The 72,089-nt window shown below is 42.0% G+C and overlaps 1 protein-coding gene and 1 long non-coding RNA gene across 4 annotated transcripts; one reads left to right on the plus strand and one right to left on the minus strand.

Moving 5' to 3' along the window:
- The first annotated feature begins 10,790 nt into the window (after positions 1 to 10,790).
- LOC126989862 (uncharacterized) lies at positions 10,791 to 17,303 on the plus strand. 2 transcript variants are annotated; one of them, XR_007743809.1, is made up of 4 exons: positions 10,791 to 10,828; positions 14,843 to 14,897; positions 15,083 to 15,180; positions 17,230 to 17,303. It is a non-coding gene; the product is annotated as an uncharacterized LOC126989862 (long non-coding RNA). The 2 variants fall into 2 exon arrangements; XR_007743810.1 differs by lacking the exon at positions 10,791 to 10,828 and adding an exon at positions 10,954 to 10,988.
- Positions 17,304 to 59,636: 42,333 nt separating this feature from the next.
- LOC126989861 (uncharacterized) lies at positions 59,637 to 68,956 on the minus strand. Of its 2 annotated transcripts, none has more exons than XM_050848486.1 (9): positions 68,392 to 68,956; positions 68,252 to 68,321; positions 67,519 to 67,615; positions 66,931 to 67,190; positions 65,970 to 66,083; positions 63,382 to 63,616; positions 62,727 to 62,964; positions 61,419 to 61,618; positions 59,637 to 59,787 (listed from the first exon to the last, which is right to left on the minus strand). In XM_050848486.1, exons 4-9 carry the CDS (start codon positions 67,168 to 67,170, stop codon positions 59,693 to 59,695), a joined length of 1,122 nt encoding a protein of 373 aa, XP_050704443.1. In that variant the 5' UTR covers positions 67,171 to 67,190; positions 67,519 to 67,615; positions 68,252 to 68,321; positions 68,392 to 68,956; the 3' UTR covers positions 59,637 to 59,692. The 2 variants fall into 2 exon arrangements, with proteins under 2 accessions (XP_050704443.1, XP_050704442.1); XM_050848485.1 differs by having other exon boundaries at positions 59,638 to 59,787; positions 66,931 to 67,128.
- Between the last annotated feature and the right edge of the window lie 3,133 nt (positions 68,957 to 72,089).

Raw genomic sequence — 72,089 nt, forward strand, 5'->3', positions numbered from 1 at the left:
ATTGTGTGATATGTTTCCTTTCCAGGTAATGCTGTGTGATATGTTTCCAGGTAATGTTGTGTGATATGTTTCCTTTCCAGGTAATGTCGTGTGATATGTTTCCAGGTAATGTTGTGTGATATGTTATCAGGTAATGTATTGTGATATGTTTCCAAGTAATGCTGTGATATGTTTCAAGGTAATGTCGTGTGATATGTTTCCAGGTAATGTTGTGTGATATGTTTCCAGGTTATGTTGTCTGATATGTTTCCAGGTAATGTTGTGTGATATGTTTCCAGGTAATGTTGTGTGATATGTTTCCAGGTTATGTCGTGTGATATGTTTCCAGGTAATGTTGTGTGATATGTTTCCAGGTAATGTGGTGTGATATGTTTCCAGGTAATGATGTGTGATATGTTTCCAGATAATGTTGTGTGATATGTTTCCAGGAAATGTGTGATAAGTTTCCAGGTAATGTCGTGTGATACATTTCAAGGTATTGTTGTGTGATATGTTTCCAGGTAATGTTGTGTGATATGTTTCCAGGTAATGTTGTGTGATGTGTTTTCAGGTAATGTCGTGATGTGTTTCCAGGTAATGTGATATATTTCCAGGTAATGTCGTGTAATATGTTTTCTTTCCAGGTAATGTTGTGTGATATGTTTCCTTTCCAGGTAATGTCGTGTGATATGTTTCCTTTCCAGGTAATGTCGTGTGATATGTTTCCAGGTAATGTTGTGTGATATGTTTCCAGGTAATGTCATTTTATATGTTTCCAGGTAATGTTGTTTGATATGTTTCCAGGTAATGTTGTGTGATATGTTTCCAGGTAATGTTGTGTGATATATTTCCAGGTAATGTTGTGTGATATGTTTCCAGGTAATGTTGTGTGATATGTTTCCAGGTAATGTCATGTGATATGTTTCCTTTCCAGGTAATGTTGTGTGATATGTTATCAGGTAATGTATTGTGATATGTTTCCAAGTAATGCTGTGATATGTTTCAAGGTAATGTAGTGTGATATGTTTCCAGGTAATGTTGTGTGATATGTTTCCAGGTTATGTTGTCTGATATGTTTCCAGGTAATGTTGTGTGATATGTTTCCAGGTAATGTTGTGTGATATGTTTCCAGGTTATGTCGTGTGATATGTTTCCAGGTAATGTTGTGTGATATGTTTCCAGGTAATGTGGTGTGATATGTTTCCAGGTAATGTTGTGTGATATATTTCCAGGTAATGTTGTGTGATATGTTTTCAGGTAATGTTGTGTGATATGTTTCCAGGTAATATCATGTGATATGTTTCCTTTCCAGGTAATGTTGTGTGATATGTTTCCAGGTAATATTGTGTGATATGTTTCCTTTCCAGGTAATGTTGTGTGATATGTTTCCAGGTAATGTTGTGTGATATGTTTCCTTTCAAGGTAATGTTGTGTGACATGTTTCCAGGTAATATTGTGTGATATGTTTCCTTTCCAGGTAATGCTGTGTGATATGTTTCCAGGTAATGTTGTGTGATATGTTTCCTTTCCAGGTAATGTCGTGTGATATGTTTCCAGGTAATGTTGTGTGATATGTTATCAGGTAATGTATTGTGATATGTTTCCAAGTAATGCTGTGATATGTTTCAAGGTAATGTCGTGTGATATATTTCCAGGCAATGTTGTGTGATATGTTTCCAGGTTATGTTGTCTGATATGTTTCCAGGTAATGTTGTGTGATATGTTTCCAGGTAATGTTGTGTGATATGTTTCCAGGTTATGTCGTGTGATATGTTTCCAGGTAATGTTGTGTGATATGTTTCCAGGTAATGTGGTGTGATATGTTTCCAGGTAATGATGTGTGATATGTTTCCAGATAATGTTGTGTGATATGTTTCCAGGAAAGTGTGATAAGTTTCCAGGTAATGTCGTGTGATACATTTCAAGGTATTGTTGTGTGATATGTTCCAGGTAATGTCGTGTGATATGTTTCCCGGTAATGTTTAGTGATATGTTTCCAGGTAATGCTGTGTGATGTTTTTTCAGGTAATGTCGTGATGTGTTTCCAGGTAATGTGATATATTTCCAGGTAATGTCGTGTAATATGTTTCCTTTCCAGGTAATGTCGTGTGATATGTTTCCTTTCCAGGTAATGTCGTGTGATATGTTTCCAGGTAATGTTGTGTGATATGTTTCCAGGTAATGTCATTTTATATGTTTCCAGGTAATGTTGTTTGATATGTTTCCAGGTAATGTCGTATAATATGTTTTCTTTCCAGGTAATGTTGTGTGATATGTTTCCTTTCCAGGTAATGGCGTGTGATGTGTTTCCAGGTAATGTCGTGGTGTGTTTCCAGGTAATGGATATGTTTCCAGGTAATGTCGTGTGATATGTTTTCTTTCCAGGTAATGTTGTGAAATATGTTTCCTTTCCAGGTAGTGTCATGTGATATGTCTCCAGGTAATGTCGAGTGATGTTTTCAGGTAATGTTGTGTGATATGTTTCCAGGTAATGTCATGCGATATGTTTCCAGGTAATGTTGTGTGATATGTTTTCAGGTAATGTCTTGTGATATGTTTCCAGGTAATGTTGTGTGATATGTTTCCAGGTAATGTCATGCGATATGTTTCCAGGTAATGTTGTGTGATATGTTTTCAGGTAATGTCTTGTGATATGTTTCCAGGTAATGTTGAGTGATATGTTTCTGGGTAATGTTGTATGATATGTTTCCAGGTAATGTCATGTGATACATTTCCAGGTAATGTGGTGTGATATGTTTCCAGGTAGTGTCATGTGATATATTTCCAGTTAAAGTTATGTGATATGTTTCAAGGTAATGTTTTGTGATATATTTCAAGGTAATGTGTGATGTGTTTCCAGGTAATGTTGTGTGATATGTTTCTAGTTAATGTTATGTGATATGTTTCCAGGTAATGTTTTGTGATATGTTTCCAGGTAATGTGTGATATGTTTCCATGTATATGTCGTGTGATATGTTCCCAGGTAATGTCGTGATGTGTTTCCAGGTAATGTTGTGTGATATTTTCCAGGTAATGTCGTGTGATATGTTTCGAGTTAATGTCCTGTCATATGTTTACATGTTATGTTATGTGATATGTTTCCTTTCCAGGTAAATTCGTGTGATATGAATCCAGGTAATGTCGTGTGATATGTTTCCTTTCCAGATTATGTTGTGTGGTATGTACCCAAAGTAATGATGGGTGATATGTTTCCTGTCCAGGTAATGACATGTGATCTGTTTCCTTTCCAGGTAATGATGTGTGATATGTTGTCTTTCCAGTTGTTGTTGTGTGATATGTTGTGTTTCTAGTTAATGTTGTGTGATATGTTTACTTTCCAGGTAATGTTGTGTGTGATGTTTTTTTTTTCTTCAGGTAATGTCGTGTGATATGTTTCCAGATAATGTCGTGTGATATGTTTCCAGGTAATGTCGTGTGATGTGTTTCCAGGTAATGTCGTGTGATATGTTTCCAGGTAATGTTGTGTGATATGTTTCCAGGTAATGTTGTGTGATATGTTTCCAGGTAATGTCATTTTATATGTTTCCAGGTAATGTTGTTTGATATGCTTTCTTTCCAGGTAATGTTGTGTGATATGTTTCCTTTCGAAGTAATGGCGTGTGATGTGTTTCCAGGTAATGTCGTGTGATATGTTTCCAGGTAATGTTGTGTGATATGTTTCCAGGTAATGTCGTGTGATATGTTTCCAGGTAATGTCGTGTGATATGTTTCCAGGTAATGTCGTGTGATATGTTTCCAGTTAATACCATGTGATATATCTCCAAGTAATGTCATGTGATATGTGTCCAGGCAAGATCATATGATATGTTTCCAGGTAATGTTGTGTGATAAGTTTCGAGGTAATATCATGTGATATGTCTCCAGGTAATGTCGTGTGATATGTTTCCAGGTAATGTCGTGTGATATGTTTCCAGGTAATGTTGTGTGATATGTTTCAAGGTAATGTTGTGTGATATGTTTCCAGGTAATGTTGTGTGATATGTTTCCAGGTAATGTTGTGTGATATGTTTCCAGGTAATGTCGTGTGATATGTTTCCAGGTAATGTCGTGTGATATGTTTCCAGGTAATGTTGTGATATGTTTCCAGGTAATGTTGTGTGATATATTTCCAGGTAATGTTGTGTGAAATGTTTCCAGGTAATGTCATGTGATATAATTCCAGGTAATGTTGTGTGATATGTTTCCAGGTAATGTTGTGTGATATGTTTCCAGGTAATGTTGTGTGATATGTTTCCAGGTAATGTTGTGTGATATGTTTCCAGGTAATGTTGTGTGATATGTTTTCAGGTAATGTTGTGTGATATATTTCCAGGTAATGTTGTGTGATATGTTTCCAGGTAATGTTGTGTGATATGTTTCCAGGTAATGTCATGTGATATGTTTCCTTTCCAGGTAATGTTGTGTGATATGTTATCAGGTAATGTATTGTGATATGTTTCCAAGTAATGCTGTGATATGTTTCAAGGTAATGTAGTGTGATATGTTTCCAGGTAATGTTGTGTGATATGTTTCCAGGTTATGTTGTCTGATATGTTTCCAGGTAATGTTGTGTGATATGTTTCCAGGTAATGTTGTGTGATATGTTTCCAGGTTATGTCGTGTGATATGTTTCCAGGTAATGTTGTGTGATATGTTTCCAGGTAATGTGGTGTGATATGTTTCCAGGTAATGTTGTGTGATATATTTCCAGGTAATGTTGTGTGATATGTTTTCAGGTAATGTTGTGTGATATGTTTCCAGGTAATATCATGTGATATGTTTACTTTCCAGGTAATGTTGTGTGATATGTTTCCAGGTAATATTGTGTGATATGTTTCCTTTCCAGGTAATGTTGTGTGATATGTTTCCAGGTAATGTTGTGTGATATGTTTCCTTTCAAGGTAATGTTGTGTGACATGTTTCCAGGTAATATTGTGTGATATGTTTCCTTTCCAGGTAATGCTGTGTGATATGTTTCCAGGTAATATTGTGTGATATGTTTCCTTTCCAGGTAATGTCGTGTGATATGTTTCCAGGTAATGTTGTGTGATATGTTATCAGGTAATGTTGTGTGATATGTTTCCAGGTAATGCTGTGATATGTTTCAAGGTAATGTCGTGTGATATGTTTCCAGGTAATGTTGTGTGATATGTTTCCAGGTTATGTTGTCTGATATGTTTCCAGGTAATGTTGTGTGATATGTTTCCAGGTAATGTTGTGTGATATGTTTCCAGGTTATGTCGTGTGATATGTTTCCAGGTAATGCAGTGTGATATGTTTCCAGGTAATGTGGTGTGATATGTTTCCAGGTAATGATGTGTGATATGTTTCCAGATAATGTTGTGTGATATGTTTCCAGGAAAGTGTGATAAGTTTCCAGGTAATGTCGTGTGATACATTTCAAGGTATTGTTGTGTGATATGTTCCAGGTAATGTCGTGTGATATGTTTCCCGGTAATGTTTAGTGATATGTTTCCAGGTAATGTCGTGATGTGTTTCCAGGTAATGTGATATATTTCCAGGTAATGTCGTGTAATATGTTTTCTTTCCAGGTAATGTTGTGTGATATGTTTCCTTTCCAGGTAATGTCGTGTGATATGTTTCCTTTCCAGGTAATGTCGTGTGATATGTTTCCAGGTAATGTTGTGTGATATGTTTCCAGGTAATGTCATTTTATATGTTTCCAGGTAATGTTGTTTGATATGTTTCCAGGTAATGTTGTGTGATATGTTTCCAGGTAATGTTGTGTGATATATTTCCAGGTAATGTTGTGTGATATGTTTCCAGGTAATGTTGTGTGATATGTTTCCAGGTAATGTCATGTGATATGTTTCCTTTCCAGGTAATGTTGTGTGATATGTTATCAGGTAATGTATTGTGATATGTTTCCAAGTAATGCTGTGATATGTTTCAAGGTAATGTAGTGTGATATGTTTCCAGGTAATGTTGTGTGATATGTTTCCAGGTTATGTTGTCTGATATGTTTCCAGGTAATGTTGTGTGATATGTTTCCAGGTAATGTTGTGTGATATGTTTCCAGGTTATGTCGTGTGATATGTTTCCAGGTAATGTTGTGTGATATGTTTCCAGGTAATGTGGTGTGATATGTTTCCAGGTAATGTTGTGTGATATATTTCCAGGTAATGTTGTGTGATATGTTTTCAGGTAATGTTGTGTGATATGTTTCCAGGTAATATCATGTGATATGTTTCCTTTCCAGGTAATGTTGTGTGATATGTTTCCAGGTAATATTGTGTGATATGTTTCCTTTCAGGTAATGTTGTGTGGTATGTTTCCAGGTAATGTTGTGTGATATGTTTCCTTTCAAGATAATGTTGTGTGACATGTTTCCAGGTAATATTGTGTGATATGTTTCCTTTCCAGGTAATGCTGTGTGATATGTTTCCAGGTAATGTTGTGTGATATGTTTCCTTTCCAGGTAATGTCGTGTGATATGTTTCCAGGTAATGTTGTGTGATATGTTATCAGGTAATGTATTGTGATATGTTTCCAAGTAATGCTGTGATATGTTTCAAGGTAATGTCGTGTGATATGTTTCCAGGTAATGTTGTGTGATATGTTTCCAGGTTATGTTGTCTGATATGTTTCCAGGTAATGTTGTGTGATATGTTTCCAGGTAATGTTGTGTGATATGTTTCCAGGTAATGTTGTGTGATATGTTTCCAGGTTATGTCGTGTGATATGTTTCCAGGTAATGTGGTGTGATATGTTTCCAGGTAATGATGTGTGATATGTTTCCAGATAATGTTGTGTGATATGTTTCCAGGAAAGTGTGATAAGTTTCCAGGTAATGTCGTGTGATACATTTCAAGGTATTGTTGTGTGATATGTTCCAGGTAATGTTGTGTGATATGTTTCCTTTTCAGGTTATGTCGTGTGATATGTTTCCCGGTAATGTTTAGTGATATGTTTCCAGGTAATGCTGTGTGATGTTTTTTCAGGTAATGTCGTGATGTGTTTCCAGGTAATGTGATATATTTCCAGGTAATGTCGTGTAATATGTTTTCTTTCCAGGTAATGTTGTGTGATATGTTTCCTTTCCAGGTAATGTCGTGTGATATGTTTCCTTTCCAGGTAATGTCGTGTGATATGTTTCCAGGTAATGTTGTGTGATATGTTTCCAGGTAATGTCATTTTATATGTTTCCAGGTAATGTTGTTTGATATGTTTCCAGGTAATGTCGTATAATATGCTTTCTTTCCAGGTAATGTTGTGTGATATGTTTCCTTTCCAGGTAATGGCGTGTGATGTGTTTCCAGGTAATGTCGTGGTGTGTTTCCAGGTAATGGATATGTTTCCAGGTAATGTCGTGTGATATGTTTTCTTTCCAGGTAATGTTGTGAAATATGTTTCCTTTCCAGGTAGTGTCATGTGATATGTCTCCAGGTAATGTCGAGTGATGTTTTCAGGTAATGTTGTGTGATATGTTTCCAGGTAATGTCATGCGATATGTTTCCAGGTAATGTTGTGTGATATGTTTTCAGGTAATGTCTTGTGATATGTTTCCAGGTAATGTTGTGTGATATGTTTCCAGGTAATGTCATGCGATATGTTTCCAGGTAATGTTGTGTGATATGTTTTCAGGTAATGTCTTGTGATATGTTTCCAGGTAATGTTGAGTGATATGTTTCTGGGTAATGTTGTATGATATGTTTCCAGGTAATGTCATGTGATACATTTCCAGGTAATGTGGTGTGATATGTTTCCAGGTAGTGTCATGTGATATATTTCCAGTTAAAGTTATGTGATATGTTTCAAGGTAATGTTTTGTGATATATTTCAAGGTAATGTGTGATGTGTTTCCAGGTAATGTTGTGTGATATGTTTCTAGTTAATGTTATGTGATATGTTTCCAGGTAATGTTTTGTGATATGTTTCCAGGTAATGTGTGATATGTTTCCATGTATATGTCGTGTGATATGTTCCCAGGTAATGTCGTGATGTGTTTCCAGGTAATGTTGTGTGATATTTTCCAGGTAATGTCGTGTGATATGTTTCGAGTTAATGTCCTGTCATATGTTTACATGTTATGTCATGTGATATGTTTCCTTTCCAGGTAAATTCGTGTGATATGAATCCAGGTAATGTCGTGTGATATGTTTCCTTTCCAGATTATGTTGTGTGGTATGTACCCAAAGTAATGATGGGTGATATGTTTCCCGTCCAGGTAATGTCATGTGATCTGTTTCCTTTCCAGGTAATGTTGTGTGATATGTTGTCTTTCTAGTTAATGTTGTGTGATATGTTGTCTTTCTAGTTAATGTTGTATGATATGTTTACTTTCCAGGTAATGTTGTGTGTGATATGGTTTTTTTTTCAGGTAATGTTGTGTGATATGTTTCCAGGTAATGTTGTGTGATGTGTTTCCATGTAATGTCGTGTGATATGTTTCCATGTAATGTCGTGTGGTATGTTTCCAGGTAATGTTGTGTGATATGTTTCCAGATAATGTCGTGTGATGTGTTTCCATGTAATGTCGTGTGATATGTTTCCAGGTAATGTTGTGTGATATGTTTCCAGGTAATGTTGTGTGATATGTTTCCAGGTAATGTCGTGTGATGTGTTTCCATGTAATGTCGTGTGATATGTTTCCAGGTAATGTTGTGTGATATGTTTCCAGGCAATGTCATGTGATATGTTTCCAGGTAATGTCGTGTGATATGTTTCCAGGTAATGTCCTGTGATATGTTTCCAGGTAATAACATGTGATATATTTCCAAGTAATGTCATGTGATATCTTTCCAGGCAAGATCATGTGATATGTTTCCAGGTAATGTTGTGTGATATGTTTCGAGGTAATATCATGTGATATGTCTCCAGGTAATGTCGTGTGATATGTTTCCAGGTAATGTCGTGTGATGTGTTTCCTGGTAATGTTGTGTGATTTGTTTCCAGGTAATGTTGTGTGATATGTTTCCAGGTAATGTTGTGTGATATGTTTCTAGGTAATGTTGTGTAATATGTTTCCAGGTAAAGTCGTGTGATTTGTTTCCAGGTAATGTCGTGTGATATGTTTCCAGGTAAAGTCGTGTTATTTGTTTACAGGTAATGTTTTGTGATTTGCTTCCAGGTAATGTTGTGTGATATGTTTCCAGGTAATGTTGTGTGATATGTTTCCAGGTAAAGTCGTGTGATTTGCTTCCAGGTAATGTTGTGTGATATGTTTCCAGGTTATGTCATGTGATATGTTTCCAGGTAATGTCGTGTGATATGTTTCCAGGTAATGTCATGTGATATGTTTCCAGGTAATGTTGTGTGACATGTTTCCAGGTAATGTTTTGTGATATGTTTCCAGGTAATGTCATGTGATATGTTTCCAGGTAATGTTGTGTGATATGTTTTCCAGGTAATAACATGTGATATATTTCCAAGTAATGTCATGTGATATGTTTCCAGGCAAGATCATGTGATATGTTTCTCGGTAATGTTGTGTGATATGTTTCCAGGTAATGTTATGTGGTATGTTTCCTTTCCAGGTAATATCCTGTGATATGTTTCCAGATAATTTTGTGTGATATGTTTCCAGGTAATGCTGTGTGATATGTCTTCAGGTAATGTTGTGATGTGTTTCCAGGTAATGTGACATGTTTCCAGGTAATGTCGTGTAATATGTTTTCTTTCCAGATAATGTTGTGTGATACGTTTCCTTTCCAGGTAATTGCGTGTGATATGTTTCCCGGTCATGCTGTGTGATATGTTTTCAGGTAATGTCGTGATGTGTTTCCAGGTAATGTGATATGTTTCCAGGTAAGTGATATGTTTTCTTTCTAGGTATTGTTGTGTGATATGTTTCCTTTCCAGGTATTATCGTGAGATATGTTTACAAGTAATGCTGAGTAATATTTTTCCAGGTAATGTCATGTGATATGTTTCCGGGTAATGTTGTATGATATGTTTCCAGGTAATGTCGTGTGATATGTTTCCAGGTAATGTCGTGTGATATGTTTCCAGGTAATGTCATGTGATACGTTTCCAGGTAATGTTTTGTGATATGCATCCAGGTAAGGTCATGTGATATGTTTCCAGGTAATGCTGTGTGATATGTTACCAGGTAATGTCGTGTGATATGTTTCCAGGTAATGCTGTGTGATATGTTACCAGGTAATGTCGTGTGATATGTTTCCAGGTAATGCTGTGTGATATGTTTCCAGGTAATGTTGTGTGATATGTTTCCAGGTAATGCTGTGTGATATGTTTCCAGGTAATGTCGTGTGATATGTTTCCAGGTAATGCTGTGTGATATGTTTCCAGGTAATGTCGTGTGATATGTTTCAAGGTAATGTTGTGTGATATGTTTCCAGGTAATGTCGTGTGATGTGTTTCCAGGTAATGTTGTGTGATATGTTTCCAGGTAATGTCGTGTGATGTGTTTCCAGGTAATGTTGTGTGATATGTTTCCAGGTAATAACATGTGATATATTTCCAAGTAATGTCATGTGATATGTTTCCAGGCAAGATCATGTGATATGTTTCCAGGTAATGTTGTGTGAAATGTTTCGAGGTAATATCATGTGATGTGTTTCCATGTAATGACGTGTGATATGTTTCCAGGTAATGTTAGGTGATATGTTTCCAGGTAATGTCGAGTGATGTGTTTCCAGGTAATGTTGTGTGATATGTTTCCAGGTAATGTTGTGTGATATACATCGAGGTAATGTGTGATATGTTTCCAGGTAATGTCGTGTGATATGTTTCGAGGTAATGTTGTGCGATATGTTTCCAGATAATGTTGTGTGATATGTTTCCAGGTAATGTTGTGTGATATGTTTCCAGGTAATGTTGTGTGATAAGTTTCCAGGTAATGTTGTGTGATATGTATCCTTTCCAGGTAATGTCATAAGATATGTTTCCAGGTAATGTTGTATGATATGTTTCCAGGTAATGTTGTGTGATATGTATCTTTTCCAGGTAATGTCATGTGATATGTTTCCAGGTAATGTCGTGTGATATGTTTCCAGGTAATGTTGTGTGATATGTATCCTTTCCAGGTAATGTCATGTGATATGTTTCCAGGTAATATCGTGTGATATGTTTCCAGGTAATGTTTTGTGATATGTTTCCTGGTAATGCTGTGTGATATATTTTCAGGTAATGTCGTGATGTGTTTCCAGATAATGTGTTATGTTTCCAGGTAGTGTCGTGTAATCTGTTTTCTTTCCAGGTAATGTTGTGTGATATGTTTCCTTTCCAGGTAATGGCGTGTGATATGTTTCCAGGTAATGCTGTGTGATATGTTTTCAGGTAATGTCGTGATGTGTTTCCAAGTAATGTGATATGTTTCCAGGTAATGTGGTGCAATATGTTTTCTTTCCAGGTAATGTCGTGTGATATGTTTCCAGGTAATGTCGTGTAATTTTTTTCCTGGTAATTTCATGTGATATGTTTACAGGTAATGTTGTGTGATATGTTTCCAGGTAATGTCGTGTGGTATGTTTCCAGGTAATGTCATGTGATATGTTTCCAGGTAATGTCGTGTGATATGTTTCCAGGTAATGTCGTGTAATATGTTTCCAGGTAATGTCGTGTTATATGTTTCCAGGTAATGTCGTGTGATATGTTTCCAGGTAATGTCGTGTGATTTGCTTCCAGGTAATGTCGTGTGATATGTTTCCAGGTAATGTCGTGTGATGTGTTTCCAGGTAATGTTGTGTGATTTGTTTCCAGGTAATGTCGTGTGATATGTTTCCAGGTAATGTCGTGTGATGTGTTTCCAGGTAATGTCGTGTGATATGTTTCCAGGTAATGTCGTGTGATGTGTTTCCAGGTAATGTCGTGTGATATGTTTCCAGGTAATGTTGTGTGATATGTTTCCAGGTAATGTTGTGTGATTTGTTTCCATGTAATGTCGTGAGATATGTTTCCAGGTAATGTCGTGTGATGTGTTTCCAGGTAATGTCGTGTGATATGTTTCCAGGTAAAGTCGTGTGATATGTTTCCAGGTAATGTCGTCTGATATGTTTCCAGGTAATGTCGTGTGATGTGTTTCCAGGTAATGCTGTGTGATTTGTTTCCAGGTAATGTCGTGTGATATGTTTCCAGGTAATGTTGTGTGATATGTTTCCAGGTAATGTCGTGTGATATGTTTCCAGATAATGTTGTGTGATATATTTCCAGGTAATTTTGTGTGATATGTTTCCAGGTAATGTTGTGTGATTTGTTTCCAGGTAATGTTGTGTGATATGTTTGCAGGTAATGTTGTATGATATGTTTCCAGGTAATGCTGTGTGATTTGTTTCCAGGTAATGGCGCGTGATATGTTTCCAGGTAATTTTGTGTGATATGTTTCCAGGTAATGTCGTGTGATATGTTTCCAGGTAATGTTATGTGATATGTTTCCAGGTAATGTCGTGTGATATGTTTCCAGGTAATGTTGTGTGATATATTTCCAGGTAATTTTGTGTGATATGTTTCCAGGTAATGTTGTGTGATATGTTTCCAGGTAATGTTGTGTGATATGTTTCCAGGTAATGTTGTGTGATTTGTTTCCAGGTAATGTTGTGTGATATTCTTCCAGGTAATGTTGTGTGATATGTTTCCAGGTAAAGTCGTGTGATATGTTTCCAGGTAAAGTCGTGTGATATGTTTCCAGGTAATGTTGCGTGATTTGTTTCCAGGTAATGTTGTGTGATATGTTTCCAGGTAATGTTAAGTGATATGTTTCCAGGTAAAGTCGTGTGATATGTTTCAAGGTAATGTTGTGTGATATGTTTCCAGGTAAATTCGTGTGATTTGTTTCCAGGTAATGTTGTGTGATATGTTTCCAGGTAATGTTGTGTGATATGTTTCCAGGTAATGTTGTGTGATATGTTTCCAGGTAATGTCATGTGATATGTTTCCAGGTAATGTTGTGTGATATGTTTTCAGGTAATGTTGTGTGATATGTTTCCAGGTAATGTTGTGTGATATGTTTCCAGGTAATGTTGTGTGATATGTTTCCAGGTAATGTCATGTGATATGTTTCCAGGTAATGTTGTGTGATATTTTTTCAGGTAATGTCAAGTGATATGTTTCCAGGTAATGTTGTGTGATATGTTTCCAGGTAATGTTTTGTTATATGTTTCCAGGTAATGTCATGTGATATGTTTCCAGGTAATGTTGTGTGATATGTTTCCAGGTAATGTCATGTGATATGTTTCCAGGTAATGTTGTGTGATATGTTTCCTGGTAATGTTTTGTTATATGTTTCCAGGTAATGTTGTGTGATATGTTTCCAGGTAATGTTTTGTTATATGTTTCCAGGTAATGTCATGTGATATGTTTCCAGGTAATGTTGTGTGATATGTTTTCCAGGTAATAACACTGATGTATTTCAAAGTAATGTTTCCAGGCAAGATCATGTGATATGTTTATAGTTAATGTTGTGTGATATGTTTCCAGGTAATGTTATGTGATATGTTTACTTTCCAGGTAATGTCGTGTGATATGTTTCCAGATAATTTTGTGTGATATGTTTCCAGGTAATGCTGTGTGATATGTTTTCAGGTAATATTGTGATGTGTTTCCATGTAATGTGATATGTTTCCAGGTAATGTCGTGTAATATGTTTTCTTTACAGGTAATGTTGTGTGAAACGTTTCCTTTCCAGGTAATTGCGTGTGATATGTTTCCAGGTAATGCTGTGTGATATGTTTTCAGGTAATGTCGTGATGTGTTTCCAGGTAATGTGATATGTTTCCAGGTAATGTCGTGTAATATGTTTTATTTCCAGGTAATGTTGTGTGATATGTTTCCTTTCCAGGTATTGTCGTGTGAAATGTGTCCAGGTAATGTCATGTGATATGTTTCCAGGTAATGTCGTGTGATATGTTTTCAGGTAATGTCATGTGATACGTTTCCAGGTAATGTTTTGTGATATGCCTCCAGGTAAGGTCATGTGATATGTTTCTAGGTAATGCTGTGTGATATGTTTCGAGGTAATATCATGTGATATGTTTCCAGGTAATGTCGTGTGATATGTTTCAGATAATGTTTGGTGATATTTTTCCAGGTAATATTGTGTGATATGTTTCTAGGTAATGTTGTGTGATATGCTTCCAGTTTATGTTTTGTGATGTATTTCCAGGTAATGTTGTGTGATATGTTTCGAGGTAATGTTGTGTGATATGTTTCGAGGTAATATGTGATATGTTTCCAGGTAATGTCGTGTGATATGTTTCCAGGTAATGTTGTGTGATATGTTTTCAGGTAATGTTGTGTGATATGTTTCCAGGTAATGTTGTGGGATTTGTTTCCAGGTAATATTGTGTGATATGTTTCCCTTCCAGGTAAAGTCGTGTGATATGTTTCCAGGTAATGTTGTGTGATATGTTTCCAGGTAATGCTGTGTGATATGTTTTCAGGTAATGTCGTGATGTGTTTCCAGGTAATGTTGTGTGATATGTTTCTAGGTAATGCTGTGTGATATGTTTTCAGGTAATGTCATGTGATACGTTTTCAGATAATGATTTGTGATATGTTTTCAGGTAATGTTGTGTGATATGTTTCCAGGTAATGTTATGAGATATGTTTCCAGGTAATGTCGTGTGATATATTTCCAGGTAATGTTATGTGATATTTTTCCAGGTAATGTTGTGTGATATGTTTCCAGGTAATGGCGTGTGATATGTTTCCAGGTAATGTTGTGTGATATGTTTCCAGGTAATGTTGTGTGATATGTTTCCAGGTAATGTTGTGTCATATGCTACCTTTCCAGGTAATGTCGTGCGATATGTTTCCAGTTTATGTCGTGTGATATGTTGCCAGGTAATGTCTTGTGATATGTTTCCAGGTAATGTCGTGTGATATGTTTCCAGGTAATGTTGTGTGATATGTTTCCAGTTAATGTCATGTGATATGTTTCCAGGTAATGTTGTGTGATATGTTTCCAGGTAATGTTGTGTGATATGTATCCTTTCCAGGTAATGTCATGTGATATGTTTCCAGGTAATGTTGTATGATATGTTTCCAGGTAATGTTGTGTGATATGTATCTTTTCCAGGTAATGTCATGTGATATGTTTCCAGGTAATGTCGTGTGATATGTTTCCAGGTAATGTTGTGTGATATGTATCCTTTCCAGGTAATGTCATGTGATATGTTTCCAGGTAATGTCGTGTGATATGTTTCCAGGTAATGTTTTGTGATATGTTTCCTGGTAATGCTGTGTGATATATTTTCAGGTAATGTCGTGATGTGTTTCCAGGTAATGTGTTATGTTTCCAGGTAGTGTCGTGTAATCTGTTTTCTTTCCAGGTAATGTTGTGTGATATGTTTCCTTTCCAGGTAATGGCGTGTGATATGTTTCCAGGTAATGCTGTGTGATATGTTTTCAGGTAATGTCGTGATGTGTTTCCAGGTAATGTTGTGTGATAAGTTTTCAGGTAATGTCGTGATGTGTTTCCAGGTAATGTTGTGTGATATGTTTTCAGGTAATGTCGTGATGTGTTTCCAAGTAATGTGATATGTTTCCAGGTAATGTGGTGCAATATGTTTTCTTTCCAGGTAATGTCGTCTGATATGTTTCCAGGTAATGTCCTGTAATTTTTTTCCTGGTAATTTCATGTGATATGTTTACAGGTAATGTTGTGTGATATGTTTCCAGGTAATGTCGTGTAATATGTTTCCAGGTAATGTCGTGTGATATGTTTCCAGGTAATGTCGTGTGATATGTTTCCAGGTAATGTTGTGTGATATGTTTCCAGGTAATGTCGTGTGATATGTTTCCAGGTAATGTCGTGTAATATGTTTCCAGGTAATGTCGTGTGATATGTTTCCAGGTAATGTCGTGTGATATGTTTCCAGGTAATGTCGTGTGATTTGCTTCCAGGTAATGTCGTGTGATTTGCTTCCAGGTAATGTCGTGTGATATGTTTCCAGGTAATGTCGTGTGATTTGTTTCCAGGTAATGTCGTGTGATTTGTTTCCAGGTAATGTCGTGTGATATGTTTCCAGGTAATGTCGTGTGATGTGTTTCCACGTAATGTCGTGTGATATGTTTCCAGGTAATGTCGTGTGATGTGTTTCCAGGTAATGTTGTGTGATTTGTTTCCATGTTATGTCGTGTGATATGTTTCCAGGTAATGCTGTGTGATTTGTTTCTAGGTAATGTCGTGTGATATGTTTCCAGGTAATGTTGTGTGATATGTTTCCAGGTAATGTCGTGTGATATGTTTCCAGGTAATGTTATGTGATATGTTTCCAGGTAATATCGTGTGATATGTTTCCAGGTAATGTTCTGTGATAAATTTCCAGGTAATTTTGTGTGATATGTTTCCAGGTAATGTTGTGTGATATGTTTCCAGGTAATGTTGTGTGATATGTTTCCAGGTAATGTTGTGTGATTTGTTTCCAGGTAATGTTGTGTGATATGTTTCCAGGTAATGTTGTGTGATTTGTTTCCAGGTAATGTTGTGTGATATGTTTCCAGGTAATGTTAAGTGATATGTTTCCAGGTAAAGTCGTGTGATATGTTTCCAGGTAATGTTGTGTGATATGTTTCCAGGTAAATTCGTGTGATTTGTTTCCAGGTAATGTAGTGTGATATGTTTCCAGGTAATGTTGTGTGATATGTTTCCAGGTAATGTTGTGTGATATGTTTCCAGGTAATGTTGTGTGATATGTTTCCAGGTAATGTTGTGTGATATGTTTCAAGGTAATGTTGTGTGATATGTTTCCAGGTAATGTTGTGTGATATGTTTCCAGGTAATGTTGTGTGATATGTTTCCAGGTAATGTTGTGTGATATGTTTCCAGGTAATGTTGTGTGATATGTTTCCAGGTAATGTTGTGTGATATGTTTACAGGTAATGTTGTGTGATATGTTTCCAGGTAATGTTGTGTGATATGTTTCCAGGTAATGTTGTGTGATATGTTTCCAGGTAATGTTGTGTGATATGTTTCCAGGTAATGTTGTGTGATATGTTTTCAGGTAATGTTGTGTGATATGTTTCAACGAACTGTTGTGTGATATGTTTCCAGGTAATGTTGTGTGATATGTTTCCAGGTAATGTTGTGTGATATGTTTCCAGGTAATGCTGTGTGATATATTTCCAGGTAATGTCGTGTGATATGTTTCCAGGTATTATTATATGATATGTTTCCAGGTAATGCTGTGTGATATGTTTCTAGGTAATGTTGTGTGATATGTTTCCAGGTAATGCTGCGTGATATGTTTCCAGGTAATGCTATGTGATATGTTTCCGGGTAATGTCGTGTGATATGTTTCCAGGTAATATTATATGATATGTTTCCAGGTAATGTTGTGTGATATGTTTCCAGGTAATGTCGTGTGATGTGTTTCCAGGTAATGTTGTGTGATATGTTTCCAGGTAATGTCGTGTGATATGTTTCTTGGTAATGTTGTGTGGTATGTTTCCAGGCTATGTCATGTGATATATTTCCAGTTAATGTCGTGTGATATGTTTCCAGGTAATGTCGTTCGATATTTTTCCAGGTAATGTTGTGTGATATGTTTCCAGGTCATGCTGTGTGATATGTTTTCAGGTAATGTTGTGATGTGTTTCCAGGTAATGTGATATGTTTCCAGGTAGTGTCGTGTAATATATTTTCTTTCCAGAAAATGTTGTATGATATGTTTCCTTTCCAGGTAATGTCGTGTAATATGTTTCCAGGTAATGTCGTATAATATGTTTCCAGGTAATGTAATGTGATATGTTTGCAGTAAATGTTGTGTGATATGTTTCCATTAATATCGTGTGAAATGTTTCCAGGTAATGTCATGTGATATGTTTCCAGGTAAGGTCATGTGATATGTTTCCAGGTAATGTTGTGTGATATGTTTCAAGGTAATATCATTTGATATGTTTCCAGGTAATGTCGTGTGATATGTTTCCAGATAATGTTGGGTGATATGTTTCCAGGTAATGTTGTGTGATATGTTTCGAGGTAATATCATTTGATATGTTTCCAGGTAATGTCGTGTGATATTTTTCCAGATAATGTTGGGTGATATGTTTCCAGGTAATGTTGTGTGATATGTTTCCAGATAATGTTGGGTGGCATGTTTCCAGGTAATGTCGTGTGGCATGTTTACAGATAATGTTTGGTGATATGTTTCCAGGTAATTTCGTGTGATATGTTTCCAGGTAATGTTGTGTGATATGTTTCCAGGTTATGTTTTGTGATATGTTTCCATGTAATGTTGTGTGATATGTTTCCAGGTAATGTTGTGTGATATGCTTCCAGGTTATGTTTTGTGATATGTTTCCATGTAATGTTGTGTGATATGTTTCCAGGTAATGTTGTGTGATATGTTTCCAGGTAATGTTGTGTGATATGTTTCGAGGTAATGTTGTGTGATATGTTTCGAGGTAATGTTGTGTGATATGTTTCCAGGTAATGTCGTGTAATATTTTTCCAGGTAATGTGTTGTGATATGTTTCCAGGTAATGTTGTGTGATATGTTTCCAGGTAATGTTGTGTGATATGTTTCCAGGTAATGGTGTGTGATATGTTTCCAGGTAATGTTGTGTGATATGTTTCCAGGTAATGCTGTGTGATATGTTTCCAGTTAATGTTGTGTGATATGTTTCCAGGTAATGTTGTGTGATATGTTTCCAGGTAATGTTGTGTGATATGTTACGAGGTAATGTTGTGTGATATGTTACGAGGTAATGTTGTGTGATATGTTTCCAGGTAATGTTGTGTAATATGTTTCCAGGTAATGCTGTGTGATATGTTTCGATTTAATGTCCTGTCATATGTTTACAATTTATGTCATGTGATATGTATCCTTTCCAGGTAAGTTCGTGTGATATGAATCCAGGTAATGTCGTGCGATATGTTTCCTTTCCAGATTATGTTGTGTGGTATGTATCCAAAGTAATGTAAGAACATAAGAACATAAGAACGCAGGAGTCTGCAAGAGGCCGGTAGGCCTGTACGAGGCAGCTCCTTTGACCCTAAGCTCCCGTGTATCTAACCCCACCTAACATCGCTGTCCATGAATTTATCTAGTCTATTTTTGAATGTGACAATTGTATTGGCACACACCACATGACTGCTAAGCCTATTCCACTCATCCACCACCCTGTTAGTAAACCAATTTTTGCCTATGTCCCTGTTAAATCTGAATTTATCCAGTTTAAACCCGTTACTTCGTGTCCTACCCGGTTCTCTTACCAACAAAACCTTATGAATGTCTCCCTTATTAAAGCCCTTCATCCATTTATAAACCTCGATCATGTCTCCACGCACCCTTCGCCTTTCTAGAGAATGCAAGTTTAACTTTTTGAGTCTTTCCTCGTATGGCAAGTTTCTCAACCCCTGAATCATCTTAGTCATCCTCCTCTGCACCGATTCTAACATTTTGATATCCATTCTATAGTAGGGTGACCAGAACTGAACCGCATAGTCAAGATGAGGTCTAACTAATGCTAAATATAGTTTGAGGAAGACTTCGGGGCTTCTGTTGCTTACGCTCCTTGAAATAAATCCCAGTACCCTATTAGCTCGATTTCTAGCTTGAGTGCATTGTGCCCTTGGACGGAGATCAGAGCTCACTAAGACCCCTAAATCCCTCTCGCACCCAGACCTACTTATGAGAGTGTCATTTAAGCAATAGTTATGTGAGGGGTTGTTCCTACCTACACTCAGAATACTGCACTTCCCTACATTGAACTCCATCTGCCATTTATCCGCCCAGTCATATAATCTATTGAGTTCACCTTGGAGAATACTAGCGTCCTGATCCGACTCAATTACTCTACCGATCTTGGTATCATCTGCAAATTTACTAACATCACTACTAATTCCTGTGTCTAAGTCATTGATATAAATAATAAACAAAAGTGGACCCAATACCGAACCTTGTGGGACCCCACTGTAACACATCCCCAGTCAGATCTTTTACCATTGATTTGCACTCTTTGCTTCCTATTGCTAAGCCACGCCTTGACCCAGTTCAAAACTTTACCTCTACTCCGTGAGCCTGTAATTTAAGCAACAGTCGTTGGTGAGGAACTTTGTCAAACGCTTTACTAAAATCAAGATAGATTACATCATAATTTTCATCTCTGTCAACCGCCTCAAATACTTTATTGTAGAAGGACAAGAGATTGGTGAGGCATGACCTACCTTTGTGAACCCATGCTGCGAGTCGTGAATTAAGCTATGTTTCTCTAAATGCTCCCGAATGTTCCTGGCTATTATGGACTCCAGCATCTTCCCTATAACCGATGTTAAGCTAATTGGGCGATAGTTTGAAGCAACTGACCTGTCCCCTTTTAAAAATCGGCGTCACATTAGCTACTTTCCATAGGCTCGGCACATAGTATTTACCGACATCTTGAAGATGTCGGATAGTGGGTCACTGATTATATCACCTAACTCCTTTAATACCCTCGGAAATATCCCGTCAGGACCTGGCGACTTGTTCTTCTTAAGCTTATCTATCTCATCCTGAACTACTTGCCTGGTAATGATTATATCCCTCAATTTATCGCCATCCCCGTCCTCGTACACCTGAACTCTTTCCGGTATAGTCGTTCGATCCTCCTGTGTGAATACTGAAAGGAAGTAGTCGTTCAACAATGTGCTCATATTTTCGTAATTTTCTACTAGCTCCCTTGTGTTTGTTTTCAGCGGTCCAATTAATATTAACACACATTAATATTAATACACACACACACACACACACACACACACACATTAACACACAAGCACACATTAATAATACATAATACACATATTAATAATAATAATAATATTAATAATATTAATAATATTAATAATATTAATAATAATAATAATAATAATAATAATAATAATAATAATAATAATAATAATAATAATAATAATAATAATAATAATAATAATAATAATAATAATAATAATAATAATAATAATAATAATAATAATTATAATAATAATAGATGATGATAATAATAATAATAATAATAATAATAATAATAATAATAATAATAATAATAATAATAATAATAATAATAATAAATGGTTTATTCATTTGTTGGCAGCTAGATGGCTGAAAATACACAAAATACACTAAACTTAATGAGAGGTGTAATGAGAGTATTGTGTTGTGTGGTTAGAGTGTGTGTGTGGATGTGTGTGTGTGTGTGTGTGTGTGTGTGTGTGTGTGTGTGTGTGTGTGTGTGTGTGTGTGTGTGTGTGTGTGTGTGTATTTACCTAATTGTAGTTTTACTGGGCCTTAGCTTTACGCTCGTGTGGTCCCGTCTCCGTATCTACATTTATCCAACTTCTCCTTAAACCTTTGCACACTCCTCGCCGATACTACATCCTCACTTAGTCTGTTCCAAACCTCTATGTTTTTTTGCGGGAAGATATATTTCTTTATGTCTCTCAAGGATCTTCCCTTCCTCAATATTTTACGATGTCCTCTTGTGTTCCTAGTGGTAATTTCTACTTTCAGTAGTAACTCCTCGTTGTCTACTTCTTCCATTTTGCTCAATAATTTGTAGATTTGTATTAGGTCTCCCCTTTCTCTTCTTTGTTCTAGTGTTGGTAAGTCCATTTCCTTTAGTCTTTCCTCGCATGTCAATCCCTCCAGCTCTGGAACCAGTTTTGTTGCCATCCTTTGTATTCTTTCTAGTTTATTTATGTTTCTTCTTATGGGGAGACCACACTGCCTCCGCATATTCCAACTTTGGTCTGATCATAGTGGTAATTTTTTTTTTTCATAATTTCCTTATCCATGTATTGGAATGCTATTCCTGTATTTCTCACCATGTTATACGTATCACCGAATATCCGATTAACATGACTCTCTGGCTGTTTGTTATCTTGCATTATTACTCCCAGGTCTCTCTCTTCGTGTACTTTCTTTAGTATTTCACCATCTCCCATTTTATAAGTCCATTTTGGTCTTCCTTCACTTTTCTCCCATTTCCTTAACATGACATTTCTTCACATTGAATTACATCTCCCACTCCATACTCCACTTCCAAATCTTGTTTAGGTCTTCTTGCAGAATTTCGCAGTCTTTACTGTCTATGGAATAGGCTGGAGGAGGAGGTGGTTTGTGCAAAAAACATTCATGATTTTAAGGAAAAGTTGGACAAGAGCGGATATGGAGACGGGATAGCGCGAGCGTAGCTCTTTTCCCGTATGTCACAACTAGCTGAATACAACTAGGTAAATACACACACACACACACACACACACACACACACCAGTGGTAAGGGCAGCGCTGTGTACCTGGGAAGGGGCATGGGGGTCGCTGGGGTCGGCGTCCACATCAGTCACAGCACTGGAGTACTTCCTGCCCAGGCAGGAGGAGGAGGAGGTGCTGACGGTCTGGGGGGTGGGGGGGGGGGGGGAAGAGGAGAAGGTGAGAGGGTGAAGTGAAGAGGAGGAAGGTGGTGCTGGTGGTGGTTTGGGGGATGAAAAAAAGGGACGGGAAGGGATGAAAAGAAGGGAAGGGAAGATGGGAAAGAAGGATGAAGGGAGAGGAGGACGAAGGAGGTGTAGAAAGGAAGGGAAGAAGGGAAAGGAGGAGGAAGGGAGAGGAGGAGGAAGGAGGTGTAGAAAGGAAGGGAAGAAGGGAAAGGAAGATGAAGGGAGAGGAGGAGGAAGGAGGTGTAGAAAGGAAGAGAAGAAGGGAAAGGAGGATGAAGGGAGAGGAGGAGGAAGGAGGTGTAGAAAGGAAGGGAAGAAGGAGCAAAGGGAGAGAAGTGAAAAGAAGAGGAACAAGGAGAGGGAATGAAAGGAATGAAAGACAGAAGGGAAATTCATGAAGGAGAGAGGCGGGAAGGAGTGTTAAGTTTTTAATAAGGGAATTGTATGAACTGGGAGAACATAAGGTAAGTCGTAGAACGAGGAGGTGATGAGAATGTGTGGTGTGGAGGACGTGTTGAGATGGTGTGGCCAGGTCAACAGGAGGGAGGAGGAGGGCCATGTACGCGGAGGAGCTAGAGGTAGAGGCAGAAGGGAGGAGACCAGCTGGACGACCAGAGAAAGCCTGGAGACGGTGTGTGGAGGAAGACATGAGAAGGATGAACAACTGGGAGAGAGAGTGTATGATCATCAAGAGAGGGAAACCTAGTCACCTAGTAACTACCTGACTTACCGGGTCGAAGGGCTGGGCCGTACTCTCCACCTGGCACAGGATCAGGATGGACGAGGTGCCCAGGTTGAAGTCAATCCAAAACCTCGGGTAACTCATATTCTGTGGGCCGCAGGAAGAGGGGATGATCAGTAGATAATGAAAAAAAAATATGTATATCAAAATTGTGAAAACTTTTTAATTTTTTTATTTTTACAGCAAAGGGAGGCAGGTCAAAGGCAATGAGGACAAGGATGGATGTCTCCTTGTGCCAAATGTTGGGTTCATACAAACACCTTTGTAACAGACTGCGGCGAACTTCACCAAAGTGTGACCGGGGCCTTAGCACCAGTATTTGTCTTGTCCATACATCCTAACAGGCACACCTGAGCCAGTGAGAATTGTACGCAAGACAGAAGAGACTTGGCGTGGCTTGTAAACAACAGCCTTGGCCAAGAAATTTTGTGTGTCCAATATTAATCTCATGACATAAAAGATCTGCTGAGTGCTGATAATGTGGCCTTTATACAGTTTCATGTTGAAATTGCTGCACTGCTGTAGAAGCATTAGACATTATAGTCCTGCAGACCACCCATCAACCCGGACTCTAGAAGAAGCTGTACAGCACAAGTGAAATCAAGAATGAGCTCCGGGGGACAGCAGGAGCCAATATCAATGGCGCCACTATAAACAATTGCTTGCGCCATGACGGGCTCGGGCCGACCATCAGCCTATACCGGCGCTATAAGCCACATGAAAAAAAAAAAATGTAGTAATAGCAGCAGCAGCACACCTTGGGCTTGCACACCTTGGGCTTGCACACCTTGGGCTTGCACAGCTTGAGCTTGCCAATGTGCATGGCGTTGTAGGGCACGGTGAACACCTGGCGGCTGTCCCCCAGCGTGCTATTGTAGGCGTTCATGAAGCTCCGGCAGTGCTGGGAGTGGAAGCAAACGGTTACTCACTATACACACACACACACACACACACACACACACACACACATACACACACACACACATACACACGCACAAAAAAAAAATTAATAAAAAAATTACACGCATACATAGATTTGAGTACATTAATTTAACAAGAAACATTAGATGTATAAATAAACATACTGAATACTGTGGTGGGGGAGCGCTCACCAGCAGACCACTACTAATAGCTTGGCTGCAGCTGCCTGACCTAACCTATCATATCACTGCACTGGATGAAATTAATGGGTAACAGTACTGAACTATTCAATGAGGAATTAAAATATTACAAGATCAAAGGAGGAGAAGGGCCAGGGAGTGTTGGTCCAGGATAACTCACCTCAAAAACACATTAACAAGATTGTGAAGATTTTGAAGAAATTGATTGTGGCATTGATGCACCCTGGGTTAGAATACACAGCAGCAACTTTTAAAACAGAAACATATAAAAGATTGACAGACAGGATACAAAGAGTAACTCCTGACTCTTTTACTGGAGCAGTGATGAGCAAGCTTTTGTTTGTTATGCCTTTAGCTGTTTCCATTGATTTAAAAATATAAAGCAACAAAGAAGGCCTCAGTATAAGAGGCATAAAGCACAAAGAAGGATTGGCAAGTCTGTGGCTGCCATCCTTAAGGAAAGGAGGGAACTAACATGCAGTGATCGGGGCAGTGAAGGGAGAAGACAGAACTGATGAGAAAATCTGTTTGCATGGGACAGGAGGAGCAGCCCTAAGACAGGAGAGGAAGCTGAAGAAGACAAGATGTTTGAAGGCTATCAAGCAATACAGCTTTCCCAGCAGGGGCAATGAACAATGGAACAGCCTGGACAGAGGCTGTTCACTCCAAAACATAAAATAAATGAGTTTGAAGCAAAGTTTAACTGACTGGCATTCAGACAGGAACCCATTAGCTTATTTCCAGTATGTAAGAACTACAGTAACAGCACCCAAGTCTGAGGTGTGCATTATCATGCTCCGGCAACCTGCCGCCACATGGCGTGTTCCGTTTCATGGATGCTATGTGATGTGACAGCCTACACATAGGAAACAGTCGTCAGTATCAGCGGTATGCAGGCAGAAATGAAAAACACAGAAAATTGTAATTGACTTTGAGCTTGAAATAAATAATATTGTTGCAGGCAGCTGTTCTGTTATACTTTTTTCTGTAGAGGGCAGCGCCTAGGCTATTTAATAATTATATTCAGCGACTATATCAATCAACAGAACAGCTGTCTGTGACAGTATTAATTACTTCAAACTCAAAATCAACTATAACTGACTGTATTCGTCATTGTTGCCTGCATAATAGTGATACTGACAACTATATCCTATGCATAGGCTGTCATATAATATCCAAGAAATTGGACAACTTGAGACGTACAGCAGGTTGTCAGAGCAAGATAATGCACACCTCAGACTCCCCCAACACGACAATAAACACACACACACACACACACACACACACACACACACAATACCGCTCCGTAGCTCAGTGCTTATAAAGGCTCTGCGTTGCTAAGCTTTGCGGCCTGACGGGCAGAGGTTCGAGCCCCACTCAGGCTGGGATCTTTCTGCTAACAAGGAGTGGTTACTGCCCCCCCTTGAGCAAAGGGAATGTGGTGTGTGGTGTGTGGGGTCCTGGCAGTACCCAGAGATCGATTATAATAAGTTTGCTCTTGTCAGGAGGGTACTTACTGGTGATAGCGAGTCCAACTCGTGATCAGGTCTTGGTGAATTATACACACACACACACACACACACACACACACACACACACACACACACACACACACACATTGTGTGTATCTGGACTTAAAGAAGGCGTTTGATAAAGTACCACACAAGCGATCAATATGGAAACTTAATCATGTTGGAGGTCTTGGTGGTTCAATATTGACTTTTTGATGAAGAGAGAAATGAGAACAGTAATTAGGAATAATAAATCAAGCTGGATGGAAGTGATGAGTGGAGTCCCCCAAGGATCGGTGTTGGCTCCGATCATGTTTGTAATATATATTAATGACATGACAGAAGGGGTGACAAGCTATATGAATATGTTTGCTGACGATGCTAAAATAAAGAGGAGGGTGGCTAATGAAGAAGACTGTGTAGCCCTGAGCCAAGATCTCGATAGAATAAGCGAATGGTCACGCAAATGGGAAATGACATTCAATACAGAAAAGTGTAGCGTGATGGAGTTTGATAAGAGCAGTAGACGAATATCGGGGAACTACTCTCCGAGTTGGCTGGAGTAGGTAGGAAGACACCTACCGAACGGGCGCAAGCCACTCCGGTGAGGTATATACGGAGGTGAGAATGGAGCTGAAGCCCTCTAAAGACCCTTCCCATGTCCTCACTAACCGTTTCCCTATTGTCTCACCAACACCGGAGAGTAGTTCAGCATGCTCTCTAAAGACAATCCTCTCTGTATCCACACCACACTACATTCACACAGCATATACACCTTTTCCCAAAATTAAAATTTCAAAATGGCGCACATACACCAAGCCTCGGAGTCCCCGCCTGGGGGGGGACCACAAATTCCCCCAGGGAGGACTCCCCTTCTGGCTGCCGACCCGAGAGGTGTCATGATAACTCCTCGAACCTCTTTTTTCTCAATTTCTGCAACATTCGCGGTCTTCGCTCTAATTTTCATTCAGTGGAACATCATATCTCCTCCTCTAAAGCTCACCTTCTCTTCCTTACCGAAACACAGGTTTCGGAGGCTACTGACAGCAATCTCTACTCTGTTCCCTCCTACTATCTCTATCCTAAATTTCAATCCAAAGCTGGATGTTGCGCCTACGTGCGCAACGACATCACTTGCTCTCGTGCCCACGACCTTGACTCTTCTGAATTTTCCACCATCTGGTTAAGACTTCACTGTCATTCTATTACTAAATACATCTGTGCTGTTTATCTCTCACCTAACTCTACCAACTATGTAAAATTCTTTGACTCTTTGAATTCTAAAGTGGAGCACATCTTGACCCACTCTCCCTTCGCTGAAATCTCCATCCTAGGAGATTTCAATGTTCACCACCAGCTTTGGCTTTCATCCTCTTTCACTGACCATCCTGGTGAACAAGCCTACAACTTTGCTATCCTCAACGACCTAGAGCAGTTGGTCCAGCACCCTACACGTATTCCCGACCGTCTTGGAGATCGGCCCAACATTCTAGACCTCTTCCTTACCTCAAACCCTTCTGCTTATTCTGTCAAACTGTTCTCTCCGTTGGGCTCCTCCGATCACAATCTTATTTCTGCATCCTGTCCTATCGCTCCTGTACACCTCTCTGGACCCACCGAAGAGGCGATGCTTCTGGCATTTTGCTTCAGCTCGGTGGGACGACCTGAGGATGTACTTTTCCGATTTCCCGTGGAATGATTATTGCTTCCAGGATAGAGACCCCTCTGTGTGTGCTCAGCGCATCACAGAGGTGATTGTCTCTGGAATGGAGGCATACATTCCTCGTTCTTTCTCTACTCCTCACGCTAAAAAGCCTTGGTTTAATCACGCTTGTTCTCATGCTGTCAATGATAGAGAGGTAGCACAAAAGGTACCAGAGCCTTCAAACTAATGCTAATTATGAACTTTACATTTCTGCCCGAAATCGTGCCAAATCTATTCTCCGACTAACCAAAAATTCTTTCATTAATAGAAAATGTCAAAACCTTGCTTTCTCTAACTCTTCCCGTGACTTCTGGCATCTAGCCAAAAACATCTCCTACAACTTCACTTCTTCATCTTTCCCTCCGCTCCTCAGTCCTGACGGCAACACTGCCGTCTCATCTATCTCTAAGGCTGAACTCTTCTCACAAACTTTTTCTAAAAACTCCACTCTGGACGATTCTGGGCATGTTCCTACTCATCCCCCTCTGACTCCTTTATGCCTGTTATAAAGATTCTTCAAAATGATGTTTTCTATGCCCTCTGGCCTCAATCCTCAGAAGGCCTATGGACCTGATGGAGTGCCTCCATACACATACACACATACACACACACACACACACAATATAAAGAAGATTTTAAGGTAGCGAGAAATGAATTCGTGAAAATCAGGAAGGAAGAAGAAAAGGAATATGAAAAGGATATTGTGGAAAAGTACAAGGAATAACCTAAACTATTTTATAGATTCATAAATAGAAAGATTAAACCAAGAGAAACAATTGAAAGACTGAGCGACGGGAATGTGACAATCAATGAACTTAAAGGCATGGCGGAATTATTAAACAAAAAGTTCCAGCAAGTTTTTACTAATGAATCAATATATAATGAGCCACAAGAAAACTAAATAAATGTTCATATGGAAGAAGTTACAGTAAATAAAGAGGAGATATATGAGTTGTTGGTGGAGCTGGAAGAGAGGAAGGCTGTAGGACCGGATGGAGTCTCAGGGTATATACTGAAAGAATGCAAAATAGAGCTGTTTAGACCGTTATATGACATCATTAAATGCTCAATAACAACTGGTACAGGTCATAAGGAGTGGCGGAGGGCCGAAGTGGTCCCCATACTCAAAAGTGGAAGGAAGGAAGAATCCTGAACTACAGACCTGCATCATTGACCAGTGTAGTATGTAAAATATGTGAGAAAGTGATAAAGAAACAATGGACGCAATTTCTAGAAGAGCAAAATTTAATCACAAGTAAACAGTATGGTTTTAGAAAAGGGCGCTCATGTGTGACAAACTTACTGAGCTTTTACTCAAGAGTGAGAGATAAAATACAGGAAAGGGACGGACGGGTTGATTGCGTCTACCTAGACCTGAAGAAGGCGTTTGACAAAGTTCCACATACAAGACTGCTATGGAAACTAGAAAATAACGGAGGATTGAAAGGGACAATGAAGAACTGGATGGAAAGCTACCTAAGGGAAGAGAGATGAGAAAAGTGGTTAAGGACATGACATCGGAATGGAAAACTGTAGAGAGTGGAGTGCCTCAGGGATCGGTTTTGGCAGCAACACTTTTCCTTGTATATATTAATGACATGCCAGAGGGAGTAAATAGTTATATGAGCCTGTTTGCAGATGATGTAAAGCTGCTAAGACATATAAGAAACAGTAAAGACTGTGAAATCCTGCAAGGAGACCTAAACAATATTTGGAAGTGGAGTATGGAATGGGAGATGAAATTTAATGCGAAGAAATGTTATGTTATGGAAATGGGAAAAAGTGAAGGAAGACCAAAATGGACTTATAAAATGGGAGATGGTGAAACATTAAAGAAAGTACACGAAGAGAGAGACCTGGGAGTAATAATGCAAGATAACAAACAGCCAGAGAGTCATGTTAATCGGATATTCGGTGATTTGTATAACATGGTGAGAAATATAGGAATAGCATTCCAATACATGGATAAGGATATGATGAAAAATTAATTACCACTATGATCAGACCAAAGTTGGAATATGCGGAGAAAGTGTGGTCTCCCCATAAGAAGAAACACAAAGAAACTAGAAAGAATACAAAGGATGGCAACAAAAATGGTTCAAGAGCTGGAGGGATTGACATACGAGGAAAGACCATAGCTGGGCACGATAACAGAAAACCTTATTTCCGATAACCGATAACTGATAATGAAAAACCTTAACGGCGATAACCGATATTCGTTAACTAGACACACAAATATAGGCGATAACCGATAACCGATACCCGATACAAATCCACAATTCCGATACTAGCTAGCGATAAGTCCGATAGGCGAAAACGATACTATATTGATATTTCAGATAGAACAACATTGATGAATTTTCAAATTTTCATTATCTGTATTTTAGGAAACTTACAAAACCTTAAAATCACACGTTGACACGTACATATGGACGGTAATGCTAAAAATGCCTGAATCGGTGTTGTGTTATTTGGCGTCCCCACCGTCAAAAATTGTTTACAAACACTGGTCTCTCGTGAACGGTGCATGCTCAGACCAGCAAGCGTAGGCCTGTACAATCTCACAAAGCTTTTAAACCGTAATTAAGAGTTGCTGGAAGGCTGAATCAGACATGTAGTACCACTACCACCATCCTCGCTGTTTTTAGAACGACACTCTGTACGAGTTGTATTTATAATGTTACGAGCGACACAGTAGTTTTGTCTAGGGTGATAATTTAAGAAACTGGTTACCCGAACATTAAATGAGGTGATGAAAATACGAAGATAGTCCTTAACATAAATTTAATGTATAAGTAAGAAACAACAATATTAACAACACCTGTAGCAAGTGAGAGTAATTACGTTACTTGCTCTTAAGACCTTATGGTCGTTTAAATCAAGTAAATGGTGTGAAGGTCATTAAGCACAAAATAGTTCAATACGAGTATGGAAAATAACAAGATAATATACCAAAACGAAGATTAAACCAAAGACAAAATGACACACAGATAACAATGAGAAAAAGAAAACACAAGAAACCCACACAATGACACACAATAATAATAGATAATAATAACAACCACCAATGAATAAATGGATGATAATCACTGATGAATGGATGAATGAAAAGATAAGATGGACACAGAAATGATGAGATATGAGAAAAATAGTATTGTTCACCTCCTATAGTTCACTGGTCACTTTGTAAGTGGTTACTGACTCACTGACTCGGCTGATGACGTGAGAGTTGTTGTTGCTGCTAGCCGAACCCTCAGGAGATGAGTACACTTTGGCCTTTGAGATGAGACTAACTCTCACACTTTGTGGAGGTTTCGACAATGCCTCTGAAATAGCCCAAGGCTATTTGATAAGCCTAAAGCCTTAGCCGAAGCTAGCTCAGGGAGCAACAGGTACAATAATTGATAATTCAGTAGTTAGCAACAGAGATAGTCTGGTTGCAGTAATACCTCCCCCCTGAAGACGACACCACTGGGTTGATTTGTAGTTGTAGGTAGCCGTTGTTGCCCAGTGGAGTCGTAGTGGTTGACTTCTGGTCGAGTCGAGTTTTTAGATGCGAGATAGGGCGTCGGCGATGATGTTCTTCCTCCCTTTTAAGTGGTTGACATTCAGGTTGTAGGGCTGGAGAAACAGGGACCATCTGAGAAGTCGCTGATTGATAAACTTGCTGCGATTGAGGAAGGCCAATGGATTGTGGTCTGTGTAGACTTGGAGTGGTTCTTGAGCAGGCTGTATGTAGCATTCGAATTTCTGGATTGCTGAGACGATGGCCAGGAGCTCTTTCTCAATGGTGCTGTATCTTCTCTGGTGGATATTAAGTTTGCTGGAGTGGTACGCCACTGGATGAAGGATACCCTCCACCTCCTGCAGTAATACAGCACCAAGAGCGGCATCACTGGCATCAGTCTGCAGGGCAAAGGGCTGAGTGAAGTCTGGGGCGATGAGTACAGGACCCTGGGCCAGGAAGTTCTTGAGTTGGTCGAAGGCGGCTTGGCAATCCTCTGTCCACAAGTAGTGTACGGCTCCACTCGTGAGCCGTGTGAGGGACAGTGGCGGCCGCGAAGTTAGGGCAGAACCTCCTGTAATACCCTGCCATGCCCAGAAAGCGCCGCAGGGCCTTCCGAGTAGTGGGGGCAGGGTATTCAAGGATGGCAGAGATGTTGGCTTCCTTGGGTCGTACTCTGCCATTGCCCACCACGTGGCCCATGTACGTCACCGTTGCTCGGCCGAAGGTAGTCTTAGCCAGCTTCACGGTGAAGTGGGCTGCCTGCAGCCTTGTCAGCACATCCCTGAGTCTCGTAAGGTGCTGCTCCCAATGCTCTGTAAAAATTAGAATGTCGTCTAGGTAAACGGACACTCCAATAAGATCCTGTAACAGATAATCCATGGCTCTCTGGAAGGTTGAAGGGGCATTCCTCATCCCAAAAGGCATTACATTATATTGGTAGAGCCCAAAGGGAGTGATGAAAGCGGATATCTCTTGTGCTCTCTCTGTGAGGGGAATTTGATAATAACCCTTCAATAAATCCAGCTTTGTTATATACTGGGACCTTCCCACCTCATCGATCAAGTCGTCTATCCGTGGCAGGGGGTAGGCGTCTGGGACTGTCACAGCGTTGACCCTGCGGTAGTCGGTGCAGAGACGCAGCTGTCCATCTTCCTTGGGGACGAGTAGACAAGGTGACGCCCAAGGAGACTGGCTGGGTTTCGCCAGCCCCTGCTCGAGTAGATAGTCCACCTCTTGCCTCATCTGGTCACGTTTCCTGGGGCTTATGCGATATGGAGGGTGACGAAGAGGAGAGGTGCCGGGGAGGAGCTTGACGTCATGAGAGGTGAGGTTACACAGGTTTGGATGATCATTGAACACATTAAACTGGTGAAGGATGGATAGGATGTCTTGATTGAGAGGATGAGAGATGGGACAGGTAATTAGATGGGTTACATAATATGGATGAATTATTTGTCCCTTCTGCATGAGTGGTGGTGGTTTCTAACGAAATAGAACATACAGGTCTCTCTGGTGAGCCAGGTGCAAGGCCAGCTCTAGTTTTATATAATTTAAGTAAGTTAATGTGTATTTTCTGGGTACTTTTCCGGCGGTTAGGAGTGTCTATAATGTAATTTTGTTCACTGATCTTCTCATTGACTGTATAGGGACCATGGTATTTAGTTTGCAGGGGTGATCCTGGGACTGGAATAAAGACAAGGACTTTATCACCTGGTTTGAACTCTCTAACTTTAGCTCTAGTGTCAAAGTGTTTCTTCATGTCTCCTTGAGTTTGTTTGAGGTTGTCACGGGCAAAGGAGCGAACTTTGGTTAGGGTGTCTTTAAGTTTAACTAAATACTGGGTGACAGTGACAAGTTTGCTTGAGGTGTTATTAAGCAATTGGTCCTTGATGACTTTAAGGGGACCTCTTACCTTATGGCCATACAGTAACTCAAAGGGAGAGACTCAAAGGGACTCGTTAGGGGTCTCTCTTATGGCAAACAGGACGTAAGGTAGAGCCTCGTCCCAGTCCTGATCGTGACAAAATTTACGAAGAAGAGCCTTCAGTGTTTGGTGACATCTTTCTAAAGCTCCCTGTGACTGTGGATGGTACGCCGTAGATAAAGTTTGTGTGATGCCAAGCTCGGTGAGAACTGCCGTGAAGAGATCGCTCGTGAAATTAGTGCCACGGTCACTCTGAATCTCCCTGGGGATGCCAAAAGTGGTAAACAAGTGTGTAAGTTTGGATACAACAGTTTTGGCAGAGATGTTTTTGATAGGGAAACCTTCTGGGTAACGGGTGGTAGGGCACATAACAGTGAGGATGTATTGGTTACCTTTCTTTGTTTTGGGTAATGGGCCCACGATGTCAATGATGATTTTTGAGAATGGTTCTTCAGGCACCTGGATGGGCTGAAGAGGATAAGGAGGGATATTCTGGTTGGGTTTCCCCATTACCTGGCAAGTGTGGCAAGAATTAACAAATGAGGCAACATCCTTCCTAAGACCGGGCCAATAAAACTCATTAAGTAGCTTCTCACAAGTTTTCCTGATCCCATGATGGCCGGCTAGGTTCCCATGAGCAATCTCCATCACTGGCTCTCTTAAGGTGACGGGTAGGACTACTTGATGGAGCTCAGCCCAAGTGGCATCATCTAAAAGTTGAGGTGGTTTATACAATCTCATAAGAATTTTATCCTGGTAATAGAAAGAAGGTGAGGAAGTGATCTGGTCTTTAGGTATAGCTTGGGTATGAAATCGAGACAGGGTGGTATCGTCTTTTTGAGCCTCAGCAAGTAAGTGGTCAGTGAATACCTTACCAACCCCAACGTGAGGCGTAGGATGGAGGGTGGTTGGTAAGGGCTGAGGTGGCTCTGGAGCAGCGGCTACAGACTGTGCTCGAGTGACTGCACATTCAGGAAAAATGTTAGGCTGCTCCTTTTCCATGTCAGCTGTAGGGTTGTAATGCAATGGGGAGACATTAGTTATGATAGGTGGAACGACTAGTCCCCCAGCCAGATCATTAGCCAACAGGAAATTAGCATTAGGGATATAGGAAGAGAATTATCCTCACTGACAGCAATGGTAACTGCTCCCACAACCAACGGACAGTTTAAGTGCACCCTAGCCAGAGGTATGGGAAAGGTTTGATGAAAATCTTTAAGGAGTACCTTCTCCCCCGTGTACTGCTGCTCAATCCCTGGAAGAGCGGATTTTAAAATGATAGATTGGGCAGAGGCAGTATCCCGCATAATCTGCAGAGTCCGTGTTGAGAGCCACAGTACCTTGAGACCTGAAGGGTTGAAAAGGGTCAGTGGGAGGAAGTACTGAAGGAGTGTTGAGAGAGGCGACTGGTTTAGAGAATGTAGAGGTCTTTGCTACTTTACACCTAGGATCAGGACAATTCTTTATGAGATGGCCCACCTTTTTACAAAAACTGCAAGAGAGAAAAGACTTGGCACTACCACTACTCTCTGCGGGTTTTACATCCTTGCTATAGCTTGCACCTGACTTACCCACAGGCTGAAGTTTCTTGTCTCCTGAGGGCATAGAGCGATGTATTAGTGAAAAGACATCCGCCAATTTGGCGGCTTTTAAGAGTTCAGTCTCATCCTTATCAGTGATGTGCAACATGATTGAGTATGGTATCTTCCTTTTGAATTCCTCTAGAGCTACAAGGTTTACCAGATCGTCATATGTGGTTACAGCTGCCGACTTAAGCCAGTGTCTCAAAGCTCGGAGTTTCTCTGATGCAAACTCCAAGTATGTTTGACCAGATGTCTTGTTCATGTTGCGGAAGGTTTGTCGATATCTGTGGTGACTGCATAAGCTGCTAAAATAGCGCTTTTTACTACCTCGTAATCTGAGTTGTCTTCGATATTGTCTAGGACTGCCAAGGCCTTACCGTTGAGTTTGAAGGCCTTACCGTTGAGTTTGGGCTTGACTAGCCATGTCCAGTCCTCCTTAGGTAGATCGAAGTGAATGGCAGAGGATTCGAATTCCCGAAAGAATGCTTCTGGATCGTAATCCGAGAATTGAGGCATAAGACTGAGGAAGAAATTTGGTTATCTGCAACCTATTAGGGGTTCGAGTCCCCCCGTCTGAGGACTGCAGCTGAAGCACGCTGAGTTGATGTTCACGTTCACGTGCTTTCTCTTCCCTTTCACGTGTTTTACTTTCTTCATTTCGTTCGTGTTCAAGTGCTCTTGCTTCTTTTTCATATTCTAGCTTCATCTGGAGTGCCTGCATTTTCACCCTCTCTATCTCTAGGGCGATTGCGGGGTTTGCAGAACCCAAAGAGGTAGGACTTTCCATGAGGTGGTCAGCCTCCTCCTCAGGGTCACCCAGATGAGCTAGAATTAGGGACATCAACTCGGGTTTTCTTGTTTGACTAGTGAAGGGAATATTATAGTTTGTAGCAATATTTAAGTTGTTCCACAGTTACAGTTGCTGTTTTAAGTTCCTCCACAGAGGGATTACCGACAAACTCTTCTACGTTGAAGACCATTTTGATTGATGTACAAGTCGATTTAACGGTTGTACGAAAGTTGTTAGTAACCACTAATGGTTAAAAGTGATGCTTGGAATGTGACACAGTAATCTCCTGAACTATTAACTAGTTCACAATCCTGGCATGAGATTAATTGATAGGGGAGCGACCCCTGAAGAGATAACACTTCGACGAAGATAACGAGCCAGTGGAGAATGACCAGAGAATGCAATACCCACATCTGCAAACAGGATCTGGCATTAAGTACTCGTTTGAGTTTGAGCTGGTCAAGTTATGAGTCGAGTGAAGTATTGAATTGATTCGGAACGTCAGTGGTTCCTAAAGAAAATGAGTCTCGTAGGCTATGGGGAGAAAGTGTCTCACAGGAAAGATTCGAACAGAGCAAAACGTAATTAAGAGTATGAGGAACTGATAAAGTCTCCACGCTAGGCCTTTGCGTGGTTAGTTATTAAAGGCACAGTCAATCCCTACACTCAATCACGTTGCACATGAAACAGCACCAACAAACACAGTGACACAGTGATTACAAAAGTAATAGGAGTGATACTAGGGGTGAACGAACATACATGAAACAATAAATGATTAGCGAAGATGAAGTGGTGGAAAACAACAATGAATTAGTTATAATAATCCACTACATATCATCCCGGACAGGCCCCCAATAATGTTACGAGCGACACAGTAGTTTTGTCTAGGGTGATAATTTAAGAAACTGGTTACCCGAACATTAAATGAGGTGATGAAAATACGAAGATAGTCCTTAACATAAATTTAATGTATAAGTAAGAAACAACAATATTAACAACACCTGTAGCAAGTGAGAGTAATTACGTTACTTGCTCTTAAGACCTTATGGTCGTTTAAATCAAGTAAATGGTGTGAAGGTCATTAAGCACAAAATAGTTCAATACGAGTATGGAAAATAACAAGATAATATACCAAAACGAAGATTAAACCAAAGACAAAATGACACACAGATAACAATGAGAAAAAGAAAACACAAGAAACCCACACAATGACACACAATAATAATAGATAATAATAACAACCACCAATGAATAAATGGATGATAATCACTGATGAATGGATGAATGAAAAGATAAGATGGACACAGAAATGAGAAAAATAGTATTGTTCACCTCCTATAGTTCACTGGTCACTTTGTAAGTGGTTACTGACTCACTGACTCGGCTGATGACGTGAGAGTTGTTGTTGCTGCTAGCCGAACCCTCAGGAGATGAGTACACTTTGGCCTTTGAGATGAGACTAACTCTCACACTTTGTGGAGGTTTCGACAATGCCTCTGAAATAGCCCAAGGCTATTTGATAAGCCCAAAGCCTTAGCCGAAGCTAGCTCAGGGAGCAACAGGTACAATAATTGATAATTCAGTAGTTAGCAACAGAGATAGTCTGGTTGCAGTAATAATATGTACAGAGTGTCGTTCTAGAAACAGCGAGGATGGTGGTACTGTATGTTTGATTCAGCTTTCCAGCAACTCTTAATGTGTTAAAAAAGCATTGTGAGACTGAACAGGTCTACACTTAATGGTCTGAGCATGCGCAGTTCACGAGAGACCAGTGTTTATAAGCAAAAGCGCCAGCTTTTGACGATGGGACACCAAATAACACAACACCGGGTGCCTTCAGTATCATGGCATGGTCACAAACGAATATGGAATATCAAATTTGAGGCAGTGAATAATCATTTTGGGGGCAAAGTTAAATGATTTTTCTCTGTGATATATTGATTTTTGAGAAGCATAAAAAAATAACCTAGTGTTTTAATTTTCATGATCTAAGCATGAAATCTCATCACCGAAGATATTTCATATCCCGAAGTTTTTTCATACAACACCGGGCCACGCATGCGCAGTAGGGAGACAACGTTTTTTTCTGAGAGGCGGAAAAAAAGTAGCGATTATCGCTAGTTTGGTTACAAAAGTAACGAAGATACCGATATATATTTAAATAAGTAGCAGATGGTCGATAATCCGATTTTGTTATCAGCGATAAAGTACCGCGATAACTTATCGCGATAACGCCCAGCTGTGGGAAAGACTAAAGGAAATGGACTTACCAACACTAAAACAAAGAAAAGAAAAGGGAGACCTAATACAAATCTACAAATTATTGAGCAAAATGGAAGAAGTAGACAACGAGGAGTTACTACTAAAAGAAGAAATTACCACTAGGAACACAGGAGGACATAGTAAAAATTGAGGAAGGGAAGATGCCTGAGACACAAAAAAATATAGCTTCTCGCAAAGAAATATAGAGGTTTGGAACAGACTAAGTGAGGATGTAGTATCGGCGAGAAGTGTGCAAAGGTTTAAGGAAAAGTTGGATAAATGTAGATACGGAGACGGGACCACACGAGCGTAAAGCCCAGGCCCTGTAAAACTACAACTAGGTAAAACTAGGTAAAACTAGGTAAACACACACACACACACTCACCGGGTCAAACTCTGATATAGTGAGGAAGAGGCATTGCACGGTACACTCCAGCTCGGGGAACCACTGTGTGACGCTGTGGCTCCGCTCGGTTGAGGTGGTGAGGCGGTACATGAGCTCCACAATGCTGGCCTGGGTGTCATAGTCCCCAGCCTCCTTCAGCAGCCCCGGCAGATGTGTGCTGGGTGTGCTGGGGAGGCAGGCGTGGGGTGAGCGGTGTGGGGCGTAATCAATTATTTGTAAATGATTACTTCTATTACTATCTCAAAAAAATGTTGTGGTCGATTATTTTTTTAGTAATCGAATCCTTGAAACGACTACTTTACTAAGCTTACTTTTTACTTTACTAAGCTTTTGAACAATGAACAGGTTTCTTAATTAGAATAATTCTAAATCAGAGAAAGAAGTAGCTAATGAAAAAATAGCCTGACATTGAAAATTGAGAAACAGCAATACCAAAGGGGCTCCCGGGGCGGCACGAACTTGTACGGGCACTGCAGAAATGGCAGTGGGTACTGGGTTGGCACAGTAGGAAGGGGCAGTGGAAACAAACCCATAATCTTAAATTCTAGTATCGCAAAGGTATTTAATGGGGAAAATAAGTACTAAATATAAACAGTCATACCTGGGTTCACGAGTGCCTTAGTTAACAAGTGTTTGGATTTACAAGCAAAAAAAGATCACAAAAAATGCCTTGGTTTACGAGTGGTGACTTAGTATACGAGCATCCTGTTTGTGCTTTTTTTTTATGTCGCCACCTCAAGGGTGGGGACATGGACTATATGGAGGCCGTCAGGGTCGAGCACGTACGTCCCTCCGAGGAGGGACCACAGGCCCTTGCCGGGTGGCGGCTGATGAAGGGGAGGGGAGGATGCTGACAGACCAACTCTATCGGCTGTTGTCAGCCTAGCCGACCAAGCCCGTCTTTCGACGATGACTGGCGTGTTTTTTTGTACAAGTAGAAAACGTGAGCGAGGGTTCCCTTTGTTCGCCGCAAGATGAGAGTGCTCAAGGTGGAAAACAATGGGAATAGAGTCTCAGTTAGGGCTGCCACCTTGTGTTAAAAAAAAAAAAAGGAACGCAACATCCCATCCTCCAATACAGAACGAATCCATATTTTAAGGAACGGATGGCAACACTAAAATTTCTTTGGCCTGCCATGACTGACAGCCGCTGCTGGTGAAGGCAGGAAGAAGGGGGAAGTGACGTTATGACACGTATTTTACACGTATTTCAGGACAACCCTTGACAAACATAAGTTTACGGACCAAAAAATGCACCCACTACATTTTTAAAATACTGAACTTTACCTGCTTAAGGGGGCCGGCAGGGCGAAAAACGAAGAAAATCGGTCAAAATGAAAAACTGAGAAAAAAATTATTGAGATGCGTATGCCTTTTGAGAATCTAATTACGAAGTTTTTCATTAAAATTCGCATTCCTTTTTTTCTTATGTGCATATAATGGACCCCCCACACACATCAAACTGCATATTTTGATATGTACTAGGTATGTAATACATCGATTATTACATTTTTTTTTTGAGACACATGTTACCCTGTTAGTGACATCTGGCATTTATCCTTCTCTATACCCCGGCTCACACACACATACAGCCTCAGGGCCCATCTGAGCTTATCAGAGTGTGGGGCTGCTCTGCTTTGCCCTCCTGTTACACTCCCCAGGCCCCTGCCTAGCGTCGCCCTTCCGGGCTGTTCCTGGCATTCCTGGGAATGGGACGGCGATCTTAAAAGTATACGCATCTTGTAGAAGCAAGACAGAACATAAAACATGATAAAAAGACGGCAGAGGTCACAGTCGAAGACATAGGTTTAGCAAGTGCCGCACCCAGACCACACTCACCACCCTTGCCGCCTCCTGCCTCTGGCTCTCCTGGCCCGTCGACCTCACGCACCACTCCTGCTGCACAAACAACGCCCACAACACCTCGCTATGACCTACGAAGAACAATACTGAAAGAAGATCCAAAAAAAAAATAGCCTCAAGTGAAGAAGAATGTATAGTAATAAGCAGTAATAAGCGGTGGCTGGGTGGTTAGCGTGCCGGCGCCGCGTCCGAGAGATCCAGGAGGGACGCGGGTTCGTATCCTGGCCGCCACACAGCTGAGATTTTTCAGTCACTGCCGAGTGGCCTAAGACTACCCACATGCTGCCCTGAAGACCATCTATCAACCCGGACTATTGATTTCCTCTCCAAAGAGAGGCTCAAAGATGAGCTCCGGGGTCAGTATGAGCCAAAACAAGATGGCGCCACTATAAACACTCGCCTGCGCCACAATGGGCTGGGCCGACCATCAGGCCCCCACCAGTAAAAAAGCCTAACGGGGCAATAGGCCGCGACGTAAAAAAAAAAAAAGAAAAAGAAACGACAGAGAAATATTGTGTGGCGACGACTACGATGTTCAGTTTTCAGCAGATGGCTTCGAGACTGTCACCGACCTACACTGTGAGGCTGTAATGAAAAGATCACCTCAACACCTGCACTATGTAAATCATCTGCACAACTACGTTCACCACCCTACAGAAGAAATGTCGCCGCAGTACACGAGTCAGTCATAGAAGATTTTGGATATGCGGGCACACGAAGAATACAAGGGTTATATGGCATGCCTGTAATGGGAAATAATAAATATTACAGGCATCTGAAGTATCTTTATCAAGAAATGTATTTGTTTTCACTGTGAAGCAGAAGAAAGTATGTGAGGCTATCCGCCGGCACTACATGCAACACATGGGACACTGTTCCTGATGAAGATGGAAGACTCAGCTTCAACATTTCCTACAGTGGCTCGTGGATGAAGAGAGGGCATACTTCACAGGTTAGCATGGGAGTCATCAGTGAAGTTTGCACTGGCTTTGTCGTTGATATTGAGGTGCAGAAAAAGTTTTGCCAAATGTGCAGCATCAAAGAGGGACAACTGAAAGATGGAAAATTTTCTGAAGAAGAATTCAATGTCTGGAGGACCCTGCACGATGAAGAATGCACCAAGAACTATGAGGGATCTTCAGCAGCCATGGAAAAAGCAGCAGCACTGAGGATGTTTGCAAGATCAGAGTCCCTGGGCTTCAGATACAGAAATATGGTTAGTGATGGTGATGGGTGATGCAAGCACCTTCCTTGCAATTTCCAACATCAACAATGGACGTGAGCCCAACGAAGAACTCAAAGTCACAAAATTGGAATGTATAAATCACGTTCAGAAGAGGATGGGAACACGACTGAGGAAGCTGAGAGACGAAGACAGAGTGGAGACTGTAATGAAGACTGGAAAAAGGAGGAGACTGAGTACCCTGGGTGGAAAGAACAAACTGTCTGACACCACCATTGCTACCCTGACATCATACTACGGAAAAGAAATAAGAAACAATATAAATAAACCATTTGTGGAAATGCAGAAAGCAGTCATGGCCACATTCCATCACGTGTTCAGCACCAAGACACGTCCACGCCATGGACTTTGCCAGCAGGAGAACACTCATGGTGCTGCTCCAAGCTGCACTCACAAAAGTAGAAGAGAGATCAAATTCAAAAGGTCATCTTTAGTAATAGATCTTGATGCAGAAAGTGAGAAAAAGGTCAGACAAGTTTATGAGTCCCTGGCAACTAAAGATCTACTGGAGCAATGCGTTCAGGGGCTCCTCAGAACGCAAATGAAAGCTTCCATTCAAAGATCTGGCGGTGTCAGAAAGTCAGGTTTGCTGGAGCATCAAAGTCCAATTTGTTTCTCAAATCACCATCCTTCACTATAATTTTGGATACAACAAAGTAAATTTCTTGCAACATCTTGGAATAAAATCAACAGCCCTCAACTGCTCACTCAAAATTCAAGAAAAAGATACTAAAAGGAAAAGCATGAGGAAGAAGAGATCCCAGAACATCAAAGAGAAGAGGAAGGAGGTGACATATGCTCCACGAGCATTCTGGAACAAACTTGGCAACAGTGAGTAGCTTGGTAGCTGTGACACCCCTCCTTTGTGAGCTAATACCCCGCCTCAAGCTGAGGCAGGGGGGAGGGGAACCAGGAGCCTTACAGACAGAATATTTTGTGCCTGGACATCAAAATATATGACTGAGCATGAAGATATATTTTTTTTATGTATCATTACAAATAAATGAAAGGATAAATGCCATGATATCACTTCGCTATGTTTGAATGTTACGCATCCAAAACTTTACCTGGCCATATCTCAAAATGTAAGTTATATACCATTGCATTTCAATTTCTCCATCATTTTTCAACCGATTTCAATGAAACCAACACCAAAACCATGCCTAGACTTGTAAGAATCAAACTATAGTGAGTTTTTTTCTCATATATGAAGTGAGTGAGTTATGGTGTATTTATGTCTGAATTTTTTTAGGGGGAAATTATGCGCATGAAAGTTTGAAAATTTATATTCCGCAAACTAATGATTATTAACACGTACAATATTTCGCTATATTTTCATTAGCCTAAACATGGTTCTTGTACTTTAGTAATTGTTCCCATGTAGAGCAATTATCATAGTAGAAAAAGCCTTTTAAAAAAAACCTTCAAATTTTCCAAAAAATAGTCATTGGTAAAAAATGGAAAGGTGATATTGTTTTTTGGGGGCTAAATCTTATGCGTATGGTGTCCTTTGTGTCTGGTATACAAATCATGACAATAAACCCATTGAATAAAGAAAAAGGGTAAAAACCGGCAGCTCCCCTTAACCATTCAGACAAACAAATACGGAACAAATGGCATTCCGTATTTTATAAAAAGGGTGGCAAGTTGGCAACCCTAGTCTCAGTCCGTGTTGGAAACTAGAAGAGATAGCACCCGTGCGCTCGTGTCTGATTGCATTTGTGCTTTGGTGTGCGATCTTTGTGTTTTCATCAGTACAGTTTGCGTTCATTGTGCTTTAACAATGTACCCCACAAAGATGGTTAAAGGGGATGGTGCTGCAAAGAAGAAAACAGGAACGGTGGATACTATGCTCATAATAGGAACGTGGGGCGAGCCTCGGCAGCTCGTATGCCCTCCTGGACGTGACTGACACCCGTTCACCCTCCATCTCGGAGGGTGAACGGAGTTCCGGTGCCTCGAGAACAGGGAAACTGCGGCTGCTAAACCCTGGTGCGAAGCCTACACCTCGAGTGTAGTTAGCAGTTGCGGGAGTCTCCATAACAACCGTAACACATTGGTTTGTAGTAGGGATGTACCGATGTATCGGTATCGGTATCGGTGGTATCGGCACATTTTAAAGAGTATCGGTATCGATATCGGCTGATTTTCTGCCGATACTACCGATACCTGAAGGAGTTTTGTACGTCGCATGTCACTCGTTGCAAATAATTTTGTTCAATAGAAATTGGATTTTCTAAATTGTTGAAAAAGTATTAGAAAAGTGTAATTATCTATTATCATGATACTTAATAGTTTGGAATTTCCCGCGATTTAATTCTCATCACTTTAAACGATAAGATTCATATTACTTTGAATGCAAATATATAATACTTAGTATACAGTACAGCCTTTGGTACCGCGGACGCGTACAATACAGGTTTAGTAGCTTCGGCGCGGGATTGGCGGAGCCCTTCCACTCGCCTCATTTGCCTGCCTCAGTCAGTCAGACGGTCGCCGCCCCGCAACGGGGAACGCTGCCAGGGTCTGGGGATTTCTTCACAGTCTAAATGTACTGCAATTAAGTTAAAGCTAAGTAGCTGAGTCAACTAGACCTCACGAGGCGCCTCCTCCCTCGCTTTCTTCACTTCATGGTGGAACAACGAGTAGTGGGTCTTTTTTTTTCTTCTTAACATTTGATATTGCCCTTTAGCTGCTGGAATTGTTGTATAAAAGAAATCGGTGCACAGGTATCGGTATCGGTATCGGTATCGGTCAAATATTCGGGTATCGGTATCGGTGCCGGGTATCGGTACATCCCTATCAATGGTTTGTGTTTTATATTATTTTTTTATTGCTATTTATTGGTAAAATTACTTTAATTCTGTATAAAATAACATGTAAAATTATTAATATATAAATATTTTTTTGAGATATGGGACGCATTAATGGGATTCACATTAATTTCAATTGTGAAATTCCTTTTGGTTTACAAGTGTTTTGGTGTGCGAGCAAAATTTTGGAATGAATTAAGAGGAATTTAGAGGAGGATTGAGAGGTTTAGAAGAAGATTAATCCTCTGCCATTTCACCTTGACCCTTTCCATACTATGACGCCGACGTCTGCGTCACGGATGGAAAGGGTTAAACTCGTAAACCGAGGTATGGCTGTATGTTCAATAAATGTATATGTGTGTGTTGAGTGGGGGAAACTGTGTTGGTGTTAGAACTCACAGCAAAGGGTGAATGTTTAGTAAATGTAATGATGTTGCAGCTAACACCAATGATTCTGATCTAAGTTTGTTCATCATGTAAAAGTAAGATGCAATGGGCAATATTTTCTCCTCTTCAATCAATGGCATGACTCCAAGTGCTATATAAATTAACGCATAAATAAGTATTACAACAAAACCAGCCAATCAGCCAGCCAAAGGGAATGGCAGGCCATCATTGCCTGGACAACTAAAAAGATAAATAAAACAAATTGCTAAATACACAAAACTACAAACATATTCATTCACCCAGCCATCCATCCAGCCACACCCAGCCGGGCAGCCATCCAGCCAACCACACCCGACCACACCCAGCCAGAGACACCTACCCAGCCAGCCACAGCCACCCATTCACACCCAGCCAGTCAGTCACACCCATTCACAGTGTGGGTGGGGCTGGGTGTGAATTTCACACCCAGCCCCACCCAGTCAGTCACACCCAGCCAGCCACAGCCACCCTTTCACACCCATCCATCCATGTCCATCCAGCCACACCCAGCCAACCACACCAAACAATCCACATCTAGCCACACCCACCCAGCCACACCAGCCATCCAAGGTCCTTACAAGAGGGTGGAGCACTGTCGCCTGAGTCCTGTGCGCACCCCAACACTGAGGTTGCTAAGGAGTTCGTTGAGATCCTTGAGGACGGAGTGGCGGTGGTTCATAGCATACCGCCCCCTCTGCTGTTCATTACCGTTGTTGTCATCACCGCCAAAGTTGCCCTTGTCCACCACCACCCGCAGCTGTGACGCCACCAGCAGCCCGGCCTGTGCCACGACTGCCTTCCGACGGTAGCTGAGGAGAAGCTGGAGTGGGAAAAGAGAGAAAAAGTTAATAGGGGACGCATATAATAAGAGTTTGGCAATGCAGGGATGGGAGGGACAGGGTTAGTAGGGGAGCCATAGAATAAGAGTTCGGCAGGGCAGGGAAACATGGAAACATGGAAACATGGAAATGCAGGCAACAGAAAGCCTATTGGCTCATTACGAGGTCGCCCGCTTGGGTGATTTAATCTGCTCGACCGCCACTTGGGGCTTGGTGAGCAGATGAAAGCACCTCGATATTGAGGAGCAGATGGAAGCCCCTCGTTATTCAGTTTACTCCCGACGCAGCGAAATGACGATCGATTCTATATTTGAAGGAGTTGATGGTATTCGCATTTACTACTTCTGAGGGAAGATTGTTCCAGTGGCGGATGACTCGGTTTGAAAAGAAACTCCTTCCAATGTCTGTGTTACATCGACTCGACTGAATGGGTAAACCGTTATTTCTAGTTCTTGAGTTGGTTTGCAGTTCAAAGAATTTGGAGTAATCGACGTTATTGAACTTTTTTAGATACTTGAAGACTTGAATCATATCCCCTCGTAGGCGTCTTTTCTCCAATGTAAAGAGATTGAGTCGCTTGAGTCGTTCCTCGTACGGTTGAGCCCTTAAGGTTGGAATCATCTTTGTGGCGCGTCGTTGAATCCTTTCCAGTAGAGCAATGTCCTTTCTGTAATTGGGAGACCAGAACTGCACTGCATACTCGAGGTGCGGTCTTACCATGGAATTATACAAGGATAGCATCACGTCTGGTGTTTTACACTCGAAGTTCCTCGCTATGAACCCGAGCATAATGTTGGCCTTGTTGTATGCTTTTTTACAGTGATTCGCGTGTTTCAGGTCACTGCTGATAGTGACTCCAAGATCCTTTTTCTCCTGCATCGCTTGCAGAGGTCTCCCATTCATGATGTATATATGGTTACTATTTTGGGACCCAATGTGCATGACTTTGCATTTGTTAACATTAAAAGACATTTGCCATTTTTCCGACCATTCGATAATGTGATTGAGGTCTTTCTGAATGATTTCGCAGTCGGCCGTTGTGAGGGCATCTCCACCCACCTTGGTGTCATCTGCAAATTTCGATATTGTGGATTTCAGCCCTGATTCTAGGTCATTGATATATATGATAAAGAGGATGGGTCCCAGCACTGACCCTTGAATCACTCCACTAGTGACTGGAAGCCAATCGGAAGGCTGTCCGTTGAGTAGTACTCGTTGTTTTCTGTCGGTGAGCCAATCTCTTATCCACGCGATCAGATTGGCTCCGATGCCCGCCGAGTGCAGTTTCTTAAGGAGTCGCTCGTGCGGTACCTTGTCGAAGGCTTTCTGAAAGTCCAGGTATATAACATCACTGGGGATGTGGGCATCCCAGTTCTTATATATACCTTGGAAGAAGTCTAATAAATTCGTTAGGCAGGAGCGCTTGTTTCTGAAGCCATGCTGGGTGTCGGAGATTATATTATTGTTTTGAAACTTAACAAGTTTATCTCTAATAATCTTTTCGAGTATTTTTCCTGCCACTGATGTCAAACTTATGGGCCTGTAGTTTAATGCAACGCTTTTGTCTCCTTTTTTGAAAATCGGTGTAACGTTCGCCATCTTCCAGTCTTCCGGTACCTTGTTTAGTTGAACTGACCGGTTGAATATGTTAGTGAGTGGTTGAAGTATTTGTTGTTTAAGCTCTTTTAATAATCGCGGGGACAAACTGTCGGGTCCCGTTGACTTGTTCGTGTCGAGTTTGTCCAAGTACTTTTTTACTTCTTGGTCGCATATTGAGTCAATTTCCAGCGGCGTGATCTCACTCGGCGGGTCAGGACCCTCGGGAATGGTTTCGATGTCCTCGACTGTGAATACGGATGCGAAGTTACTGTTGAGGATTCTGGCCATCTGTTTACTGTCCTAAGTTACAGATCCAGTCTCGTCTGTCAGGGGACCAATATTGGATTTTACTTTCTTTTTCGATCTTATGTACGTGAAGAATTTCTTGGAGTTAGTTTTGATTTCGCGCGCTATTTGCTTTTCATAGTTGCGTTTGCTACTCCGAATAAGGCTGCGACAAGCTCTGAGGCTGTTGTGGTACTGTGTGCTGGCTTCGACCGTAGCATTCTCTTTCATCAAATTATAATTCTTTTTTTTTAGGTTTACTGCCCTTTTTATTTCTCTGATCATCCACGGTGGATCTACGGCCCTATTTACTCGCCTGGATTTCGTAGGCACTGTAGCCTGCTCTACTTGCAACAGCTTATCTTTGAAGACGTTCCACGCGTTGTCGATTGTATTGTCGGTGATGCCAAGTTGGTCCCAGGTCGTAGGAGGAAGCAGCGCACGGGCTAAGTTGAAATTTCCTTTTTTGTAATCTGGTATCACTGACGGATTATCTACGAGTTTGTGACATATGTTGATATTAAAACGGATTAAGTGGTGATCGCACCCATTAAGTTTCTCACCAACTGTACAGTCGCGAATGAGGTCGGGGTCGCTTACTAATACCAGATCCAGCAGATTGTTTTCTCTTGTTGGTTGAGTTACAACTTGAGTGAGGAACAAATCCTCCACCATTTCTATAAGCCTGTTACCCTCTTGATTTCCAGTCATCAGTCCCCAGTCAATGTTAGGGCAGTTAAAGTCCCCAATTATAATTGCTTCCTTGCTTTGTGTTACAAAGTGAATCTCTTCGTAAAGGGCAGTGTCATCGGCTGCCTGTTGTTTCGGAGGCCTGTATACGGTTGCAAGTGTTAGTTTCTTGTTATTTGCGGTTATTTCCACGTAGACAGAATCGTATTTCTCTGCGTCCTGTTTGTCTATTTTTATGGCAGGGAGTGTACTTTTACGTAGCAAACTACTCCTCCTCCTTTCTTGTGCTTTCGACTTTTGTAGAAGCTTTCGTACCCAGGGAATGACAGTTCGGATTCTAGATGAGTAGAGTTGGCCCAAGTCTCTGTGATGGCTACCACATCTGGTTTCTCTGTTGCAATATACGCCCTAATTTCGTCCTTTTTGGGTATTAAACTACGTGCATTTGTGTACATGATAGAAATGTGGCCGTGACGAGTTGTACCAGTTCGTTTGTCGGAGGCGTCGTTAGTTACACAGTTTCTTGTGAGTCGCACTGACGCTACGGGTTGGTTGATCAAGGGCTGCCTTTGCCCCGTCCTCGCCCGCCGTTTTTTGAAAGGCTTTTCGAAAAGCTTTTCACTGCCTCGTCCAGAAGCCTCCCGAAACGCGCCGACCCCTCATTCAGGTGTAGTCCATCGTTCCAAAACAAGTCTGGGCGCTCAAAGAAGTGGTGCCAGGCATTTGTAAACGCCACGCCTTCGTCGTCACAAATTTCCTTCAGACTAGTATTGATGTTGCTCGCTTTGCTGTTGAAGCCGGCGTAAGCGCTGATTCTGGGTAGAATTCCAGAGACAATGGGACAGGGTTAGTGGGGGAGCCATATAATAAGAGTTTGGCAGGGCAGGGAAGGGAGGGACAGGGTTAGTGGGGGAGCCATCGAATAAGAGTTTGGCAGGGCAGGGAAGGGAGGGACAGGGTTAGTGGGGGAGCCATAGAATAAGAGTTTGGCAGGGCAGGGAAGGGAGGGACAGGGTTAGTGGGGTGCCATAGAATAAGAGTTTGGTAGGGGAGGAAGGGAGACAGGGTTAGTGGGGGAGCCATAGAATAAGAGTTTGGTAGGGGAGGGAAGAAAGAGAGTGGAGAAGCATGTGGGTGGAGGGAAAGGAGTAGAGAAGCTGCTGGGTGGAGGGAAGGGAGTGGAGGAGGAGGAGGAGGAGGAGGAGGGCAGAATTCAACAGAAGTAAGGAAATCTACCAAAATGAGCCAAGCAAAAATGAAGGGCAACAAAATATAAAGAAAACCAGTCAGCAACTATTAACAAGCTATGGTTGTTCTAACAGAACAAAAACAAGCAATGAATAAATCTTACTGAATAAATAAATGAATAAATAAATAAGTGAAATAAATAACTGGCCCCAAACTAGTCAGAGCCACAAGCAACACTCATAACCACTTACATCGAACAGGTAGGTGAGTCCCTTCACAAACGCAGAGCAGTCAAACCCTCCCCCTGGCCTGCCCTGCCCCCAGCCTCCTCCTCCTTCAACAGCACTCTGGAGGGGAAGGCGAAGAGCAGGGCGTAGACCTTCACAGTGGTGGCCACCCTCTGGGCGTGGGTGTGCTGCTGAGGATGTTGGTGTTTGTCCTCCTCCTCCTCGTCCAGTGGGCGATAGTGCCTGACGTACTCCTTCAGCAGCTCCAGAATGCTTGTTATTCCGGGAGACATGGATGCTACGGCCTGGGGGGGAATGTGGCGATGGATAAGAGTGGCTGTGTGTGGCTTGAGAACGAGACGCACTACAGCATGCATAAAGGAACAACAGTTCATCAGTAAAGAGGAACTGAACATAAGAACAAAAGGAGTCTGCAGAAGGCGGGTGGGCATATATAATGACTAATAAACAAGTGGAGGGAGTTAGAGGCCATGCTACAGCCTGATGAGTGATATATATATATATATATATATATATATATATATATATATATATATATATATATATATATATATATATATATATATATATATATATATATATATATATATATATGAATGATGAGTCAGGGCTTTAGGACTAGGGAGATTGTCTGACCTATCAAAACTAATTAAGGTATATAACTAGTGGAACACCCTAAAGCAGGGGTTCTCAGCCAGGGGGAAATTCTCCCCAAGGAGGAGGAATTTCAGGGTGTCACAGGGGGATTTGCATCACAGATCAGACATCTGGAGTATTGATCTGTCATTGCCTTCCAGCTCCCCGGGGCAGCACATATTGCAGTGAGAATCTGTTACCTGCTGCAGCAGCCTATCAGGCCCAACAAGCCCCTCAACCATGAGGCTCAAAACAGCTTAACCAGTGCCCGTGCCGCACCACGTACACTCTCCCAAGTCCTCCTGCCATGAGTACCCCACCCCTCCCCTCCAGTGTAGTGACTGCTGCACCCCCCGCTCCAGGAGAGCTGTTTCATGTTCACTGTTCATATGTTTGCTGGTTTTCAAAAGGAAATGTAACTGAGTGAGCATTTGAGCTTAGAGATGAACTCAAATTGTTCTTTCTAAGTTGAGGTAAGATGGAATTATTTGCCCGGCTGGATGTAAGGAATGGGTCATGCACCTCGCCTATTTGGCTGACATCTTTGAGCAGCTGAATAAACTGAAGCTTCAGATGCAAGGAAGGAATACAAACATAATAAAGTCATGGCTTCCTTGAAAGCTTTCAGGAGCAAGCTGGAAAATTAGCAGCAATATAAAAATTGTTGTAATGTTTGAGATCATTTCTTGCTGATGATGGTGAAGATCAAAGGCTTTAACAATTTGCAAGAAATAAAATTGTGTGGCATTTGACAGCACCGGGAAAAGAATTCAGCCAATGTTTTCTTGACCTCAGTGACGATGAGTTGGATTTAGTGCAAAACCCATTCAATTTATCAGCTAAAAAAAGTTCTTGATGCCTGTCATGATGAATTTATGGAGCTGGAGACTTATTCAGAGCAAGAGATGTTCACTGAGGAATCAGTTAACTCCTACCTAAACTAGAATTAAGATCTATCCATGCATTGCTTCCACTTGTATCAATATATCTTTGTGAGTAAGGCTTGTCAACTCTGGCAAATGAAAATGTGAAGAAAAGAAACAAAATTGGAGGTTGAAAATAAGCTGCACTGTGCCCTCTCAAGCCCTCCTCCGCGTGTCTCAGAACTGGCGAAGAAAATGCTATCACTGTTTTCCCACTGACTCTAACCTTCACCAGAACACAGTGAATCACAGTACAGCACTCAGGCATTATACTCAATTTTTTGTTTACTCTGTTCAGTAATTTGTTCTAAATATATAAAAAAATAACTACTTTGCTTTTATTAATAGTTCTAAAAGTTAATCAACATTCTCCATTGCTATTAAACTCATAAAACTCCACTAGGAAAATAATCAAGTAAATGTACAAGTTCAAACATGGAAAAAGTCAACGATTTTCAATATAATATCATGTGTATGATTTGGATTGAACTTTTTGCATCAGACAGTCTTGGAAAGGGGAACAGACATTCTGACATGGTGAAATGGAGGCACTGGCCAGAAAAAAAGGCTGGGAACACTGGCAGCCAGGGAGCGAGAAATGGAAGACAGGCAGGTAAAGGTACAGGTAAAGTTGGGGGCATGCACTATAGCAGCAGCGGCGCTCAACTCCGTCCCGTTGGCTCTTTGAGCCAGTGGTGAGAGGGCACCCTAACCCCTCTGCTGCGATTGGCATGGATTTGGCCTTCACTGGTAGCCTGGTAACATACAGTCCCAGGTCTTTCTCTGCCTCTGTGGTGGATAGTGGAGTGTTTCCCTTGTGGTATTGGTATGCTGGATTTCCCCTCTCAAAGTGCATGACTACATTTTTCTTTATTGAATTGTAGCAGCCACTTTTTGTTCCATTCCTGTAGCTTGGTGAGGTCTTCTTGTAGGAAATCCATTGTCAAGGGGTTAACCCGACACAGAGCCATTGCAAAATCCAGGTTACCACAGTTTACCTTCCCCAGGTGTCCCCAGGTACCCATTTATTAACCAGCCAGAAAGGAAGGATGAACAGCTGGGTGGGCTGCACGCCAAGTGCCCAGGCTGGGATTCGAACCCAGACCCACAGATTTGTAGTCAGAGACGCTAACCACTGCACTGTGGAGATTTAAAAACAAAACAGGAGTTAGGCATGATTTATGACTAGGGAGAAACAATGGTGTTGGGCTCTAGTACCTGTTCCAGTTGTCCCAGCAGCACCTGTCCGCCCCCTTGCGTCTAGGCGGGGAACACCTGGCACGACACAAAGTCCTGCATGACCCTCTGGCTGGCGGCACAGGGGTCAGCGGGGTCAGTCCAGTGGGTGAGGGCCTCCCGCTGTGTGCAGGGACTTTCACCCTTGTCCGCCGCCCACTGCCTCGGCCATCCACTCATCATGCTGGCCTGGGGCTGTGGGGGGAAGGAGGAGGAGGAGGAGGTTAGGGTCCATATCCTTAAATGTATCCTGCTCCCATTACAACTATTTCCCAAAGCCACAGAGAAGATTAACCGGGTTGTCATGGGTGATTTTTCCTGTTCAAGATGCAGAATCCGTGTTCAAACTATGAGTAGCATCACAAAATAATCCACGGCAATCCCAACAACCTAAACAACAGACAAACTGAGGCGCTTACAGGTCCATATTCTTAAACATATCAGACTCCCATAACAACTTTTACCCAAGGCCACAGAGAAAACTAACCAGGTTTTCATGGGTGAGTTTTCCCATTCAAGATGCAGAAGCCATATTAAAACTATCACTAACATCGCAAAACAATCCATGGCAATCCCAGCAACTTCTACGAGAGGCTATTCGAAAAGGCGAACTGAGGCGCCGATATATGTTTTAGAATATGGACTCAAGACTGGTCATATCAAAGAGCCCATAGGAGGAAAGAAATGGTTATGACTGGCTATGTTAAAGAGCCCAGATGAGGCATATAGTGTACAAGGGAGACCTGACATTGTTATAGTTTAGAAAATCGTGTGCCTGGGGCTGTGGGGAAGGGTGTGTGTGTGAGGGGGGTTGGGGTGGGGTCATGGGTGACTTTCTGTTAAAACACCCAACTTACACTATAGTAGAGGTGTGTTCTGGGTATTGATAATTTAAAGAAGAGACACCTACCTAACGGGGGGGGGCTTCACCCCCCACGACCCCCCGTCTATCAAAACCATGAACCATCGACCTTTCCTTATAATTTATGGGTCAAAAAACAAATAATGCGATGGCCATAAGCAACAGTAACATGTATAGGCTATTTTGATGCTTGTTTCCAATTCCTTTTTTTGTGTGTGGACGCGCCTTGCTTACCCTGGAAATAAAACTACCCGTGGAAGTGTCTTAAATTATATGTTGAATATATACCTACGAATGTCTTGTCAAACACGCGACGACGCGCCGCCTCGCCTCTGTGGCCGCGTCGAGGCTGATCCGTGACAGTTCAACGTTGCCAGATTGTCGTACTCTGCCTCTTGTGTTTGCCGATTTCCGACCCAAAAACTGCTTTCATCACCCAAATAACTGCCTTCATATGATTGTCGTTTAAATGGTTAATTATTGGTGCTTCTTGGCAACAGTTATGGGCCAGAAACCGGTAAATACGCGGCTCTGATAATCTGACAACGGTGCGGCGCGACTGACTGCCGCTGCTGTGTCGGTTCGTTTCTTTTGTTTCAAGTTTTATAATTACTTGTGAGGGGAAAGGCTCATCAGCTGCAGATTATTAAAATACAGCAAAATGTGTCACAAAAGAAGAGCTTCGGCCTCTACTAACGCTAAACAAAGTTCTCGTCAAAACAGTAAATTAACCATCGATCTTTTTTTATTCATTATAATAATATATGGTATTATCTTTATTTATAAAATGCAGCTAAAGGTGTCACAAAAGAATTTTCGACGCTCGTCATACGTCAAGTTACGGAGCGCTGGAATTTGTTTGGTTGCTCGTCGCTGTATCCTTTCTAGCAAAACTTGATCTCTGATATAATTCGGTGACCAGAACTGAACGGCGTATTCTAGGTGTGGTCTTACAAATGCTAAATATAATCTCTTCATAAGTTCGGGTGATTTATAATCAAAGTTTCTTGAGATTAATCCCAACATCATATTGGCTTTTTACTCGCCGCAGAACATTGATCACTCATTTCAACCAGGTAGCTGCGGGGATCATGTTTCTTAAAGACCCCTATAAGCGAATTAATGAGAAAAAAATCATCGCTCACACAAACCATTTCATAATATATATCAACGCATTAGTGATCAATTTATTCATCATCTATTTTGGGGGGTCTTTATCATGAAAAAAAAAAAAATGGTCCGTCGCTGGTACATGGTAAAGCCACAAATTTGGCCCGTCGTTGCTACTGGGTTAAGAGTGTTACTGATAATGGCACCAAGATCTTTTTCTTGTTTTACTTCGCTGAGCTCACGTCCTTGAAGCTGATATTTAAAGTTAGGATTCTTTCCACCTATGTGCATTACTTTACATTTATCTACGTTGAAACACATTTACCATTTTTCGTTCCAGTCGGCAAGTCTTATTAAGTCTGATTGAATGTTCTCGCAATTTTTACTGTTCGTTACCGTACCTCCTAATTTGGTGTCGTCGGGGAATTTGGCTACTTTTGACAGGATATCAGTCTCTAAATCGTTCACGTAAATTATGAATAGATGGTCACTAATACCGTGGGAACGCATTTTTTAAATAAGCCTAACGTGGGGAACTTTGTCAAACGCTTTCTTAAAATCTAGGAAAATTACGTCATATGGGGCTCGGGCGTCCCAACTTGAATAAACGTCGTTGAAAAAAGTTAATAAGTTGGTTAGGCAAGATCGATTACTACGAAATCCATGCTGATTATCAGTTATCAAATCATTTGTTTCGAGGAAAGTGATCATTTTATCCCTGATTATTTTTTCGAATAATTTAATTAGGATAGACGTAAGGCTGATAGGACGATAATTACTGGCTTGTTTTTTATCTCCTTTTTTAAATATCGGGGTAACATTGGCCTTTTTCCACTCGAGAGGCAGACTCGCCTGTGCTAATGACTTATTGAACATTAACGTCATGGGTGATTCTAGCTGTTGACTACATTCTCTTAACGCGCGAGGAGATAAATTGTCGGGGCCCGGAGATATATTTGAATCTACTTTTTGCAGGTACGCACGCACTTCATTGATATCGATTTCGGTCAACGCAAGCTTATGATCTTCAGGGCCTTGAAAAATAGTCCCCGGGGCTGGGATCGATGTCATGTTCTCTTTTGTGAATACGCTACTAAAGGTTGAATTTAGGACCGACGCCATGCCTTTATCATCATTAATCGTATCGCCATTTACTAATAGTGGGCCGATATTATTTTTTCAAGTTTTTTTGCTTCTTATGTAACTGAAAAATAATCTGGGATTTTTCTTCGCATCAAGTGATATTTTCATCTCATATTCGCGTTTCTGTTTTCTGATTTTCCTTTCGCACTCTCTCTTGATATTGATATAATTAGTATGATCCTGTGAAGTGTGTGACAGTTTAAATTTCTTATACATTTTTCTCTTTTCGACGATGATTTTCCGCAGGTAATTAGTCATCCACAACGGCTTTTGATTCTGTGTCCTTTGTGGCTTGAGTGGGATGAAGTTATTTACGCTCGCTGTGATTTGTGCAGTAAAACGATTATACATTTCTTGAACGACGACGTTATTGCGCAAATGATTCCAATTTACTGAAGCCAATTCTCTTCTTAGGTCCGTAAACTTTGCTCTACTATAGTTAAGTATTAAGAGTGAATTTTACCTTGCTTTTGTTTCAATATTCAAAACGCATCTGATTATGTTGTGATCACTGCTTGCAAATGGCTCGCCAACCTCACAGGCGGTTATGAGGTGGCTGTCGGTCGTGAAGACTAAATCCAGAGTGTTATTTCCTCGCGTCGGCGCGGTAACTGTTTGATAAAGAAATGTATCTTGCGCAAAATTTATTAATCTATCTCCTTCCTGTCGGCAGATAGTGCAGACCAGTTAACAGAGGGTTATTGAAGTCGCCGCATATTATTGCATTTCTGTTTCTGATAATTTTATTTAACTCTGCGTAGAGATTTCCATCAATGTCTTCATTTGATTTAGGAGGTCGGCAAACTACGCCCAGAACATACTTTTCATTATTGATCGTCGCTTGTACATACAATGAATCATAAGCCTCTGTTTCGGTTGTGTTAAGCTGAATGACATCTAAATTACCTTTAGCATATATTATTACACCTCCACCTTTTTTTTGTGTAGACGACACTTAGCAAACGCATTGTAACCATTGATAGCTACTTCACTTAACTGAGGCTTGTCACGTGTATTCAGCCATGTTTCTGTGATCAAAATGAAGTCGGGTTTTTCAGTAATTGCATGAATTAACAAGTGGCTACGCTTCTGAATAATGCCACGGCCAATTCCTTTTTTTTTTTTTACGTCGCGGCCTATTGCGGCGGTAGGCTTCTTCCCGGTGGATCCTGATGGTCGGTCCAAAGCTTCTTTCCGGTGGGTCCTGATGGTCGGCCCAGCCAGTTCTGGCGCAGGCGAGTGTTTAAAGTGGCGCCATCTTTCATTGGCTCATGCTGCCCTCCCAGAGCTCATCTTTGATCCTAGAATCTAGAGTCCGGGTTGATAGGTGGTCTTCTGGACAGCATGTGGGTAGTTTTAAGCCACTCGGCGGCGGCTGAAAAATCAGCTTGGTAGCACCGGTCGGGGATTGAACTCGCGTCTTCCTGAACGCGGGGCCGTCTCGCTATCCGTTCAGCCACCGCCTCTCCATAGAAGATGTTTAATTTATTCGCCGAGTGTGCGCCATATATCAACTGTCGTTTTACTGGAATAGTGCGGCAGACCCGACTAACTACAACTACCTCTACCTCACCACCCACCTGTGTGGCTGTTGACCTGGCCGCTCCCTCAAAGCCCCTCACTTGTTGGGGGTCTGGTGACCTGACCGCTACCTCAGTGCCCCTCACCTGTGAGGCTGTTGACCTGACCGCTACCTCAGTATCCCCCACCTGGGGGTTTGATGACCTGACGTCCTCCTCAGCACTACACACCTCTACTACCTACGTGGACCTCACCGTCTTGGTGATGACTCCTCCCACTCCCAGCCAAACCGGAGGAAGTTTCCACACCTCGCTCCCGCTGCACCTGACTTCTCTTCAACTCTTTCAAAACTTCCTCATCCAACACTCGGCCCAGCCTCGCCTTGCCTACACAATTTAGGTGAAGTCCATTGTTAGCAAACAGGCTCCTGTCATAAAAATAAAATAAAATGAATAAAATTATCCCAGACGTCCACAAACATGACTCCCTCACTACTACACAAATCCCTGACACGTTCGTTAATCCCCAGCATTCTACTGAGAATAAGGGAACTAACATCGTGCCGAGGGAGCAAAACACACACAACTGAACGCCGCCTGCTGTCCCTCAGCTTCCCGATAAACTTCCTATACTTGCCTAGAACCTCCTCTGACCTACCTTTCCCTACATTGTTTGTTCCGACCAGATAAACAAACACTGTCTCCTCTGAGGTAGTGACGACTAAGTCGTCAACCTTCTCAGCTACATGCTCAATTCTACGCCCAGGAAATACTACATGCCTACGCCTTGCTCCTTCCTACAAAACTCCTGGTCCTGCTGTCTAACTAAACTATCACCTACAAGAACGATGCTAGGATCGCTCTCAACTTGGTCTCCTAACACCTGGAACTTGTTCCTCGTCACGACACCACTGTAGCTAACATCTGCCGCTTCAGCCTTACTCCATTTTTTTTAAACTGCTGGAAGGAATCTAAGGTATCTACCTTCTTTTCTACCTCATCTACTCTATCTTCCAGCCTTTCTACCTTCTCAACAACCTTCAACTCACCCTCACCGACACTCGCTCCATCTAATCCAAACACACCCTCTAGAAACTGTAGCTTGCTATCAAGCGCTTCTAAATTAACACTTACGTTGTGTTCAGTTTCACAGAAGAAACACAGTATATTCACCGTTTTCCTTGTTGAGGAAGTCCTTCGTAAACTCCCTCCTGCAAGACACGCAAACTAGGGGGAGGCGGTGGCTGAATCGACAGAGTAACACCACCGCGTTCAGGAGGACGCCAGTTCAATCCCCGCCCGGTGCCACCAAGCTGGGATTTTTCAGCCGCCGTCGAGTGGCTTAAAACTACCCACATGCTGTCCAGAAGACCACCTATCAACCCGGACTCTAGGTTCTAGGATTAAAGATGAGCTCCGGGAGGGCAGCATGAGCCAATGCAAGATGGCGCCACTATAAACACTCGCCAGCGCCAGAACGGGCTGGGCCGACCATCAGGACCCACCGGGAAAAAGCCTTGGGCCGATCATCAGGCCCCAAAGCCTACCGGTGCTATAGGCCGCGACGTAAAAAAAAAAAAAAAAAAAAAAAAAAAAAAACGAAGCGCTGAGCGTACGGCATATTGACCTGACTGCCACGGAGAGGAAACCAAACGTGACCTCCTGCTACGAACTCTCGAGACACATTCAAGGAGGAGGAGGAGAACGAAGAGGATGATGAGGGAGAGGAGGAAGGGGTAGGGGCCAGGGGAGAATGAGAAGAGAAAGAAATGTGTGGGGGCAAGGCAGAGGAGCTCGAGGAGGGGGAAGGAGAGAAGGAAGAGGAAGAGGGGAAGGGAGGAGTCTGGACGGAGGAGGAAGGAGAGGAAGGTAGAGTGTCCGGGGACGACGACGAGGAAGGCCCCTCGTGAGATGGGAGAGAGGCAGCGGGAGGAGGGGGAGGGGGGAGAAGAGAGGGGGGAGGAGGGGGGATAGGAGAAGGAGGAGGAAGGGGAAGAGGACAAGGCTGAGAGGGGCGGGGAGGCGACGGGGCTGGGTCGTGCTGGGGTGCTGAGGCGTGAAGGGGGGAGCGGTAGAGAGGGCGAGGGGAGGGTGGGTAAGTGATCGTGATCAAATCGTATCTCACCGTAACCAATTGGATTCAAGTCTGAGGATAATCGTAGCATATCGTAGCGTTTCGTAGTGCTTCGTAATGTTTGACCCATGGAATCCTCATTTCTTACTCTCCCTCTCTCTTTACTCCACTCTATTTCTCTCTCCTTTCCCGCACAAATGACTAAACCCATTCCCCCGCCTGACCTCGTGAATAATGTGGCGTTTCGGTATACAGCAGCAGCAGAAGAGGAGGTTCGTTCAACATTCGGGGACGCCTGTCAGAGCTTTTCGGCGTATATATTAATGAACAGGGACAGAGTTGCGAGACGCCCTTATTCGTGGCTTACATTTGTGGTGGATTGTTGAACTGAAGTAGACCAAGGTTATGCATGTATAGGTCTTCCTTTAAAGCTTGGCGCACGTAAACGGGATGTGGACGGGGGTATTGACTGGGCGTGAAATTATACAAGGAGACAAAATTGCCTGACGTGTAGATTTATATTACATAAAAATTGTGACTCTTTGGAACTGGAGACGACGTTAACTGGGCGTGGAACAATACGATGCCCGTTTATATACTTCTTTTACATTTGTGGTGGTTTACTGAACTGAGGCAGACCGACGTTATGTATGCAGGTATTCCTTTAAAATCTGGCTCTCTAAACGTAATACAGGTGCAGACATTAACTGAGTGTGGCTAAGTATACATGGAGACAGACTGGCATTACCTATATATTATCTTTGTAACAATGCGTCTTTGAAATTGGATTCGGCGTTAACTGGTTCCGGATTAATACATGGAAATAGACTGACATTATGAAAAAAAATATATATATATATATATATATATATATATATATATATATATATATATATATATATATATATCTATATATATATATATATATATATATATATATATAGATAGATATATATTTACATGACCTGATCCATAAATGAAAAGCCAGTGTCTCTGAAATAGACTTTTCAGCTTTGAGTCAAACCCTGTCACGTAGTGCATTCTTGTGGAAATTAATGTTTTGTTGTTTGTCAAATTGTCGTCAGCTGTGTTTGTCTGTCTATATTAGAGGAATGGCTGAGCTCAGGTGGTTCAGTTGAAGTGTAGGGGAATCTCCATGACGGGCCCAGCCTTCCGAGGGTTCTTCATCCATACAGCCAACGTCTTCTTGACCAAATCAAACACACCTGCAAAGTGACCATCAACAGGTTGGCAGCAGCACCTGACAATGAACACACACTGAGCTGGATGAAAAATTACATATACTGCAACTGACAGATGAGAACAGTGATGACAGATGAAGTCTTTTCAGAACGGGGCTGGCAGGGGTGCGGTGTATGGCTTACAGCTGACCTCACGGTGGCTTGTTGGTGAGCAAGGCAGCACTGTCTTGTAACCCTGGCAGAGCTGTGTGGTCCTGGCCAGTACTTAGCTGGAGGGACTCTTCAATATCCATTTTTTATCTCACAGAGGGAAGTTATTCAAAACCTAACCTAATCTAAACTAGACGCATAGCTCTCTGAGAGTGCGCACCTCTGCCAAAGATCGTCCTGAAAATTGGTATGGGCATCAACTGTGATCCTATGCATCATATGGAAGCATTTGTTTCGAAATTTCATGAAATTCTATTTTTTTTAAACTTCGACCTTGGGCGAACTTTTTGAGTTCAAGGTCAAAGGTCAAGGCCATGCAATGTGTATCATATGGAAGCATTTGTTTTGAAATTTGATGAAATTCTATTTTTTTGGAAACTGACCTTGGGCGAAGTTTTCGAGGTCAAGGTCAAAGGTCAAGGTCAAGGCCATGCAAGGTGCGTCTTTCCATGAGCTAAAATATGAACCAGGTCTGAAATCTCTACGATGATGAGAACCGAAGTTATGGCCAATCAGACGTTTTCTGCGACCCTGACCATTGACCTTTGACATAAAAAAAAATAATGGGTTCTATTATGGATGGACACGCATCATAATATGGAAGCATTTGTTTTGAAATTTGATGAAATTCATTTTTTTTTGGAAACTTTGACCTTGGGCGAACTTTTCGAGGTCAAGGTCAAAGATCAAGGTCAAGGCCATGCAAGGTGCGTCTTTCCATGAGCTAAAATATGAACCAAGTCTGAAATCTCTACGATGACAGGAACCGAAGTTATGGCCAATCAGACGTTTTCTGCGACCCTGACCATTGACTTTTGACATAAAAAGAATTAATGGGTTCTATTATGGATGGACACGCATCATAATATGGAAGCATTTGTTTTGAAATTTGATGAAATTCAATTTTTTGGGAAACTTTGACCTTGGGCGAACTTTTCGAGGTCAAGGTCAAAGGTCAAGGTCAGGCAAGGTGCATATTTCCATGAGCTAAAATATGAACCAAATATGAAGTCTCTACGATGAAGAGAACCGAAGTTATGGTCAATCAGATGTTTTGTGCGACCTTGACCTTGACCTTTGACGTTTGACATAAAAAATTTAATGGGTTCTATTCTGGATGGACACGAAGCTTCCCTGAAAAAAATTGGTTGAGATATCCGCAAAAAGTGTGTACAGGAGACTGCTCACAAACAAACAAACAAATAAAAAAAAACTGACCGGACCGAAAATATAACCTCCTCCCAACTTCGTTGGCGGAGGTTATAAAGCCAACCTAACCTGACCTAACTCTCTCTCTCTCTCTCTCTCTCTCTCTCTCTCTCTCTCTCTCTCTCTCTCTCTCTCTCTCTCTCTCTCTCTCTCTCTCTCTCTCTCTCTCTCTCTCTCTCTCTCTCTCTCTCTCTCTCTCTCTCTCTCTCTCTCTCTCTCTCTCTCAGTGTACTAACCAAGGGCCAGGGTCGAGCTGGGGGTCAGTTGGGGTTTCTCCTTGAAGATGGGGAACACAGGGTCTTTGGTGTCTGATAGCACCTCCAGCAGATCCGCCAGGTTTTTGGGGGCCGGGAACTGGCTTGCGCGGACCTCTCGGTGCTCGCTGCTGGCCTCGGGAGGACCACTCTTCTCCGGGATGCCTGTCAGGTGAAGGTACCTGCGCCACGCCAAGCAGGAAACAGTTAATCAAGAATATAGTTCATAATCTCTAATGTTCAATAATCATTTGGTAAGGTACGTAGAGTAAAAGTTTGGAGCATACACTATAGCTGCACGTGGCCTCGGTGATCATCTCCGTACCACTGACCCTTGAAGCTGTGGTGGGTGTGAACCTATCACCCCAGGACGCAGGGCCAGTGCAACCTCTGGGTTATCACAGTTTACCTTCCTCAGGTTTCCCCAGGTAACCATTTATCAGCTAGCCAAGAGGAAGGATGAACAGCTGGGTGGGCTGCATGCCGACTGCCCAGGCCAGGGTTCAAACCCAGGCCAGCAGATTCGTAGTTGGGCTTAGGTAGGACAACAAACGATGATCAAAAATTAAACCTTTGAGACAGCAGAGGAACACACAGATAGAGTAAACAATGCCTCATAAAATCAAAAAAGAAAAACGGGGATAGGCACTTGATAAACACAGTAATATCACGAGCTCACCCTTCTCCCCTCCTAGAAGAGAAAGTTGTGTGCTTGTTGTCTGGTAGCCCTGGCTCAGACACTTGGTGCCTCTCACAGAACCCAGAACAACCAAGACCCTATCCCTTGACTTTATTCTTGTTGGTGTCGTTTGGGTGCCAATGAAGACATGGCCGCCTCACAAAAGACGCAGATAAAAGCTGGGACGTGCACCAATGGAATGGAGAGAGAGAGAGAGATGTTGAGTATAAAATGTAGGCAAGAAATGCGCACCATGGACTAGGGAGAAGACAAAGTTTGAGGACACTCTAATCACAGCTAGGACACAGAAATGAATCTATTGAAGACAAAAGTGTTGAATTGTAGAGGAAAGGAAGGCATGCATGCAGCTTGTCCTCTCCTTGCAGCAGCAGGCAAGTGTGCTGGCCAGGAGAGGCAGTTCTTCCCTGCTCCATCACCAGACACTACGGCCCACAGTCCACTTAGAGTACACGGTCGTCCCACGTATAAGACGAGGACATCACACAGTTCCAATCCATGATTCAAGAGAGTAACTCCAGCCTCTGGGCCTCCCACAGAAACAAACTATGATTAAAGGGTTAACTTAAGTGTGGCAAAGAGGCGCGGCTCACCTGTTGGCGTGGAAGTAGTGTTCGCCGACACTCAGCGTCACAATGGACAGCGGGTTCTCATCCCCAGCCCCGGCCGTCCCCACCTCCACGTTCTGGAAGACGTGACCACCATCCGGCCTCATGAAGATCATGTTGACGCCAAAGCCGTCGGCTCCTCCAGTCCCGCGGTCCCTCAGGATGTCGTGCGCCGCCTCCACGGACGTGGCGCTCAGCAGCGCCCGGCAAAGGAAATGAGGCGCTGGCCAAGGGGGGAAGGTTACTGCCAGGAGCACACACTCTCACCACTGATTTATGCAGTGTTACTTATCTCATCACGGGATAAAAACGTCAGAAAAATAATGTCAGCTTAGTTTGGGGGATGTGTTGAGGCTTCCCCTTGAAAGTACTTGGGTCCCTGGAAGGCCACACGGATCAGGCTGAGCCACGGTGAATGGGACCAGACAATGAAGTTGACGGTTAACTCATTTTATCCTTACTTTTCTCCAAACTTTATAACTTCATGGGTACCGTAAAAGCCGAGTTGTGGGAAACCACAACTTGGAGAAGAAAAAGAATCCCTCAGCCTGGCGGCCAAGACTGTGCGGCTCTGCCAGGCTGGGAGCTGCGCTCAAACCAGTAACAATGGAGAAACATGTGCCCAGGCAGCCACACTCACGGGTCCTGGCGGGGAAGACCTTCAGAGGGACGATATCATTGATGGCGGAGACCAGGCCGTGGCGGTTGTAGCCGAGGCAGACTCCCGGCAGGTGTCCGGAGTAGCAGAGTGCCGTGAAGCTCTCTGTCCGCGTGCCCAACCTCCCCTCCGGCGCCTCCTCGCTGATGGTGGCGGACACGAGGTACAGGTAGTTCATCATCTCTTCGAATGTGTCTTCTGTGTGGCCCAGCAACACCTGGAGAAGGGTGTTGTGTGTGTCACTACACATGTGAGAGTCAGTGGCCCAGTCAAGGGTATGAGGGAGTGGAGTGGGCATCAGACTCATGCCACAAGAAAAGTATTATTATCATCATCATCATCATCATCATTACTATTATTATTATTATTATTATTATTATTATTATTATTATTATTATTATTATTAGTAGTAGTAGTAGTAGTAGTAGTATTAGTAGTAGTAGTAGTAGTAGTAGTAGTAGTAGTAGTAGTAGTAGTAGTAGTAGTAGTAGTAGTAGTAGTAGTAGTGGAAGGAGGAGGAGGAGGAGGAATAGTTGTAAAAGCAGCTGTGTTGGTGGTGAAAGGGGTGGGTGGATGTTGTAGTAGTAGTAGTAGTAGTAGTAGAAGTAGTAGTAGTAGTAGTAGTAGTAGTAGTAGTAGTAGTAGTAGTAGTAGTAGTAGTAGTAGTAGTAGTACTAGTAGTAGTAGTAGTAGTAGTAGTAGTAGTAGTAGCAGTAGTAGTAGTAGGAGGAGCAGCAGAAATTACTATTTTCACATTATAATATTCTGCCTTCAAAAAATCAGATTACTGTGATTTTGTGAAGAATGTAATTTGGATGAAAATTGAAAATAACACTGGCCAACAACAAAGTTATCGTCTAAGTTTTTTTTTAGCTGATTTAGGACAATTTTGATGTGCTGAATCCAAAATTCACACTGGTTTTACTCAATCAGATCAACTTTTTAATCGATCGCCACATGATGTTTTTTACGTTTGTTTTTAGACGTACGGGTATTTTCTATTTACATGACGATGATGCACCACATCCCTCATCCCAAAAGGAGCTAAATGATCTAGTTCGCGATCTCGGCTTGTCAAAGCCCTCTGCCGAACTGTTGGCATCCAGATTGAAGGAAAGAAAATTCCTCTCTGACAATGCTCGCATCACTTTCTACCGCAACAGACATCAAGAGTACCCTCATTTTTTTTCTGAAGAGAAGGACTTGGTGTACTGTACATATATTGCGCAGCTTCTGCACAAGCTTGGAGTGGCACAGTACCAACGCGAAGATTGGAGACTGTTCACTGACAGCAGCAAGCGATTGCTGAAATGTGTTCTGCTGCACAACGGCAACCAGTTTGCCTCTGTACCCCTCGCTCACTTGACTACACTGAAGTAGAAGTATGAAGCGGTGAAGTACATGCTGGAGAGAGTTCGTTATGATAAGCATGAGTGGTTCATTTGTGTTGACCTGAAGAAGGTGAACTTTTTGTTGGGACAACAGTCTGGGGTCACCAAGTACCCGTGCTTTCTGTGCATGTGGGACAGTAGGGACAAAGCTCAGCATTACACGAAGAAGGACAGGCCTGTACGGGAGTAGTTGGTGCCATGCAGCGTAAGGAACGTCATAAACAACCCTCTGGTGGACAGAGACGGGATACTCTTCCCACCGCAGCACATCAAGCTCGGCTTGATCAAACAGTTCACCAAAGCTCTGCACAAGGATGGTGGCTGCTTCACTTACTTGTGCCACGCTTTTCAAGGATTAGCCATGGAGAAGTTGAAAGCTGGCATATTTGACGGTCCTCAACTCCGTCAGCTCATCAGAGATCCAGAGTTTGAAAACTCAATGAACGAATTGGAACTGGAAGCGTGGAAGGCTTTTGTTCTTGTCATGAAGAACTTTATTGGCAACAAGAAGGCCAGGAACTACGCAGAACTTGTCACCAATATGCTGACTGCTTTCAGAAACCTCGAATGCAACATGAGCATCAAAATGCATTACTTATTCTCACACATGGATCGGTTTCCTGAGAATCTGGGATCAATGAGCGACGAGCAGGGGGAGAGATTCCATCAGGACATGAAAGAGATGGAGACCAGGTATCAGGGACGCTGGGATGCAGTCATGATGGCTGATTACTGTTGGACTCTGTGGAGAGACATCCCTACCGCTGAGCATTCTAGGAGTTCTAAGAAACTTAAGTTCATGCCCTGAATTTTGAACAATGATGACCTAATATCTAATTTACATGTACTTACCTTTAGCAATGTCTACTATTCAATATACACTTTCAATTTTTGTAACATTTAATTAATGAATCGTGTTAGAAAATTATTTTTTTTACCTTAAAAGCCTATTTCAGATGAAAAATATTAACAAAAATCAACCGAGAATGTCACAAAAATGTAATCAATTTAGTTATAAGATAGGATTTTTTTAAAAATCGACTTAGCACAAAGACCTGACCTGATCAAAAGAAACTGATGTCATTTTCGGATTCAGCGGTGCAAATTTGTCCTAAATCAGTTGAAAAAGCTTAGACAACTTACACTTTTTAACCCAGTGTAATGTTTCAGTTAACTCACCTGGTCTTCCCTGTTGATGCTGAGGTCGGAACAGCCGTTGAGGTCACTGCTGCACGGCTGCTGCTCCACCTGGCCCGCCATGGTCATGATCCTGTCCATGTGCAGCAGGACCAGCTGGGGACAGGCAAGACTTCACTCGAAGCCGCTGCAGAGCCATAGAAGAGGAGAGAGTGGCCATCTTCATCACAGGCGCCATGCTATCACAAAAGCCATGTGAAATTCAAATACACAGTGATACAATAGTGCCCTTTACTGTGCTCTAGGTGTCATCACAGTCTTGAAGAAGTAGTACCTAGAGCTCAAAAGAAACTGCTGTATCGGCATCACTTTGTATTTCATGTGGCTCCTTTGGTAACAATGTGGCGCCTCTGATGAAGGTGGCCACACTCTCCCATTCTGTGGCTGCGGGGTGCTGTGGTGCAGCCTCACAAACACCACAGTGGGCTGAAGCTCCCAAACAGTATAAGTATTTGCTGGAGACACAAACATAGCCCTGGGGTCAGGCTCTCAAACAGCATGAAAATTTTGTTTATTACTGTAAAGGAAGCAGCTCAAGGGCAAACTTAAAGAAAAACAAAAAAGGTCGCTATGCGCTGCTCCTGCAAAAGAATGTAGAGATGAGTGGCCAGAGGAGAGGTCAATCTCAGATGGAAGGGTGTCTTAATACTCCCCTCTTGACAAAGTTCAACTCGTAGGCAGGAGAGAATACAGCTGTTCCAGAGTTTACCACTGAAAGGGGTAAAAGAATGAAGCTGCTGGTCAACTCTTGCATAAGGGATTTGGACAGCATAGGGATGAGCTAGAGTAAAAAGTCGAACGCAGCGGGGCTATGGTAGGGGTGGAGACATGCAGTTAGAGGTTAAGAGGTCAAGGAGACTTATGGATGGGGCACAGCCAGACTAGTGAAGGAGGGCTGTGCTGCGGATGGCTTCCCCCGCCAGAATGCTGCAGCAACACTTACGTGGAGGAAGGGAACTTGAGCCCCATCTGCCGTGCCCTGCAGCTCCCTGAGGTACTGTGGAAAGTTCTCCTTCAAGACTGGAAGGGTTTCGTCATAGGCGGCCCGCCCAGCCTCTGTCTCATAAGCTGGAAGAAGTGTTTCCCGGAGCCACACGGACGACGCCAGATAATCCTGGATGAGGCCCCGGAAGGTGCGTCCCTGTGGAGGAGCCGAGCACAAGGGTGGCGGGAGGTGGGTCATTCAGGCGGGGAGGACGGAGCCTGCCCGGGAGGTAATCCTTTAACTTTCTTCAACGCATGGGGGGCAGCCAAGGGTGCAACAATATTACTTGTAAATGCCCACAACTTGCTGCCCCAATAACAAGTAGTTAGAGGAAGATGCCACAAGACAAAGAACAATAATCTTGGTTTGAAAGCTGTTTTGATATTCCTCTTTTGAATTCAAGTTCAAGAAAGGAGGAAAGAGAGACAAGGAAAAGAGATTGCCGAGTTTACCAGTATAAGGGACAAATGGCCTGCCTCTCTGCTGGCACTCCCCAAAGGGTCAACACTAGAGCCACACAGCTACCAGTGCCTGGATGCCACTCACCACATCAAAGCCCACTTCGTAGTATGTTCCGCTGGTGTAGATGACAGGGATGGCGTTGCGCCGCTCACAATTCCCTGCAGAACTTATGTTGCCTTGGCTGCGGGGGACAGGAAAGGGAGGTGCTGTCATTTGTAGGATGATAGTGCCAATTTCAGGCGGGTCATGAGCACAGTAAACTACAAAATATAAAATGCCTTCAACACCCTGCCCCAGTAAAGCAGAGACTGAGAGAGATGTGTCAGAAGATACACATGAGCAATACTTAGAAAGGAGCAACTGTGATGGTGGTTTGTGACGCAGGAGACAAGGCTGCATGACACGCACTGAAATAATACTCCGTTATGGAATCAAATAAAAAAACTGAAGTGAATTTACATCTGAACATCAGCTGACATTAAATAGTTAGTGCTTTCTGTTATGAGTATGTAAACAGAAAGTAGGAATAGTAACAGTAGTAATAGTAGTAGCTAGTAGTAGTAGTATAAAAAAAAAACCAGTTGTTTCATTTCAGCTATCCATCCACAAGTTTTGAGAGAAGTGGCACATGCACATTGTTAGGTCATGATTGGGTGAAAGTTAACTGTTTTGATAAATGTTCAAGCAATGTTTTCAGTAATGTTTATGAATGAAAAAAAACCTCACACCTTCTTATATAAATCCCAAACATGCCAATTTAATAAAAAAATATACCATACAAGAACATGAAACACAAGCTTGTAAACAACAGCTTTACCTTAACATGGTGTCAGGGAGAAAAGTCCACAACAGAACAGAAGGTCACGCCCGCACCTCCTCAAGGCACTCTGCAAAGGAAGACAATGAGGAGTCACGAGGCATTGCTGGAGTGTCATCGATTGCATCAAGATCACTTACTTCACTTGTCTGCTACATGTGATTAACAAGACAGAGAAATTTTCCCGATGAGATGAGGCGCTGCGGGGGTTGTGGACGACAAAACGAAATGTGCGGCCATGACCAACAGTATCAGGATGCCAACCTTTTAAAGCAAGAGGTGTCAAACAGTGCCAGGGTTGGGGCCTCACCATGACACAGCAGAACATGATGAGAGAAAGGACAAAAGACCAAGGACATAAGATAATAGTAATCTCTAGCTGCCACACACTAAGGAGCAGTGACAGCGTGACGCTGCAAGCATAGACTTAATAAGTGTATTCATGTGAAATGTTTTCGTCTACCCTTGTCCTTGTCACTCCGGGGTCACCAATTGTTGGTGGTAGCGAGTGTTTTGAGCGCCATCCAATTGTTCGTGTTTCTCGTCGCGTGCCCTGTTGTCCGCGTCTTGTGTATCTTCATTGTTAACTCTTCCTGTTACTCGCTTATCTCTGACTGTCCGTCCATGTCCTCTTGTTGTCCACTTCTACACATTGTTCCACACACACACCAACACGTAAATGTTATCCACGCTTGACAACATTCACACACACGCATACACACTAAAACACCTATTCTATGTGCTATGCTTGTCCTAATGATAATGATAATAATAATAATAATGATAATAATGTTTGTCGAAATAAAGTAACCCTGGCGGATATGAGTTTCTGTACCCGTAAACCAATTAGCACTCAGAACACTCGCTGCCATCAACAGTCACACCGCCTCTGATAAGTAGGCAAGGGTGTCACCGCCTACCCATCTGTGTGTGGCACTCTTACGGAATGTTGGTCCCGCCTGGTTCGGGGGCCTAAGCTGCCAGTTATGCATTTTCTGCTGCAGTGTTACCACGCAGGGAGAGCCGTCCTGCCAGGGCTCCCCAGCTTCATTCACACTTTCTATTACACTCTAAATCATGCTTGAAATGAGATATGAAACTATATTACCAAGTATAAAAACACAAGAAAAGTAGAGACAACTACGAGCATGGTCGTACAGTACTGAGTCGCCTTGTAAGTCTGACTCTGCAGTGCATTCTGCACTCTGCAAGCCCCCTTCTCTCCTCGTTCTGTTGTCATACACTGGCAGTGAGGAGGGGAGCCCTGCCACTTTTCCCTTGCAACTTATTCTTCTTGTTCTTCGTGGGTTGTGTGCGTGTACTGCCTTAGTGCAAACAAAAGATATCGAAATACTTGGTACTATAGTTTCATATCTCATTTCAAGCATGATTTTGAGAGTAATAGAAAGTGTGAATGAAGCTATATATATATATAAATATATATATATATATATATATATATATATATATATATATATATATATATATATATATATATATATATATATATATATATATATATATATATATATATCCATAGCTGGGCACGATAACAGAAAACCTTATTCCCGATAACCGATAACTGATAATGAAAAACCTTAACGGCGATAACCGATATTCGTTAACTAGAGACACAAATATAGGCGATAACCGATAACCGATACCCAATATAAATCCACAATTCCGATACTAGCTAGCGATAAGTCCGATAGGCGAAAACGATACTATATTGATATTTCAGATAGAACAACGTTGATGAATTCAAATTTTCATTATCCGTATTTTAGGAAACTTACAAAACCTTAAAACCACACATTGACACGTACATATGGACGGTAATACTAAAAATGCCTGAATCGGTGTTGTGTTGTTTGGCGTCCCCACCGTCAAAAATTGTTTACAAACACTGGTCTCTCGTGAACGGTGCATGCTCAGACCAGCAAGCGTAGACCTGTACAGTCTCACAAAGCTTTTAAACCGTAATTAAGAGTTGCTGGAAGGCTGAATCAGACATATAGTACCACTACCATCATCCTCGATGTTTTTAGAACGACACTCTGTACGAGTTGTATTTATATGTACAGAGTGTACAGACGTCAAAAAAAGTATCGGTGCACTATAAGTACGAATCATTCTGACACCACGGAACGAAGGACGATGAAAAGAAGTGGCCGACTTGATACACGTTGGTAGCCCTGCTGTGAGGTGGATGCCATAAATCACCAGCCAGCGTGATATTACATACAGATTCACATATGTGGTTACGTGTAACGGCCTATCTGCGTGCGTCGATAATGCAACATAACACTGTCACGTGGTTTTTACCGTAACACTTTACGTGTGGAAAAAAAACATAACTGCACTTCACCTATGAAATGGGGTATGTGAACTTTACAACATGGTAATCGAATACGGGTCATGCATATATTATAGCTGTTATTACTCAGTCATAATTATGCTGTTATAATACAACTACGTAGTAATATGTTTGCTGTTATAATACTACTTTTAGGAGAAAAAAACGCGTGTTTCATTTTTTTATTAATATATTAATAAGCCGTATAGGCACCACCTGCTGCTAGGACAGCATCCAGCCGTTTAGGCATGGATGCCACCAACGCACTAGTCATTTCTTACCCAAGTGGACGACGGAGGTGCTCCCATGCTTGCAGTGCACTTCTGACGACAGCAGCACGGTTCCGTCCCTGGTCCCGCTCAGGCATATGTCGGACCATTGCTGCCCAGACGTGCTCGATAGGGTTGAGGTCTGGCGATTTGGGTGGATGTGGCACCAGAGTGACGTTTGGATGTCGGCCAAACCACTCTAACAACCCGGCATGTGTGGATTGGGCTGTTATCCTGGAGAATGTAGAAAGGCTTTCCCTCGAGGGAACAGCAATGTCTCTACCGTGGGAAGAAGGACCTCCTCCAGGATTTCAACATACTTATCACCTGTTAAATATCGGTCCAACATCAGCCAACTCCCAACGCCCGCCCCTGCTGGTAGCAATTACATTTTTAATGTCGTATCTGAAACATTATAACCATTTATGTAGTAGTCACATAAAACCTCCTCTGTAACTGATATTGAAAGGTGTATTGCAGCCTACCAAGTCTATGTCTTGTCCTTGATATTCAAAGTTAGTGTAATTATAGCCATGCAAGCATAACTGTAATTACTCTAACTAGCAGTCGACAGAAGACAGATAACACAAATCTGTGGGGGTGGATGCAGGCACCTGTAGTAACCACCAACTTGTTTACGTATCCATGAGAGAGAGAGAGAGACTAACCTGGTACCACATGTTCGCAAAACATATTGTGCTGCTGATGTGCCATCCGAGTAGAAAGTCTTGTCATCACACAAGACTACACGCTCCCAAAACTCTGCTGGCATGTCAGCATACTCGAGCGCATACTCTATGGGCGGCTCCATGTTACGCTCGCTTAGTTTCTGCTTTGCGGCTGGCCTGCGACCTCGGTAATCCCTGCTGTGAAGCCTGTTGCGTATGGTTTGCGTGCTGCACTGCAGACCCTGGTCACGGCGAATGTCGACAGCAGGTGTGAATGGGTCATCATCGATGGCGTTATTTATGGCCTAGATATAAAACCACAAACACACAATCCTTATGGTATGGTGTTTGGTGAACAGTAACACGGGATATCATTGTATTACAACATCGTGTGTAGCACCTGTGTCTGCGTTCCGCCGAATCCACCGTGCTGCTGTGTTCCGGTGAATATGAAGCTGACGGGCAATATCAGTAATGGTGACACCCTTAGCATGGAGGGCTACGACAGCCCCTCGTGTCTCCTGTGATGTTTCCATGTTAATTGG

Source organism: Eriocheir sinensis, unplaced genomic scaffold (genome assembly GCF_024679095.1).
Source record: "Eriocheir sinensis breed Jianghai 21 unplaced genomic scaffold, ASM2467909v1 Scaffold1349, whole genome shotgun sequence".
Lineage (NCBI taxonomy): Eukaryota > Metazoa > Arthropoda > Malacostraca > Decapoda > Varunidae > Eriocheir > Eriocheir sinensis.

Excerpts from the sequence above, each read along its gene's own strand:
- LOC126989861 (XM_050848485.1), bottom strand. Across the intron at positions 66,084-66,930 it reads CTCAAGTTCCCTTCCTCCAC|CTGGTCCTGCTGCACATGGA; the intron begins GTAAGTGTTGCT and ends GCCTGTCCCCAG. Across the intron at positions 63,617-65,969 it reads GCATCAACAGGGAAGACCAG|GTGTTGCTGGGCCACACAGA; the intron begins GTGAGTTAACTG and ends ACCCTTCTCCAG.